Raw genomic sequence first — 72,089 nt, forward strand, 5'->3', positions numbered from 1 at the left:
TTTCAAAAATAAAAATTTAAGATTTGGAGGTCGATTCGTTATCGAAATTTGATAAAATTGGCATGGTTGAACTCGTATCGGAATGTGTGTTCGGATTTCGTAAAAATTATGTCGGGTTCTGAGAGGCGGCCCCGCGTTGACGTTTGGTTGACTTTTTAATGTAAAATTTTAAGTTGACGTTTTATTATCCGGAATTATTTCCGATAAATTTTAGTGAAGTTTTACAATTAATTTGGATAGATTTGAGCTGTCGGGAGGTCAATTCAAGCAAAAAGGTTATTTTGGAATATCGACATAGCTTCAAAAAGGTAAGTATCTAGCCTAACCTTGAGTGAGAGAATTTTCCCTTAGGCATTGAGTCTTATGTGAAAATTGTGTGATTGAAAACCATGTACGCAAGGTGACGAGTACGTACTCGATTTATATGTGCAAATTATATTAGTTGAAATTTATAGACACCCTTATGTGAAAATTGTGTGATTGAAAACCATGTACGCAAGGTGACGAGTACGTACTTGGTTTATATGTGCAAATTATATCAGTTGAAATTTGTAGATACCCTTATGTATTAAATTGAAAAATTATTGGAACTTAGTAAATCCTTGATTTGTCATGCCTTAGTCCTTGTTTGTCTAGTTTGTATTTTATATGATAATTTGGGGTGCTTGACACTTGGATTTTTATGTGAATTCCATATGCTTGTTGAGTTGACATTTCCTGAAAATAATTACATTATGGTTTTTCCATCTGCAAATAATTAATTAAATAAGTTTAAAATGAGGCATTAATATATTTATCAAAAATTTGGATTAAAGAAGGTATTGTCCTATGCTGAGTTACTTTTCCATCTCTGTTGTTGTTGTTGTTGTTATTTTTGAGGTTTTATATACATTGTGTGTGTTGACATCCAATTTTGTCCCTTCTTTCTTCCAAACTATTTATTTAAGCTTCTAATATTACTAATAATATAAAATAGGCATTCTATTATTTTTAACACAAATTCACTTATTTGTTGTTATTATTAAAACTATTACTATTATAGTTATTATTATTATTATTATTATTGCAAAATATAATTACTTTTCCTTTATATAATCAATTAATAATATATATTTTTTGTAATTCTACATTTTATAAATATTTAATCTTATGATGGCATTTTACTTAACAATTAGTGTAGGTTATTTAGCAAATTTTAGCTATCATGATTATTTTAAGGCACATTAAATAGTTTAATTAATATTAACGTATTAATATTATGTAGTATTATATAATATAGCTAATAAAAGTATTTTAAATCTAAATAGAAGCCTAAAGAAATATACAAAGAAGAAGGGAAATGTTCAGCACTCTAGGCCCAAATTTCGGCTAAACTAGCCTGCCAATGAAGCCTCCAAATCAGCCCAATTTGCCTAAAGACAGGCCCAACCCACCAAAATGGCCCACAAATTCTACCCAATCTGCTGAATGAACAAGTGACCAACAAAACCTAACTCTTTTTGGTTCTAGACTATTCTTTTTAGTAAAAATTACTTTTGTACCCCTCATTAAATGTAGCAAAAAGAATAGCCCTCTCTCTTTTCACGTGTAGAGCTATATCTTTCCTAAGAAAAACTTTTTGACTTCCCAAATCACATTGTCTTTTTCCCATTCAGATTAGGGCTGCTTATCGGGCGGATTGGGCGGTTAATTACTCTGAATGGTTTAGCTTAACAGTTATCGGTTTTTAAATGTATTAATCCGTTAGCCACCCGATAAGATATCAGGCGGATTGGTATCGGTTTAGCTCTTATCGGGCGGTTTATCGGCCTAATTCAATCTATATTGCGTGCGTTAATTGTTTGTTGAACTCCTAGCATACAAATTCAGAATAGGAAATTACACATTGAGTCCAGACATACATGTCTGTTAACGCCTACATAAGAATGATGTAGTGTGTGATGTGGTGTAGAGTGAAAAAAGCAGAATACATTGTAGTTTACCTTACATCCCAAAGCAGACTATATGATATGATGTAATTAAGGAAAAAGTAGTTCTAATGGATATGCCACTGTAACTCTTGCTAGCTATAACATGGATCATACAAGGATATCAAATTTCATTGAGATAACTATGTGATTGCCTGGGTTTAGATGCAAAGGAATAATTTCAGTAGTTTAGCTCATTAAATATAATGGTATCTAAGCTTTTATTAATTTATTCATAGCACAAACGAAGCAAAATTACAATAAATGTGCGGTCCTTCCCTTTGTTTCTTGTTCATTTCTCTTAGAAAGGTAACAATATATTAATAATTAACACAAAGGCTGTGCTGGAGCCATATTTACAATTTTAAAAAGCAAAAATATGAGCTTGCTCTTCATACTAGGGCACTAAGATAGAGTGCTGGAAGCCTGGAAGTCGACGAGATAGAGTATTGCGGGTGGCTGCTGGAGTGCTGGTTGAATTTCTACTGAAGCTGGTTGAATTATGGTTGAATAAAGAGAACCATAATTCTGCTGGTCGCTGCTTGCTGAAGTTTAGGCATTAGGGTTCTGATTATTTAGGAATTAGACAACAGCTTAAACAATCTTATAGTAGGGTGGGAGAATAAGCTAAGCAAATAGCTGGAAGAAGTGGAAGAGTTTTTGATATTTAATATATATATGGATAAAAACAAATTATATATATATATATATATTCTTAACGGGTTAACGGATTATCCGTTAAGAAAATTGAATAATCCGCCCCCAAACCGATAAGCCGTTAATAAAAAAATTCAATCCGTTCCCCGTCCGTTAAACCGTTAACTCGATACCAATAAGTCATTAAATTTCGATTTCGGTTCGGTTTTCGATTTCGATTCGGTTTTGAACACCCCATAATCTTCCTTACTTTGACCTCCCATGGCAGATATTATGTCACACCATTTTGGTGAAACTTCCGGCCACTCTCGCTGCCAGCGGCAGAACGGTAATACTACCGTTTCAAAGTTTTGAAATTCAAAGTCACCAAAATTTCCGCCAAAAAATGCCCTAATTCGCACCTATAAATATCAGCGTTTGTGAAGCTTGAGCTCCCTTTTTTAACCTTTGTTTAGCCGCCATCCCTACCTCTCAAAATTTCCTTCTTTTAAATCTCTCAGTTCTGTTGTTTTTTAACCAAACCAGAAGCATTTTTTATTTATTTATCCCGGCGATTAACGTTGGTTCGAGGTAGCAAGTCCGAGGCCGGAGTTTGATAGTGCACCTTAGATCTCCACCTCAGTTCACTGCCCTAAAGCAGGTCCGTGATTACTATCTTCTTTTCGATTCAAAATTTAAATGTGGTCATATTCTGTGCGTGTTGTGAAATAATTTTAGCTTCTCGTTTTGCTTTTGTGTTTCGCCTATCCTAAATAAATTCCAGTATGCTGCTTGTTAACTTCCGTTAATTTGTTATCTCAAACCATATCTTTAAGAAAATATATATTCTGGCCATGTCACTAAAACACAATTGATCAATATTAAACAAAAATCTGGTGAGCATCTTACTTGTGTAATAATGCTCTGGGTCTCGCGGACTAGCTCGTCGTAACAGTATGTTTGGTCTCTTAACAATAAATACCAGCATGTCTTATCCTCTGCTTAACCGATTATATGTTTATATCTACCTCTGCATAAAAGACATGTTTTAAGATTTCATCTTTAGTTAACCAAATTTATCTGTCATAAAGGAGGTGTTAAAGCCGTAAAGTGAGTAGAAATCGTGTCTATAGGATTTAAATACTAAGTATTAGATTTTCCATCATCTAGAGACCGTGCCTCTAGAAAAATATATTCTGACATTATAATGTTAAAGCATGTCTAAAATTGTTATCATATTTGTTAAAATGATCAATGATGCTATGTTTACACTTTGTTAGAAACCAATTTTTAGGCATTTTTCTTGTTTCTGTTTATTATATGTGTTAGTGTTTGTCTAAGCATTTAGTTTTCTCCCTGTAGACTTAAAACTAACAAGAACCTCAAAAGGGTAATTGCTGGACAGAATTTAGTGTAGCACTTGAATTTAAGAGCATATTTTCTTTAATACTACAATCCAGTTATAGTATTTCTAAGTCTCAAGTTCATCAATAATGACGAACGGCCTTTCCTTGTCCAAAACTGAATATCCAGATATGAAGAACATCTAGCTATTATGGGTTAAGTTTTTATCTGTTTTTAGTCGCACTCTAAAAGGGGTTTATACTTGAAATTTTAAAATATTTTTTAAGTTCATATAATTGCCCATGCATTTCATTATCTGTTATACATAGGTAATATAAGTTTCATGGTAGCATAAATGATGGTAGTAATATGAGATGATGAGCTATGAGTGTACTATTAACTTATTTAGATAACTGGAACATCAATATGACTTGAACTGATTCTGCTTATTATTAACCTCTGCTCTTTAGCATTATAGGAAATAGATTTCTCTCTTCCCAATTCTTGTTTTATTCTCTCTTTCGCATATGCACCTGGAGCAAAATGGAGTCTCACTGAGACTCAACATCACCCCACCATGGAGTCATCACATCCCGTACCATCTTTCATAGAGTGCACCAGATAGCGAGAAAACAAGCAAAACGCTTGGGGACGCCCATGGCGTCCTTCTTTTATTTCTTTTGCCATTTCATTGTATCTTCCTTTTTATTTATGTGTTTTGAGGTTTATCCCTATTTTGGGATTTTGTTTTTTTGGAGCTCATTATTAACATAGGATTAAATAGCTATGTCTTATTAAATCACATAGTATCTCCACTCTAGTTAATAATTTGCTATACTAATTTTTTAATAAAGAGTTTGAAAATAATTTGCTATACTAATTTTTTAATAAAGGACGTTAGATTTAGGAGGCATCATTTGTAAATCAGTCTTAAACCAAGTTCCTTAGCACTTAACAGTCAGATTTCTTAATACAAAATTTGAATCAAATATTTAAAAGAAGTGAAACCATATTTTCGTAAAACTTTTCTTTGAAAACAAGTTCTTACAAAACGATAGGTTTTCTTTAATCAGATTTTGATGGCTTTCTATTTTTACTTATTAATTAACAACCTAAGTTGGCCGGTTAACCGTAATTAGCGGATCATATAGGGTGCCTTAATAACCTTTCCTATAGGATTAATTGAGTTCACTTTAAGCAGGATTTAGCTAAAATTGGTGTCCTAATTCGCCGTTAAAATAATTAGGTGGCGACTCTCTTTAATTAATTAAACCCTGGTCTTTCCAATATGTTATACTTTGTTTTGACCCGTGTTAAAATGGGGTATAACAATGTGGAACCTTGGGCTATTTGTTGTGAAATGAATTGATTTTATTGTATCTTTGGAATTGGTTGTGGCCTATGGGTAATTTGTGATATGAATTATTGTATTGTGTTGTAGTGATAATACTCGGTGTAAATTGTTATATGATTTGGGTTACTGTTATGTGGTGTATCCACTATTGATATTATGTGCGTATAAGGGTGACATTTCACTGTAGTTATGTGTGTTGGGATATTGTCAAGGCGGAGTGATATGGGTGGCTATTATTATGGAGTGATACATGTGGCTATAGGAGAGATAAGAGTGACTATTGTCAGGGATGATACGTGATGATGTGAGATTATTGTGTTGGTGATTTTTATATGATTTTGTGATTTTTCTGGTGTTTACGTTTTGTTGTTTCGGTAAACTTGATAATAAACTGATTCATGTTGAAATTGTGAGTCTGTGGCTATTGCCGGGCGATTTATATTATTGGCACGTGAGTTGTCCTTGCGGTTATGAAAGAAATATGGGCATGGGGTGCCGGGAAAATATGATGATTTTATTATTGGCACGTGAGTTGTCCGTGCGGCTGTGATAGAAATATGGGCACGAGGTGCCGTGAAAATCTGAAAGTGGGCTGAGACCCGTAAAGAGTGTGAAATGAGGTGTCACATTGTGACTTTTATTTGAAAGAATTATATTCGAAAGATTTTATTTGGAAGAATTATATTTGAAGGATTTCACTTTAAAAGAATTATATTTGAAAGATATTTATTTGAAAGAATTATGATTGAAAGATATTTATTTGAAAGAATGATATTCGTAAGATATTTATTTGAAGGAGGTATATTCGAGATATATTTAATTGAAAGAATTATATTCTAAAGATTTTTATTCGAAAAACTTATAGATAAAAGATGCATATTTTGAAGGACTTGATTAGTTGGTTGTGCTTGTGTCATTATTCACTACAACATAATGCATTTATAGCTACAAAACACAACATAGCAAATTATGAAAATTTCCGAGGCTAAACATTTTAGTCACAATATATTTTTCCGTAGCATCGTAGCAAAATGTAGCGTAGCTAAAAGTTAGTTACAAACTTTACATGATACGTGGCTAAAGATTAATACTTATTGCTTCATAGCAAATAATTTTTATACTTTTGCCATGATAAATATATTTATAGCAAATGATTTTACACTCTTGCCACAACAAATTAATTTGTAGCTATTTTTATATGGTAGCCACAAAGTGATATAGCGTGGCAAAAGATTTAAATTTATTTGCCACGGAAGTTTAGATATGTTATGCTTTCATATATTAGTTCGTGGCAAAAATATTTTTGTTTAGCTACGAATAAAAAGTTTTATGCTACAAATCATACAAAACAATCGAGGTTAGATTATTTTATTATTATTTTTGACAGAATATTGATTTTAGTAGCGATGAAAGTTCCTATCACCCTGTTTCTTCGTTATTTTATTTTTGTCTAAAAATTTTCAATTATTCTATGGATGTGCATGTTATATTAAAACTAATAGTAATAACATATTAGCTTGAGAAATAACTTATTACACAAATTGACATTTTAAAATTTTCACTAAATAAATTTCAAGATACACATTTATATTAATCAATTAATAGCATCTGCAGTACATAGCTCTTTTACAAAAAACTAAAATTTGAAGAAAAGAACTAGCCGATGTGAGGCTTGATGGTAATAGAGATCAGAAATAATGTACGGCATTCCACATTAAACGAAGATAAGCATTTGTTTGATGATTCATATAGTCCACCCCGTTTGATCTTGATGATTTATTTTGCCACCCTCAATGCACCAGTTGATCTTTATGCATCCAAGAACATATGAAGCACTTTCCGTAATTACTAGAATGAAATATAAAATATAATGATCTTGTGAGAAATTTATATTTGAATTATCAGAACATATACCAGTTAGATGCATATACCAGTTCAATGAATCACGGAATAAGCAAAAACTTAGCCACGAATCAGGTGCAAAAAAGATCTAAACTTGTTTCAACACAAAAAGGAAAAAAAAAAGCATTTAAATAAACATCATAAAACTTAAGAAGGTGGAATAAAGAAGAAAAACTTACGGTTAGTGTCACGACCCAAAATCCAACTAGTTATGATGGCACATAACCCGACCCGTTAGGTCTATCCAATTCCAATAATAATTATTAAAGCAATTTAAGTAAATAAAGGTCTTAATCTTATACAATCCTCAAGAACTGGTAGTACAAATCATGAGCTTCTAAGAATAGAGTTTACAAAGCGGAAATGAAATAAATACATAATCTGTTTGAATAATACATAAACAGAGCTTTCATAAATTTAAGGCTACCATGAACAAGAGGCAGCTACAACAGGAATGCAGGTATATCTTCAAATCCGGCAACCATCGAGCACAGCAACAACAACATCCAATATCTGCACGCAATGTGCAGAAGTGTAGTATCTACACAACCGACCCCATGTACTGAGTAAGTAACAAACCTAGCCTTAGGTTGAAAGTAGTGACGAGCTTCCACCAAGGTCTGGTCCAAAACCAATAGTCCACAACAGTCCATAACAACGTAAAGTAGATAATACCAAAAGTAACTCAGAAATAAAATGCTCAGCTAAATAATGATTTCAAAGATAATAGTTCTTTCTTTCAAGTACATCAGTGAAAACCCAATTCGTTTACCGAACTTGCCAAAAATATGAATAAGTTTGAAAACAATAATTTTTCCAAAATCCTTTAAATAATAAATGAGATGTTTCATTTTCTTTCGAGATAACCCGTGTAAAAACAAATGCATCACTATGCCCATCTGTCAAAAATGTGTGAAAAATCATGAATGATGTGATGCTGTACAGCATGAGGAAAATATATCTCTATGCCTGTATGTCATGTGTGCATGCCAATGCGGTGCAACTCAGTGATAAAATCATAAACAACCCCTCGGGCAGACCTCACAATCACTCGTATACAGCCCCCTGGCTTACCTCACAATCACTCGTATACAACCCTTCGGGCTTACCTCACAATTACTCAAAAACAGCCCCTCGGGCATACCTCACCATTTCTCACGCCTCCCAGTCACTCAACACTCGGTACTCAGCACTCGCACTCAGTAGGTACCTGCGCTCAATGGGGGTGTGTACAGACTCCGGAGGGGCTCCTACAGCCCAAGCGCTATAATTTGCACGGACAACTCACGTGCTATAATATCATATCAGAATCCGCACAGACAACTCATGTGCCATAATAAGCCAATAAGGCATGCTGCAGGCGGGTAACCCCGATCTATATAATAGTAATAATATATATAAATCCAACATGGCCTGCTGCGACGTGCAGTCTGATCCCAAAAATATCCTCACAATCAGGCCCTCGGCCTTCCTTAGTCATCAATCTCTCCAGTCTCTCTCTCATGGGCTCACAATGTCATGAGAATAGCCCAAAAATAATGATATGCTGTATCAATGAATTATAACAGAGACTGAGATATGATATGTAATGAAATGAATATGACTGAGTATAAATTTTCAATTTAAAATAAATAATTCACAACAATATGACATATGTGGGTCCCAAAATACTGGCACATAGCCTCAACATAATTTTTAATATGCTTGTCAGCTCAGTTTCTTTAACACATAAAACCGCATGGAGAATGCCAAGATTATTTAACTACAAAATTTTACAGAAATAATTATATCACAATTTCTATAGTGCACGCCCACACGCCCACACGCCCGTCACCTCGCATGTGCGTCACCTCCCAACGATTCACATAATACATACATTCAGGGTTCATACCCTCAGCTCCATAATTAGAAGGGTTACTTACCTCGAACAAGCCAAATTTAATGCCGAGCAAGCTAAACAATGCTCCAGAAATCCCATTCTGCGCGTATCCATTTCTAAACAGCTCGAATCTAGTCACAATTAATTTGATTCAGCCCACGAAAATTATAGGAATTTATACCACATCAAAATACTAATATTTTTCATAAAATTCGAAATTACGCCCCAAGAATTATCCGTAGGGCCCACGTCTCGAAATCCGACGAAACTCACAAAATACGATAATTCATCCAATTACAAGTTCAACCATACTAAATTCACTCAATTCCGACTCCGAATCGGTATTCAAACTCGAAAAATTCGTTTTGTGACATTATAGAAATTTCCTTCTATTTCTCTTGAAGATTCAATAATCTTACACCAAAAATGAAGATTAATTCATGAAATACAAGGGAGTCAAGAACACTTACCCCAAGTTGTGTGAAAAAAATTCCTCTCCAAAATCGCCCAAACCGTGCTCCAAAATCCGAAAATGGGTGAAAATGTCGAACCCTCGAACTTAAAGGATTCTGCCCAGTCGATCCGCACCTGCGAACAAGATTTGCACACTTGCGCCTCCGCTTGTGCGAGCAAAACGTCGCATGTGCGGACTTCATTTGCCTGCCCAGTTTGCACATCTGCGAGGAAACCATTGCATTTGCGAGGCCGCATCTGTGGGAAAGACATCGCAGATGCGAAAATACCCAGCTTCCAGCCATCTCGCTTCTGCGTGCAATCTTCCATATCTGTGCTCACGCAGGTGCGAAATTTCCCTCGCACCTGCGACCAATGCCTCACAGTCCCTGCCCGCATCTGCGCTTGCCAGGCTCGCTTCTGCGAGCTCGCACCTGCGATGGAATTTTCGCAGGTGCGATTGCATCGGATGGCAGAAACTTCAGCTTTTTCTCCAAAGTCCGAATTGATCCGTTAGCCATCCGAAACTCGCCCGAACCCCTCGGGAACCCCGAACATACCAACAAGTCCCATAACATAACACAGATCTACTCGAGGCCTCAAATCACACCTAACAATATCGAAACGACGAATTATACCTCAATTCAAAATTAACGAACTTTGAACTTTCAAATGCTACATCTTGTGCCGAAACATATCAAATCAATCCAGAATGACTTCAAATTTTGCATACAAGTCATATTTCACATTACAGACCTATTCCAATTTTCAGAATCGGATTCTGACCCCGATATCAAAAAGTCAACCCCCGGTCAAACTTTCAAAAAAATTCAACTTTCGGCATTTCAAGTCTAATTCCACTACGCAACTCCAAATAATTTTTCGGACACGCTCCTAAGTCCAAAATCATCATACTGAGCTATTGGAATTATCAAAACTCCATTCCGGGGTCGTTTACATATAAGTCGACATCCGATTACTAGTTTAACTTAAGCTTTAAACCTTGGAACTAAATATTCCAATTCATTCCAAAACCTCACCGGATTCGAATCAATTACCCCGACAAGTCACACAACAACTATAAAGTACAATTTGAGCAGTAAATAGAAAAACAGGATTGTAATACTCAAAATGACCAGCCGGGTCGTTACAGTTAGGCATTAGAAGAGAATACAATTTCTCAAAGGCACTTTTTTCTTGAGCATCCTGTAAATCAAAAACAAACAATTGAAGCAGAAACCCAAGTCAATTAGGTGTAAGTCACAAAATCTATCAAATCTTTAAAATTGTACTCGCCACTTATAAAAAATAAGGCATAATATCTATCAAATTGCTAGAATAATCCGTATAATTGAACTAAAAACCTCAAACTCAAGTAGGTGTAAGAAAATTCAGAAATACTATGATATAGAGACATGATTTTACCTGGGAAGAAAATTCAAAAATACTATGATATAGAGACATGATTTTACCTGGGAAGAGACGAACCAACAAGTTAAAATTTCTGTCAATAAATGGAGATCGCAATGAGGATACACTCTTGTTGATCCTCTTTGTCTTTCTCGTAGTCTTGAATTAATGCCGACTACTAATGGCAAAAGACAGAAATAAGAAAGTGGGGAGGGAGAGTGGCGGCTGAGGGAGAATTAGTTTAGGTTTTGGTTTAGGGTTTTAGTTTGTGTTTCTTTTATTATATATTTTGCTTTATTTTACTTCTTAATACAAATACCATAAATATAAGGGAAAAAAAATACAAATACCATAAATGCAAATAAAAGTACCTATAATAAACCAAAAGAGTTACATTTAACTAAAATAGAAAAAATCAACTATTTGCATGAAATAAAGATATTCTAAAATATATTTTTCTTACCATTTTTTTCTTCCAAGATGATATTGTTTGTTTTGTTATACGTTCATATTTCAATAATATTAGCTTCTTTATTTTTAGTGTTAAATTACATTTATGATAATTATTAAGTTATTAAAATACTATTAGATCATTAAATCAATAACTCTAATACTTATCTAAAATGGAATATAACTAGCAAGCAATATAGATATATACAAGCACATAATTGCTTAAATGTAATACATTCAGATATTTAAATTTAACTAATTATAATTATATACTTATTTAAAGTATATTTGAAACTTTCAAGTAATATTTTGTTTAGAATGAATTATGATATTTAATTATTTACCAAAAAATAAATTATTATATACTATTTTGTTTTTGTTATACACCCCCTATATCAGTCATATTAAGTTCTTAACTTTTATACTAAAATAAATTTAACAATGGTTAAAATATGTAACTATTTTTAAAGGCAGGTTATACTAAAAAAAATAAGAGTAATTATAGTGAACATACGACTATTCTTAAATATAAATAATACTCACAAGAGAGACAAGATCTCCTTCATGTGTAAGAATAATATTAAAATTTTAATTTTTAGATTTAATGTATAATTAATTTATGATAATTAATAGTTATTAAGATAGTAAATCCATATCATTATAACATATTTTATTACCTATAAAAAAATATATAATTAGTTATACAATGTAATTGGTATAATACTACTGATGTTTAATTCTATATATTTAAAATGACTTCTTAAATATATATGATTAAGTGCTTTAAAATTAATTAAGGACCATATACATAAATACTACAACAATTAAAGTCTTCAATATGAATACCTTTTTAGAAAATGTAAGTACACTTATTTAAAAATAATAAAGTATATACATACATAAATATCTATAAATATTAATAATAATTTAAAATTTACATAAAAATTTATATAATTAACAACAAGTGCAATCAAATAAAATATGAGTTTGATAAGTCTAAGAAGTCAATTGATAAGTTTTGCTGCTATAAGCAGGTAACAAATGATCTACCTAAGGTAAATTATATCGACACTTCCAGAAAGATCGTTATTGGGTTATGGTGTCGTACTTAAGATAAATGGTGTTACTAGCCTTATGTGATTGTTAATGGATTATAGTTCCTACCTATGATGAATCATATCGTTGACCTCCAGAATTATCATCATCATGATATAGTACTTAAGATGAACTATATCAGAATAGAAGTTCCAAGGTTTTCCAGAGAATAAGATTATTCGAGCAATATTGTGAAGTGTCTTAGATTGAGGTTCCTTATCGTCATTGAGGTTCCTTATGTTGGGAATAAGCCCCCACAAAAATAATATTCACTGTAATAAAAATATAATAATAACGTAGCATCGAGATACGGTAATTAACAAGAATAAAAGAGTGACAACGACACCAAGATTGTTTACGTGGAAAACCCTTTTGAATAAGGAAAAAAACCACGGCCCTGGGAGGAGCACTGATTCACTATAACAAGAAATTTTTACACTTTGTAGGTCCGAGTAAAATACTCCAAACACCACTACAATACTCAAAAGAAATAATCCTCTTTTGATATTCCCACCTCACTACAATATTGTTCACTCTCTATTTTTCTCACAGACTATTTTCTTATACCCTGTCTATGATGCCTCACTCTTTCTTTCTCTATTTTTTGATGTGTTTAACAATGAGAGCAAGACACCTATTTATAGTGTTTAGGATTGCTTTATTGATGTCATGAGCTTGGCAAGAGTCAAATATTAATTGTGAAACCAATGAGATATTTGCCATAAAATCTTCCTTACTATTCCTTTAGTTGGCTTGACATTTCAAAGCCAAAGGAAGATCTCTTCCTTACACATGGGATGGACCCATCAAATCTCCCCCTCTAGTCCCATGCACCTGAAGGAGGTAACTCCATTTTTTCATGTAGAGTTCATGCCGACAAGTTCTTTGCATAGCTCGAACTTGTCTCTTGGTATCGTCTTGGTCAACATATCAGCAGGATTTTCACTCGTGTGAATCTTTTTGACCTATAAAGATTTATTCTCCACCTGATCACGAATCCAATGATATCTCACATCGATATATTTTGTTCCGACTGCTGAACAATAAAGAACTCTAGCCATGTTCCCTTTCTCCTCCACTGTTATAGGACACATCTTCTTGCTCAACTTTAGATGACCAGCAAGAGGTGTGCAAGAGGTATGCTGACTGGCTTAGCACTTTTCATGTTAAAGCATTCCAGTACACGTTCAATGTACTTTTCCTGAGATAGCCACAACTTTCTGCTTGTTTGCTCTCGAACTATCTTCATCCCTAGAATTTGTTGTGCTGGGCCCAAGTCCTTCATATCAAATGACTTGGACAAATCTCTCAACTTTGCAATCAGCTCCTTGTCTTGTCCTACAATTAACATGTCATCCACATACAACAATAATATAATAAAGTTATTCTGAGAAAATCTTTTGAAGCATACACATGGATCAGAATAGGTTTTTATGTATGTTTGACTTTTCATGAATGAGTCAAACTTCATGTACCACTGCCTTGGTGCCTGCTTTAATCCAGGAAGATTCTTATTCAATTTGTACACCATGTGTTTCTTTCCAGCTACTTCAAATCCTTCTGGCGGCTCCATATAAATCTCCTCTTCCAAATCTCCATGAAGAAATGCAGTTTTCACATCCAACTGCTCCACTTCAAGATCTAGGCTAGTTGCTAAGCTCAAAATTGTTCGAATAGAAGTCATTTTGACAACAGGTGAGAAAATTTTGTCAAAATCAATACCTTTCTTCTGTTCGAAGCCTTTAACTACCAATCGAGCTTTGTATCTGATCAGTTTGCCATTTCCATCTTTCTTGAGTTTAAAGACCCACTTACATTTGAGTGGTCTTTTACCCTTTGGAAGTTCAACCAGCTTGTACGTGTCATTTTTCTATAGAGATTCCATCTCTTCTTGCATGACTTTCATCCACTGGTTCTTTTCTGGATGGGACAATACCTCCTTGACACTTTCTGGCTCCCCCTCATCACTGATGATGACATACTCTATGAAAGGATACATGCATGACTCTACCCTTGGCCTTTCTGATCTCCTCAGAGGTTGAGGTTGTTCTTCTCCCTGAGTGGGATGCTCCACTTGCTCGACATCATCATGAAGTTGCCCCCTGCTCAATAACCTCATTAGGTTGCTCCCCCCGCTCGGCAACCTTGTCGGTCCTATTTTCTGCACTTGTGGGATTGTTAGAAATAGAAGTAATAGTAACAAGGTTAGGAATTATACCATTCTTGGCCTTCTCTAACATATCATAACCAATTCCAACTTCACTTTCTTGGAAGACTATATCTCTGCTTCAAATGACCTTCTTCTTTACAGGATCCTACAATCTATATCCGAACTCTTCATTTCCATATCCGATCAATATGCATGGAACAAATTTATCATCCAGCTTTGTTCTCTTCTCCTTTGGTACATATGTAAAAGCTCTACAATCGAACACCTTCAAATGCGAGTAGGACACCTCCTTGTTGGTCCAAACTCTCTCTGGGATGTCAAACGCCAACAGAACTGATGGACTCCTATTGATCAGGTAACATGTTGTCTGAACTGCTTCACCCCAGAATGACTTAGGCAGTTTAGCCATTCTGATCATGCTTCCTTCTCAACAATGGTGCGGTTCATTCTCTCAGCTACACCATTGTGTTGTGGGGTTCCAGGAACTGTCTTTTCATGTTTGATCCCATGGCTCGAACAGTACTCTTCAAATTCCCTTGAAGTGCACTCATCTTCATTGTCACTTCGGAGACGCTTTAGCTTTTGGCCTGTCTCCCTTTCCACCAGAGCATGAAACTTCTGGAAAACTTGAAACACCTGATCTTTGGTTTTCAAAATATAAACTCATAATTTTCGTAAAGCATCAACAATAAAAGTAACAAAATATTTGTTACTGTCCATCAATTCAATTTCCATTGAATCACAAATATCAGAATATACCAAATCAAGTATATTCAATTTTCTTTCAGATTATGTCTGAAATGAGACTCTATGCTGCTTACCAAATAAATAGTAGTCACAAGGTTTTACCGTTGTACCTTTGGCATAAGAAATGAATGATTTCCTGGCAAGAATCTTCAATCCCTTCTCGCTCATATGACTGTCACGACCCAATATCCCACCTCAGGCGTTATGATGGCACCTAGTCTTAGGGACTAGGTAATCCTAACAATAATTAAAACAACAACATTATTTAAATAGAAACTCTTACAATTCCCAAAACTGGTAGTACAAGTCATAAGCTCTACAGAGTATTTGCAAGAAAACTTCTAAATACAACTGTCCAGAAATAAAAATAAACAGTGCAAAACGAAAAGTTGAAGGTGACTCCGAAGCCTGCTAACGTAGCGACAGGTTTACCTTGAGTCTCCGCAGCAACAGTCCACACAGCTAGCTAACGAACAATTATCTGGATCTGCACAAAATAAATGTGCAGAAGAGTAGCATGAGCACACCAAAGCGGTACCCAGTAAGTATCAAGACTAACCTCTGTGGAGTAGTGACGAGGAACAGTCAAGACACCCACTGGTCTAATAAACTGAACAGATATAAGTACATGAACAACAAAAGTGTGATGTCTACATAAAGACTATGCAATATGGCTCACAGTACAGTAATGGAAATAAGGAAGGAAATAACAAGTATCAGCGGAATATCATGAAAATGACACCGAAAGGTGAATGGAACACAACCTAAATCCGGAATCACAAATACAACAAGGACAAATAATAACTCAGCAACTACAACCGCTTTTACATCAAGTTTTAGTCAACAACTCCACGAGGTACCGAACCTCGGGCAAATCACAACTCACGGGTCTCAATACCTGAACTCTAACACTTAGCATCCTGTGCCCTCATAACATCTCATAACCGCACTGACGACTCACGTGCCAATAGAGCCATTCTTACATAGAATGCAAGTAAACAAGGGTGAGCATCTATGCTCAACAATATCAAGAACACCTCTTATCCGATAAGAGTGCTTAACTACGTGTATGCTTGTGCAATTGTCCTACCATAGTCCATATCAGCAAATAAGCATAAGGAAAAAGAACGGACAACACGTAGAATATTTTCTCACAGCTTTCACAAGATAAAGCTCACACATGTATGTATACCAATATCAACAACAAGAATGCCCCCAGGCCACAAATCATCACAAATCAATCCCTGACACAACCCACCTTGTCTCGCCACGTGTGCAATAGTAACATAAATTCCCGCCTTGTCTCGCCACACGTGCATAATAATATTTCCACCTTGTCTCGCCACATGCGCAACCCACATATATATATATCCTACCTTGTCATGCTGCATGTGCAAATATCAATAGTAATAATAGCACGACAGAAATCTCGTGCAACCCCATAACAACAACCGCACGGCAGAAACCTCGTGCATCACAATAATAACAACCGCACGACAGAAACCTCGTGCATCACCACAACAAATACAACAACAACAATGGCAATAATACAACGTACGATAAGTAAATCAACTCAAGAACTTTTAAATCACAGAAAAATATGGGACCAAATCACAAGGAATAACCACAGTCTGAAATGCTATGCGTAAAGCGAACATCTCGACAAAGGGAAAACTAAGGTGTAGCAAAGAATCCCACAATATACACTTCAACAACAGGGAAGCTAACACGAATCCAATAGTTCCAAATAAAACAAGTCGACTAAGATATATGATATCTAAATTCTTTTAAGGTTGAGGTAATTACGAAGGATATTCAACCATTCAATTAAGGATAACAACGGAAAAATAATCATAACCTCAATTAAGATTGAACAATTATAGGATGAAATAATATAAATTCCAAATAAAGATAAGTAGTTATGAAAAGATAGCATGACTATAAAAGAGATAACGGTTACAATTAAGGCACATATGAATCAAGTAACGATAATAATGGATTATGAAGCAATTTATTCTAATTAAGCAGGTAGATGTGAATCTAGTAATTAAGATATATAATCATAACAAGAACAACTGCATATTCAATGAATACAAGGACCTAAGAACCCTAAAAGGCCAACTTTCCACAAATAAGTCCGTGCACGTACTCGTCACCTCGTATACACGGACTTCAATCAACATAGAAGACTCGAATCCTAAGGAGAAGTCCCCCACACAAGGTTAGGCAAGATGCTTACCTCGAACCAAGCTCAAACAATCGGTCACAATGCCTTTCCATGAATATCCGGCTCCGAATGGCCCAAATCTAGCCAAATATAACTGCATAACATGTATACAACAATAATAGACTTATCTAATCAATGAAATCAATATTTTAATAAAAATTCTGAAATTCGCCCTAAGAAGTCGACCCGGGCCCACGTCTCGGAATCGGGAATAAATCACAAAATATGAACACTCATTCACTCACGAGTCCAACCATATAAGAATTACTCAAACCCGACCACAAATCCCCTTTCAAAACGTGAAATATTTATTGAAGAAGTTCTTCCAATGTTTCCCAATTTCAACCCTAAAAATCCGAAACTAAATGGAGAAAACAACTCTAGATTAATGGAATACAACCAAAAACGAGTTAGGAATCATTACCCTAAAGCTTCCTCTGAAAATCCCTTGAAAAATTGTCAAATTCCGAGCTCTCAAGTCCAAAAACGAAGAATGAAACCAAACCCTCGAATTTCTCTTTTCTGCCTAGGCGTGACCGCACCTGCGACATAATTAGCCGCATCTGCGCGACCGCAGGTGCGCACGTCCGAACCGCAACTGCGCTTCCTCTCGCTTCTGCCCACCAAAATCCGCTTCTGCGGAGCCGCTGATACGCACAAATTCTTCTCACCTGCGGAGACTGTCAAGTCCATCTCTTCTCGCACCTGCGCCTTAGGAATTTTCCTCGCACTTGCGACCCCTGGCACTCCTCCACTTTTCCACTTCTGCGCTTGCCTCTCCGCACGTGCGCTCCCGCACCTGTGGTCTCTTCACCGCAGGTGCGAAAATACCAGAAGCCTGAAGACTTACCAGCAATACAAATCAAACTTTTAATCCGTTAAGCACCCGAAACTCACCCGAGGCCCCCGGGACCTCAACCAAACATACCAACCAATCCTAAAACACCATACGAACTTAGTCGAGCCCTCAAATCACATCAACTAACGTTGAAACTACGCATCACACCATGAATCAAACTTATAAATTTTTAAATCTTTCAACTTCTAAAACCCGTGCCGAAATCTATCAAATCAACCCGGAATGACGTCAAATTTTGCAGGCAAGCCCCAAATAACATAACCGATTTGTTCCAACTCTCGGAATCGCATTCCAACCCCGATATCAAAAAGTCCACTTCCGGTCCAAATCTCCAAAAATTTGACTTTCGCTATTTCAAGCCTAAATTAGCTACAGACCTTGGATTTACAGTCCGGACACGCTCCTAAGTCCAAAATCACCCAACAAAGCTAATGGAACCGACGAAACTCCATTCCGGAGTCGTCTTCACATAGTTTTGACTACGGTCAAAATCCTAAGACTTAAGCTTCCATTTTAGGTTATAAGTGTCCCAAATCACTCTAAAATATCCGGTAACCGAATTCAACCATGCACGCAAGTCAATACACATAATATGAAGCTACTCAGGGCCTTATGCCGCCGGACGAGACTTAAATTTTCAAAACGACCGGCCAAGTCGTTACATCCTTCCCCTCTGAAACAAACGTTCGTCCTCGAACGTGCTAAGAATCGCCTCGAAGTTTTCGAATTCACTGAAAGTACATATCCAACATATACCCGCGGGGGATCCTACGTCACCCCAACCCACCTAAGCCTGAGGACACCATTCCAACAGTAATTTATCCTTTCTATCAACACCGATAATCCTTAGAGTCAACATTCTCACCTTCCATCTATCTTCAAAAGACCCGATTCTAAATCCATAACCGGTATCAGTCTCAACTAGCTGTAACAACTCATGCCTATGCCCACAAGGTACGACCACACAACAAGACACACCACAAATAAAGCCTATAATAACATTTCTGATCACAATAGCTACCCGAAATCAAAACCATCACCGGCAATTAGCCTCATAACCGTTAGCAACCCGTTTCAAACCTTCACAACGCTGACAATGATGCAAGAAACACGAAGACCTCATAACTATACACCCGAATCAACAAGTCACAACTGACACCACCGGGCACACACCCCGCAAGCCAAAACTCAAGAAGCACATAACGAAATTGACTAAATATGTAAAGAGAAACACATAAGATAAATATCAAACAAGCTCGACAGGAAGAACTCTCTAACAATATCCTACTACGAATCAATTCAAAAGGAAAAATCAAAGTACATGAACAATTCATAAGGATCTCATCCTGGTATCACCCTCCACCGCGGCACGCAACCCGGCTCAAACATATCAAATCATATGGAGTCGTGATGGTCTCACCCTCAACTCTGAATCACAAGTCGAATACACATCATACCAATGAAAATCTTTCACTAATTCAATTCTGCCAATAAAATCACAACACTTACTAAACCCTCACCCCGATAGAGTATCAAATTACAAATCGTAACCAATTTACTCAGGAATCACATCAAACCTGCCATAATGGAGAACATGAATTCACTTCTAGTCTCGTAACTTTCAAAAATGAATAGAAACAAATGATAGACACGGGATACCACTCATAGAGTCTCCCAACAGGGGTACTCACCTAAACATAATACTAAGTCATGAATTTACCCATAGGTGGGACAACAAATAGGGGAACCCGCCCCGATAAGCAGAACCGAATCAAAATACAAATGGTGCCCCTCTGTAACAAATCAAAAGCATATATGTATGACATCATCTGGCGCAGTGACCTCAAGCCTATTATATGAAACACATCAATGGGTTGGGCCTTCCCCTCTTAGGTGCCCTCTACTCACCTGAATACTCCACTATGACACACCTGTCCGGAGTCTAGGACAATCTCTCACCTTGTCGCTGGTATCTCCACACTCGAAGCAACCTCTCTGCTGACGTGGCTGGGAGAACTGTGCGGTACGGGTAATCTGAGACTCATGAGCACCTGAAACACTGTACGAAGCCTGAAGTGCAAACTGAACTGTCTGACCCACAAAACCTCTACCATGTCGTACCCTGCCTCCAAAATAAGGACCAGTAGATCTCTCTGGTCTACGAGGCCTCCTCACTTTCCTATCCTCTCTCTCCTGATCTCGCCTGTACTCTCTCTCTCATAGCCTCGCCTATCTTCTCTCTCCTGGTCCCACATGCCCTCTACTCGGCGAGCAATCCCTACCACCTGCTGAAACGAAACATCTGACTCTAATTCCCGAGCCATGCTGAACTGAATATTATGCCTGAGTCCCTTAATGAATCTACATACACGCTCTCTAACTATGGCGACCAAAGCAGGCGTATGCCTGGCCAAATCACTGAATCTCACGGCATACTCTGACACTGACATAGTGCCCTGGCGCAGCTACTCAAACTCCGCCCGTCATGCATCTCGAAGGGACTGAGGTACAAACTCTCTCAGGAATATCTCTGAAAACTGAACCCATGTAAGTGAAGCTAACTCGGCTGGGCTACCCAACTCATATGCCCGCCACCACTGGTAAGCAGCTCCCCTGAGCTGAAACGTAGTAAAAACAACCCCGCTCGTCTCCACAATACCCATAGTACGGAGAATGCGGTGACAATCTTCCAGAAAACCCTGTGCACTCTCTGAAGCCAAACCACTGAATGTAGGAGGGTCATATTTCTTGAACCTTGCAAGTCTAAGTTGCTCTTCCTCAGATGCTGCTGCCATGACCACAAGCTGACTGGAACCACAGGCTGTGTCGACATGACACCTGGAACCTGACCAACATGAACTCGCTGCTCTGGGGTGTGGGCGGCGGGAGTCTGGGTTCCTCCCCCGGTCTGTGAAGCAGTTGGTGCAACCGGAATCAACCCCACCCGAGCCAACATACCAAACATACTCAGGAACTGCGCTAAGGTCTCCTGAAGTCCGGGGGTAATAACAGGCGCCTCCGGTACCTGCTTCCTAACTGGAACTACTGGCGGCTCCTCAACTGTTGCTCTGGTAGGTGCTCTGGCTGCGACACTTACTCCTCGTCGGCCTCTTCCTCTGCCTCTAGTGTTACTTGCTCCAGGAGCAGCGTTGTCTATAACAGTAGCTCGTGTCCTCACCATCTGTGAGAGAATGGAATGATAAAAGTTCAAACTCCGAGATCAATAAGCTCGCACGATAGGAATGAAAGAAGTGAGATTGTCCTAATAATTCTGTAGCCTCTCGAAGATAAGTACAGACGTCTCCGTATCGATCCGCAAGACTCTACTAATCTCGCTTATGACTCGTAGCACCTATGAACCTAGAGCTCTGATACCAACTTGTTACGACCCAAAATCCCACCTCAGGCGTCGTGATGGCACCTAGTCTTAGGGACTAGGTAAGCCTAACAATAATTAAAACAACAACATTATTTAAATGGAAACTCTTACAATTCCCAAAATCGGTAGTACAAGTCATAATCTCTATAGAGTATTTGCAAGAAAACTTCTAAATACAACTGTCCAGAAATAAGAATAAACAGTGCAAAATGAAAAGTTGAAGGTGACTCCAAAGCCTGCGAACGAATCCCACAATATACACTTCAGCAACAGGGAAGCTAACACGAATCCAATAATGCCAAATAAAACAAGTCGACTAAGATATAGGATATCTAAATTCTTTTAAGGTTGAGGAAATTACGAAGGATATTCAACCATTCAATTAAGAATAACAATGGAAAAATAATCATAATCTCAATTAAGACTGAACAATTGTAGGATGAAATAATATAAATTTCAAATAAAGATAAGCAGTTGTGAAAAGATAGCATGGCTATAAAAGAGATAACAGTTTCAATTAAGGTACATATGAATCAAGTAACGATAATAGTGGATCATGAAGCAATTTATTCTAATTAAGCAGGTAGATGTGAATCTAGTAATTAAGATATATAATCATAACAAGAACAACTGCATATTCAATGAATACAAGGACTAAGAACCCTAAAAGGCCAACTTTTCACAAATAAGTCTGTGCACGCACTCGTCACCTCGTGTACACGGACTTCAATCAACATAGAAGACTCGAATCCTAAGGGGAAGTCCCCCCCACAAGGTTAGGCAAGATGCTTACCTCGAACCAAGCTCAAACAATCGGTCACAATGCCTTTCCACGAATATCCGGCTCCGAATGGCCCAAATCTAGCCAAACATAACTGCATAACATGAATACAACAATAATAGACTTATCTAATCAATGAAATCAATATTTTAATAAAAATTCTGAAATTTGCCCTAAAAGGTCGACCTAGGCCCACGTCTCGGAATCGGGTAAAAATCACAAAATATGAACACACATTCACTCGCGAGTCCAACCATATAAGAATTACTCAAATCCGACCACAAATCCCCTTTCAAAATGCGAAATTTTTATTGAAGAAGTTCTTCCAATATTTCCCAATTTCAACACCCAAAATCTGAAACTAAATGGAGAAAACAACTATAGATTAATTGAATACAACCAAAAACGAGTTAGGAATCATTACCCCAAAGCTTCCTCTGAAAATCCCTCGGAAAATCAGCAAATTCTGAGTTCTCAAGTCCAAAAACGAAGAATGAAACCAAACCCTCGAATTTCTCTTTTCTGCCCAGGCGTGACCGCACCTGCGACATAATTAGCCGCATCTGCGCGACCGCAGGTGCGCACGTTCGAACCGCACCTGCGCTTCCTCTCGCTTCTGCACGCCAAAATCCACTTCTGCGGAGCCGCTGATGCGCACAAATTCTCCGCACCTGCGGAGACTGTCAAGACCAGCTCTTCTCACACCTACGCCTCAATCTTTGCATCTGCGGGCATCGCAGATGCGGAATTTTCCTCGCACCTGCGACCCCTGAAACTCCTCCACTTTTCCGCTTCTGTGCTTGCCTCTCCGTACGAGCGCTCCCGTACCTGCGGTCTTTTCACCGCAGGTGCGAAAATACCAGAAGCCTGAAGACTTAATAGCAACACAAATCAAACCTTTAATCCGTTAAGCACCTGAAACTCCCCCGAGGCCCCCGAGACCTCAACCAATCCTAAAACACCATACGAACTTAGTCGAGCCCTCAAATCACATCAACTAACGTTAAAACTATGCATCGCACTATGAATCAAACTTATAAATTTTTAAATCTTTCAACTTCTAAAACCCGTGCCGAAACCTATCAAATCAACCCGAAATGACGTCAAATTTTGCAGGAAAGTCCCAAATAACATAGCGGAGCTATTCCAACTAAGGGTGTTTAACAAGCGGGCTGGACACAAAAAAAAAATCAGCCCGTCCGTTTAACATTGCGGGCTGTTAACGGGCTGAGTTAGCGGGCTGTACTTTTTCGGTTTTTTTTTTGTCCGTCCGGGTTCGGGATTAGCGGGCTGTTAGTGGGCTGTTAGCGGGTCGTGGATTTTTTTTTTTAAAAGTAAATTTTATTTTTCTTATTCAATGTTATTGATACTTAAGTGTTTGAAAACTTTTAAGGCTTAGAATTAAACTTTGAAGTTTAAAGTTTTAAATTTGAATTTTGAATTTTATAATTTTAAAATTGAAATTTGAAAGTAAGTGGCTACAAAAAATTATTTAATAAGACCAATTGGCAAATATGTAAGGATCAAGTTCCGAATACTTTTATTTGATATTTTTATTGAATAATATATATTACTTCAAATTAAGTTGCAAGTTCTTTTTTGATTTTGTTATTTTTGAACTTGCAAATTAAAAGTTTACCACAATTATAAAATAAAAATAAAAATAGTACATCACATGCTTTGCATCATTTTTGTAAGTTCATCCATGTCAACATGAGGTTCTTGGTTTCTGGCATTGGTTGAATCAACACCATAAACCATTATATCTCCAATTTCTTGGTCCTCCGCTTCATCTACCTCGTCACGTCCTTGATTTTGTCGTTATGATCTTATCCAATCTCTGAAGCACACTAGAATTTCTAAAGCGTTGCTACCCAATGAATGACGGGTATCTCCTAGTTGGTGCCTTACTTGGCTAAATGCGCTCTCTGATGCGACTGTTGACATCGGCACATTTAGCACGTCTCGAGCCATGGCCGAAAGACTATAAAATTTATTTGAGTGTCTCCTCCACCAACCCAGTGGTAGAAATTCCTTCGTGCGGGGCTCTGCTAACTTTTGCAAGTAGAATTGAAGTTCATCAATACTCCTGCTACTGGTTTGTTGATGCTCCCCTAGTGTAGACCAAATCAAATAATCTTCAAGACCATCATTATCATCCATAGCACTGGTCCCAGATGTTGAAACTGAACTTGAAGGAATATTTGCATCTACAGCAGAAAAAGGTCCATTAAATTTTTTTTTTCTTTAAAAAAAATCGTTAAAAAATGGGCTGAACCGGGCTATAGCCCGTTAACAACCCGTTAACGGGTTAACGGGCTGAACCGGGCTGTAGCCCGTTAACTACCCGTTAACGGGTTAACGGGCTTAGCGGGGTTCGGTGCACCGGTATAAAAAAACTATTCGTTTGAAACCTGCTCCCCGCCCAACCCGTCCCAGACCGCCCCCCACGCTACAGTACCAGGCTGAATCGGGCTGTAAACGGGTCAGCCCAGCCCGATTAACAGGTATAATTCCAACTCTCGGAATCATATTCCGACCTCGATATCAAAAAAGTCCACTTACGGTCCAAATCTCCAAAAATTCGACTTTCGCTATTTCAAGCCTAAATCAGCTACAAACCTCGGATTTATAGTTCGGACACACTGCTAAGTCCAAAATCACTCAACGGAGCTAATGGAACCGATGAAACTCCATTCCGGAGTCGTCTTCACATAGTTCCGACTACAGTCAAAATTCTAAGACTTAAGCTTCCGTTTTAGGGACTAAGTGTCCCAAATCACTCTGAAACATCTGGTAACCGAATTCAACCACGCACGCAAGTTAATACACATAATATGAAGCTGCTCAGGGCCTTATACCGCCGGACGGGACAAGTGTATGCATTCCTCTTCCTCATTTATAAAGAGGACAACATTATCATTGTTTTACACCATGGCGGTTTTGTTGTCGTCATTCTTCTGGCCACTGCTTTCACCTTTGCCCTTATTTGGATTTGGGCAATCTCTTTTGAAGTGACCTGGTTGATCACAATTATAGAAATTTCTGGCTCTTGATTTGGATTGGTTCTCACACGAGCTCCGGATCTACCATAGTTGCTCGAAATCCTTTGGTAACTTCTGCCTCTACCTTATGTTATGAGAGCCTGTTCTTGATTTTTATTCTTCTTTCTCATCTTATCATTGAGTAGAAGAGCCGATGTGACGTCTTTCAACTCAATGGTAGTCTTACCGTGCAAGATGGTTGTTGCCAAATTATCATACGAAGATGGCAACGAGTTCAATAGCAAGATGACTTTATCTTCTTCCTCGATTTTCACTCTGAGGTTGGCGAGCTGTGTGATTAGTCCGTTAAACACATTTAAATGTGAAAAATAATTCGTACCTTCACCCATGTGTAGGGCGTATAGTTTCTTCTTCAGGTACAATTTATTTGTCAGTGTTTTGGACATGTATAGGCTTTTCAACCTTGTCCAAATGCAACATGCGATGTCTTCATCAATGATGTCATTTACCACATCATCTGATAAGTGCAACCTGATTGCACTAGCAGCCCCTTCATCCAAGTCAGCCCAATCCTCAGCTTTTATGGTATCAGGCTTTTTGGCATCAACATCTAGTACCTTGTGTAATCCTTATTGGATGAGTAGGTCCATCATCCTTCTTTGCCATGTTGAGAAACCACTATCTCCGTTAATTTTGCTACCTCGTACTTTACTCCGGACATTTTTATTTTTCACCGAGTATAGTACTACCGATAATGAATAGTATTTCTGTGAACAAGCAGAACCTGTGCTATGATATTAGTTGTTGGGAATAAACCCCGTCATAAATAATATTCATGGTAATAAAAGCATAATAATAACATAGAACCGAGATACGGTAATTAACAAGAATAAAAGAGTGACAACGACATCAAGATTTTTTACGTGAAAAACCCTTTTGAATAAGGAAAAAAACCACGGCCCCTATAGGAGCAATTGATTCACTATATCAAGGAATTTTACACTTTGTAGGTCCAAGTAAAATACTCCAAAGACCACTACAACACTCAAAAGAAATAACCCTCTTTTGATATTCCCACCTCACTACAATATCGCTCACTCTCTATTTTTCTCACAGACTAATTTCTTATACTATGTCTGTGATGCCTCACTCTTTCTCTCTATATCTTTGTTGGTGTGTTTTACAATGAGAGCAAGACACCTATGTATAGTATTTAGAATTGCTTCATTGATGTAATGAATGATGTCATGAGCTTGTCAAGAGTCAAATATTCATTATGAAACCAAGGAAATATTTGCCATAAAATCTTCCTTATTATTCCTTTAGTTGGCTTGACATTTCAAAGCCAAAGAAAGATGTCTTCCTTACACATGTGATGGACCCGTCACCTTATGCATTATGTTCAGACAGTCTAGTCTCTTTTTAAGTGTCAAGTTTGCATAACACAATATAGAGTTCCTTATGTTTGTCGATACGTTAGACTCCCTTTCATGAGAAGCTTATACTTTATATGTTAAGGCAAGTGCGCCCACAAGTTTACGATTTCAATATATCATATGTGTGTTCAGACTCCGAATGTCTTGTGTTAAGGATCATAAGGGCAGTAAGTATGTAATGGCTATCTTGTTTCCGTTTCCTTGGCATGACTCCATATCACGTGTTTCCTCCTAAACGAATTGCTAAACAATGAGATGTCATGAAGCTTTCATTCATATACTTGATATCCCTTATCTCCCTTCAACAGAAATTGATCCTATAGTATTTGAGCCTTCGTACGGTTTCGTAAAATTCCTAGTGTTGTCAAAGTATTTAGATTTCTTTATATGAAGGATCTGTAACATACTTGTATCAAGGAATTGTTCACATAGATAACTACTTTAATAAGTTATGAACATGTTCCAGAAGCTATGAAACAAGAACCTTGTTAAGTTACCATTATGTATATTTATCTAGATGATATATGAAGGTCGTGCCTCGCACGAGGCCCAATAGGGTCTATTTATCTATATGATATATGAAGGCAGTGCCTTGTACGGGGCCCAATAGGGTCTATTTATATATATATATAATACTCCCCCGTTTCAATTTAGATGAGGAACTTTAACTCGACACGGAGTTTAAGAAAAATAAGAAGACTTTTGAAACTTATGGTCTTAAAATCTTAAGGGGTAAAAGTTTTGTGGGGCCATGATATTTGTGTGGTTATAAAAGCTTCTCATTAAGGATAAAATGGGTAAAATAAAAAGTTTAAAGTTGAATTATTTCTAAATTTAAAAATGTATAATTTTTTTTGGAACAGATTAAAAAGGAAAGTACCTCATCTAATTTGATATGGAAGGTCGTGTCTCGCATAGGACGTGCGGGTGTATATATATATATATATATATATATACATACATATGAAAGAATGCTTTCACATGTTATGTACCCTACATGGCTTATTATATTCCAGAACTAAAAGAATCTATAAGTTAAGTAATGGTTCATATTAAGATAGGACAACAGTGCTCTCCCCGGTCATAGGACAACATTAAAGAATCTACACTGTTGTAGCTGTCCAAATTCAATGCCTTTGTAGAAAAGATTTTATTTTCAAGCTAAGATTAAACAATTATAATTTGAAAGAGGGGCTTGACAATTTTATAATATCATAGGTTATCATTCCGGACGAGAATTTAAAATTACAATACCAATCAAGGATAGAGAAAAAGGTATTATAATTTAGGTTATTTTAATTTGTGATCCACATTAATGTGTAGTCTGTAAATAAGCTTTATTTCTGTTGCTTTTGAAGGGGAAAATCTTATTGGAGGTTGAAAATGAACCAAAAAAGCAGAAGACAAAAGGAATGATCAAAGAAAAGGTAAGTTGATTTAGAGTTTAATAGATACATAAATGAACTGTCCTTTTTAAACTTTAAAATTGGACATGTTAAATAGAATGTAACTTTTCTTTTCCAAAAAACACATAGAGATCTGCTGATGTCTCATTGGATAACTTGGAAGACTCCGAGGAGGATAAACATGTCACTGATGGTGTTAAGAGAAGAAAGAAAAGGAACCTAATCCTATATAATTCTATTATTTCCACTCAAAGTTGAAGCTTATATGTGACTTTCATTAATTTAAAGTTTCTGTTTTATTGTATCTTTGTTATTTCTGGGGACCCCTTTTAAATAATGTACTTGTTTACCCGAAAAATCGAATAGAGTTGAATTTATACGCAGCTCTAAAGATATGTGGTATAACTTTGACACAAATGGCTAGCGGGAAATAGAAATATCCAATCTTGGCTATAAAGAATGAAAGATAACACAGTATAAAAGAGGAAAATAAATGAACAAAACAAGATGAAGTAATGGAGCTCAAAAGGTTCATCTTTCAATATGAGAAAATATGATTCTTGTTACAATGTGAACAAAAAGATGCCTTTGAAGAAATGTAGTCATCCTCTTTATAGTGGAGGATCCTACTTTAGATATAACTAAAAATACATAGTGGGTAACCCATGATAAATCAACCTTTCCCTAATTTCTGCCGAGATTCTCTCCCTTAGTGCGATTGCAACGGCTTTTGTCTGTGAGTTGGAGCTTGATCGGACTCGGTGATGGTCGGCATTATTTTTAGATCTCGATGCGGACTTTAGCTTGATGCTGACTCGGGGTCTGGTAATGACTCGGACTCGATGTCGGTTGGTCTTTGCCCCTTAAGCTCGTTTCCATAACATCTCATCATAGTTCGATTCGGACCCGAGCTCAAGTATGACTTCGAATTCGGTGTTTGATTTATCCTTGAACATCGAAGCTCGTTCGTGCCTTCTTTGGATCCCATCTCGATATTATAAAGACTTTCTTCGATCCATTATGTTTCGATCTCAATCAGACGTACGAAGGCCAAAATCAGTTTCGACCGTATACAGATAGTCTCCTCGTTTCTCGAAAAGGATATTGCGAGAAACGATATGATTTCTCAATGGCTCGATTGGATATGCACTGACATTCACATCGAGCCCGTTCATGACTTACGTGATAGATGTCCCGTCAATTTAGTTTACCAAGGCATTTAATGCATGCGAGAAGGTGGTCGGCCACCGTTGATATTGAACCGCCATTGCTTTAATCTATAAATAGCCATCCCTTTTACCATTTATCACTTTTACATCTTCAATCTTCCAAATTTTCCAAGTTCTTTTTCGTATCCTCTGAGTTTATTCGCAAATCTGTGATTCCTCTCTGCAAAAATCCTTCTTCAAAACTACCAAATCTTTGTCACTTTCTTCTATTCTTGAGCTTTAAATTCAAAAATGGCGAAAACATCACAAACCATTCCTCAAAAAGATAAAGCTTCTTCTTCACAGTCTGCCGCCGACGAAACACCGGTAGAGCCATGACCCATGGAGTGCGTTCCTGGGGCATGTGTTCTTACCTCTGATTTTAAGGTTGATAAAGGCTCATCGGTTCCCGGCCGATGTGAGCCAGTATTGACTTCTGCCATCAATACCAAATAACCCTAGGCCAGGTCCATCCTTCTTTTTGGCGTATCGTTATTTTGATCCGATACTTTGTGAACAAACTTGAGGGGATGCCGTTCACCCTCGACCATCTCATCCGATTGTACCGTCCTCGCCTTTTTCGAGGAGGGTTAATAAAACTTCAGCGTCGGGCTACCAAGGCTTTGTTCTCGAGTATATACGAGGATAGGGATCAAGGCTGGATGGGAAGGTTTATTCGAGTAAGGACTTCGGACCTATTTCCGACTGAAAAGATGCCTTTTCCCGAGGAGTGGAACATGAAGCGTAAGTGTAATTCTGCTATTATTTCCTACTATTTTGCCCTTTCATTTCTTTTCTCACCGATATCCCCCTTTTTGTGATGCATCAGTTCCCTGGATGCCCGGCACAGTTCCCGATCTCAAGAACTGGGTACGAGATCTGGTTTCGACCTCCACATATGCCGAGCGCTCATGGCGTGATTTGTCAAAGGGCCAATAGGAGGCCAAAAATCATAGTAAGCCCCTTTCTCATATCTTTTGGTAGTTCGAACGAGATGCTTTCCATATACTTCAATAAATTTTCCCGTATGTAGGTGTGGGAAAAGATGCAGTTTTGAGGCCTTCGTCCGTCGAGGAAGAGGCTTCGGCGCCCGTTCCAAAGATGGTGTAGGATAATAAGAGGAAAAGGGCCTCCGTTCCCGAAGATCTAAAATCGAAGAAGAGGACTGCTCATAAGCCGAAGAAGAATACCATTTCTTTGACCGTAGAATCAGTTCTGCATCTAAGGGATGACAATGAAGAAGAAAAAGAAAATGACGGGCCCGCGCTGGCGGCCTGAATGAAGAAAAGCACCGATGCCCTAAAGGCGACTGAATTGACGGTGATTTATAAGGCTCCACCTCGAATCGAGGAGATATCAGAGGAAGGTTCAGGCAAAGTGCCCGAGTCACTAGAGATCGAGGATGCTTCCTACCGAAGTCAACAAACGGTGGGTACATCGGAAGGGGCCGATCCTGAAGCTCTCCGAACTGAGGAGAACGCCCTAAGAGAGTCGCCTGGGGCAAAAGTAATCGGAGAGTCGCCCACTCTCCTTGACTTTTCCGAAGGGGCTATGAGAGAAGCCCAAGCTTTGTGGGCCCTCGAGATGAGCCGGTCTCATGAAGGGGAGGACCCTTTCCGTGATCTGTTTACTGGGGTCGAGGACGCTGCTGGCCCTAGTGATGTGTCATACCTTCTCTGTGAAGTGCAGCTAGCTCTAAATCGGGTAAGCTCTTAACTCTCTTTGTTGGTATTATTTTTCATGTTTTACTATTCTTTCCTAACTTCTTTTCTTCCTTCTTCGCAGGACGTGGCGGTTCATCGAGAAGGATGTTTTCGATCTCGAGCTGAGCTGCATCGGTTCGAGATCGATCTTCAACGGCTCACGGAGGAGAGAAACTCCCTTAAACTCCTCTTAGGGCAAAGGGGAGAGGAAATCAAAGACCTCTGAGCTGAGTTGGCCAAGGCTCACCAAGATCAAACCGATCAGTCTGAGCAGGTAATGATACTTTTAAAAGCCTATGGGCCCGATACCGGAATGATGGCTAATATTTCGGTCTCACAGCTACAGCAGAAAATTTAGATGATTGGGAAACTTCGTGAGGAGGTTGATATGATAAAAGCGGAGTCCTTGAAGTGGAAAGAAGGTATGGACCGCTTTGCTGCAGAGAAAGAGGCTGCTCGAGCCCAATTGTCATCGACCGAAAACTAGCTTCAAAGTATAAAGGAGAAAAGCTTGGTTCATGTAAGAAGAATAGAGGAGCTCGAGGCTCGGTTGGCCTCTGAACTCGCTAAGGCCGAATCTGACGCCGAAAAAGCAAAGGCCGATGTGGATACATTCGTCGCTGTTTATCGGGCTGATGCTGAAGCTTCTCAGGTACAAGCAAGAGAGGCAACTGAGATTTCCAACACTCAAGCCCATTGGGTTGCTGAGCTTGCTAAGTGCCGATCTTGGATGGAGACCCTCGAGGAGATCCACGCTCGAGGTTTTGACCTTACTGAAGAGATAAAAAGGGCTTAGGAGCTCGAAGTCGATGTTGAAGCCTTGGCTTCTGATGATGATGATGATGATGATGATGGGAGCAAGAGCGCGTCCGAGAGCGGGGAGGAGCCCGATGGAGAATATACCGCCCCCGGAAATAACCAAGAAACTTAGTCCCTTAGTTTCTATTTCGGATGTTGCAAACAATCATGTAAACAATCCTGTAAATATATACAAATATATTTTCTTTTCCCATCTTGCCTCTGTTTTATTTTCTGTCTTGTGAAGGTTTTATTTTATTCATGCCTTATGAATGTTTTCATAAGGCTTTAGGCAATTTAATTGAATTCGGACTTTGTAGCCTTTATATCCGAGTGAGCTTTTTCGAACTCGAAGTAATGTAGCCCGTAGGCTTAGTGATTTTGAACTTGAAGTATTGTAGCCCGTAGGCTTAGTAGTCAAGTGAGTGATTTTGAACTCGAAGTAATGTAGCCCGTAGGCTTATTAGTCGAGTGAATGATTTCGAACTTGATGTAATGTAGCCCGTACGCTTAATAGTCGAGTGAGTGATTTCGAACTCGAAGTAATGTAGCCCGTAGGCTTAGTAGTCGAGTGAGTGATTTCGAACTCGAAGTAATGTGGGTCGTAGGCTTAATAATCGAGTGAGTAATTTCAAACTCGAAGTAATGTAGCCCGTAGGCTTAGTAGTCGAGTGAGTGATTTAGAACTCGAAGTAATGTAGCCCATAGGCTTAGTAGTCGAGTGAGTGATTTCGAACTCGAAGTAATGTAGCCGGCTGGCTTAATAGTCAAGTGAGTGATTTTGAACTCGAAGTAATGTAGCCCGCAGGCTTAGTAGTCGAGTGAGTGATTTCGAACTCGAAGTAATGTAGCCCGTAGACTTAGTAGTCGAGTGAGTGTTTTCGAACTCGAAGTAATCTAGCCCATAGGTTTAATAGTCGAGTGAGTGATTTCGAACTCGAAGTAATGTAGCCCGTAGGCTTAGTAGTCGAGTGAGTGATTTCGAACTCGAAGTAATATGGCCCGTAGGCTTAATAGTCGAGTGAGTGATTTCAAACTCGAAGTAATGTAGCCCGTAGGCTTAATAGTCGAGTGAGTGATAACTCGAAGTAATGTAGCCTGTAGGCTTAGTAGTTGAGTGAGTGATTTCGAACTCGAAGTAATGTGTCTTGTAGGCTTAATAGTAGAGTGAGTGATTTCAAACTCGAAGTAATGTAGTCCGTGGGCTTAATAGATCATCCCCGAGTGAGAATGGTTGCTCGAACTCAAGTTGGTGTAGCCCTTGGGCTTTATAGTTGAGTGAGTATTGCTTGAACTCGTTGATTTATCTTAAGCATGTTTGCATAATAAATCTCGAAATAAGGGAATCTTTCTTGGATATAAGATATCGGTAAAGAAGAAATTTTTCTTTGTAAGTCATTATACATATGTCCATGTTTTGCGTCAGGGCTCGAGCCAACTATATGAGCATGGTTCATTTTGACCATTTGGCTCTTACAATTTTTCCTATTGGAACCCTGTTGTTATGAAGTAACTTTATTGCATCAAACTTGATATATTTGAGGGCTAATACCCCGCCAGTATTCGAGGTCGATTGTAAAGAGGCCCCGGATACTGTCGAATTATTTCTAAGTTAGCACAATCAATGGTTGCCTCATTAAAAACCTTGCCGAAAAACCCATTTGGGATAAAACCGGTGTAAGGGAAAAAGAGTGCAACGCGTGCTTTCAGACCTAGGGCTTCGTATTAAAGGATCCATCCTAGCTCCTGATCGGACTCCTGCATGGGTTAGTTTCGAAATATAAACGAATATGGGAGGGTCGTACCTTAGAAATAGTATCGTTTTAGGTGCGACATATTCCAATTGCTTGATAGTTGTTTGCCGTTTATAATACCGAGCTTGTAGGATCCTTTTCCGACGTTTTCGAGAACCTGATACAGTCCTTCCCAGTTTGGACCTAGTTTTCCTTAGTTTGGATTTCGGGTACTGAGGGTGACTTTCCTTAGCCCTAAGTCCCCGAGTTTAAAATGGTGAAGCTTGGTTCTTCGATTATTGTATCTTTCTATTCGCTGCTTTTGGGCTGCCAATTGGACGAGAGCAGCTTCTCATTTTTCATTCGATAATTCGAGGCTTGTGTTCATAGCCTCGTTATTTGACTCTTCTGTTGTATATCGAAACCTGGGACTGGGTTCCCCGACTTTGACTGGAATCAAGGCTTCGGAGCCATATACTAAGGAGAACGGGGTTGCCCCCGTACTAGATTTTGATGTTGTTTGATATGGCCAAAGAACTTCGTGTAGGATTTCTCTCGATTTTCCCTTAGCGTCGTTCAGCCTTTTCTTTAGGTTTTGAATGATAGTTTTGTTCGTTGATTTGGCCTGTCCATGCCCACTAGGGTGATAAAGTATTGATAATATCCTTTTTATTTTGTGGTCTTCGAGGAATTTAGTCACTTTGCTGCCGGCAAACTGTTTCCCATTTTCACATACTATTTCGGCGGGTATCCCGAATCGACATACGATATGATCCCAGATAAAGTCTATGACCTCTTCTCTCTTACTTTCACAAACGCTTGTGCTTCAACCCTTTTAGAGAAATAGTCAGTCATAAATAAAATGAACTTAGCTTTACCTGGGGCCGATGGCAGAGGGCCAACGATATCCATTCCCCATTTCATGAATGGCTATGGGGATAGGACTGAGTGAAGTTACTCTCCGGGCTGATGGATCATTGGTGTAAACCTTTGACATTTGTCACATTTTCGAACAAACTCCTTTGCATCTTTGTCCATATAGATCCAATAATACCCTGCCCTGATTATCTTTCGGACTAATAAATTGGCACCGGAGTGATTTCCACAAGTGCCCTCGTGCACCTCACCTAAGACGTAGTCAGTGTCTCCTGGACCTAAGCATACTGCCAATGGTCCATCAAATGTCCTTCGGTATAATGTTCCATCTGCAGTCAATGTGAATCGAGTAGCTTTGGTTCGTAGGGCCCTCGAATTCTTAGGGTCCGATGTGAGCTTTCCATTATGTAAGTATTCAATATACTTATTCCTCTAATCCCAGGTTAAGCTTGTAGAATTTATCTCGGCATGACCTTCTTCGATTACGGATATCGAGAGTTGAACGACAGCCCCCGAGCTTATCTCGCCTTCCTCGACCAATGATCCCAAATTTGCAAGTGTATCGGCCTCACTGTTTGTTCTCGTGGAACATGCTGTAAAGTCCATTCTTTGAAATGGTGCAAAGTGACCTACAGTTTGTCCAAATACCTTTGCATTCTATCCTCTCGAACTTCAAAGGTTTTGTTTACTTGATTTACCACCAGTAAAGAGTCACATTTGGCTTCAATGTCTTCCGCTCCCAAGCTTTTAGCTAGCTCGAGACCTAGTAGTTTTTAGCTAGCTCCCAATCATGGCCTCATACTCGGCCTCATTGTTAGTCAACCTAGTAGTTTTGATAGATTGCCTAATGGTGCTACCCGTGAGCGGCTTTAAAACGATGCCTAGCCCGGACCCCTTTACGTTTGAAGCCCCATCCGTAATAAGGGTCCATACCCCCGATGATGAACCAGATTTCAATAAGAGTTCTTTTTCAAATTCGGGTACGAGTGTCGGTGTGAAATCAGCCATGAAGTTTGCTAAAATTCGAGATTTGATGGCCGTACGGGGTTGATATTAGATATCGTATCAACTGAGTTTGACGGACCATTTGGCCAATCATCCTGATAGTTCGGGCTTGTGCAAAATATTATGAAGTGGGTAAGTGGTCAATATGCATTTGGGGTGATATTGAAAGTACGATCTTTACTTTCTAGAGGCGCTTATCAGTGCAAGTATCAATTTTTGTAAGTGTGGATATCTAGTTTTTGCTTCTCCTAAGGTTTGACTTACATAATAAACGGGAAATTGCGTACCTTGCTTTTCTCGAAGTAGGACACCACTTAGCACGATTTCCGATACTGCCAAGTACAAGCAAAGTTTTTCGTCTATTTTTGGAGTATGAAGCAGTGGTAGGCTCGATAGATACCGCTTTAATTCCTCTAATGTCTGTTGGCATTCCGGGGTCCAAGCAAAATCGTTCTTCTTTTTGAGTAGAGAGAAAAATTTGTGACTTCGATCTGACGACCTTGAAATGAATCGGCCTAAGGCAGTAATTCATCCCGTTAGCCTCTGCACGACTTTTACACTATCCACAATGGCGATGTCTTCGATGTCCTTGATTTTATCGGGGTTAATCTCGATCCCCCAATTTGATACCATGAAACCGAGGAACTTGCCCGAACTGACCCCGAAAGCACATTTCTCGGGGTTGAGCTTCATGTTGTATTTCCTTAAAATCTCAAATATTTCCTGCAAATGAGCCAAATGGTCCTCTGCGCGCAGGGTCTTAACTAGCATGTCATCAATATAAACTTCCATTGATTTACCTATTTTTTCCTCGAACATTTTATTTAGTTGGCGTTGGTAAGTAGCTCCTGCATTTTTTTAGCCCAAAGGACATCACATTATAACAATATGTTCCATACTTGGTTACAAATGAAGTCTTTTCCTGGTCTTCCTGGTTCATTTGGATTTGATTATACCCGGAATAGGCATCGAGAAAAGTAAGGATCTCATGGCCGGCTTTGGCATCGATCATGCAATCGATGTTAGGCAGTGGAAAAGAATCTTTGGGGCATGACTTGTTTAAATCCTTGTAATCTACACACATTCTAAGTTTGTTCCCTTTTTTAGGGACTACAACTACATTGGCTAACCATTCAGGATATTTCACCCCCGAATGGACCCTATCTTGAGAAGTTTAGTTACCCCGTCCCTTATGAATACGTGCTTTACCTCGGAATGGGGTATTCTATTTTGCTTTACTGGTTTGAACCTAGGGTCCAGGCTTAGCCGATGCATCGTTATATCCGATGGGATCCCTGTTATATCTAAATGGGACCAATCAAAATAATCTATGTTATCGATAAGAAATTGAATAAGCCTTTTCCTGAGTTCGGGGGTTAATCCCGTTCCCAGGTATACCTTTCATTCGGGCAAATGCTCGATCAGTATGACTTGCTCCAACTCTTCAATAGTTTATTGGGTAGCGTCGTAATCATCGGGAAGCATGAGGGATCGAGGGATCCTTTGATCATTATCTTCATCGATCTTCTGATTTTCTGGTTAGGTTAAAGTTAATGCCTGTGATTGCTATTTGGCATCTCTTTCCCCTTTTGGCAACAACGAGGATATCAGATTCGCTTCCTCGATGGCAAACATTTCTCTTGTGGTCGGTTGTTCTCCGTACGCTATTTTGACTCCCCCCGATGTTGGGAATTTAAGAACCTGGTGTAGGTTTGAAGGTACAACTCTCATGTTCTGGATCCATGGCCTTCCAAAAAGGACGTGTACCTCATGTCGCCTTTGATTATGTGAAACTTCATTTCTTGGATGGTCCCGTCCATGTTTATCGGCAGAATTATCTTGCCTTTGGTGGTTTCACATGCCATATTGAATCCGTTTAGAACCAGGGTTGCGGGTATGACTTGGTCCTGTAGACCGAGCTGTTCTACAACCTTAGATCTAATGATGTTGGCCGAGCTACCTGGATCAATTAACACACGCTTAACTTTAGTTTTATTCATAAGTACGGATATTACCAGTGCATCATTATGAGGTTTTATGACCCTTTCTGCATCTTCATCATTGAAGAACAAAGTTCCTATGGGTGCGTAATCCTGAGTTCGAGGTCACTTTTCTCTCATAATCTATGTCTTAGTGCGTTTAAGCACCGACCATTAAGGGGTATCGACGTCGCCGATGATCATGTGGTTGACATTTTGTTCGTTTTGTTTGCCGAAATCCCTGTTTGTGAAATGGTTCTTCGCCTTTTCATTTAAAAATTCTCGAAGGTGCCCTTTATTGAATAACCGGGCTACCTCCTCTCTTAGTTGTCTGCAATCTTCCGTTCTGTGGCCATGGGTGCCATGATATTCGCATATTTGATTGGGATTCCTCTGGGCAGGGTCGACCTGCATGGGTCGAGGCCATTTAGTATCTTTGATGCGTTTGATAGCCGACACGATGGAAGATGCATCAATACTGAAGTTATATTCTGATAACCGTGATGCTTCCTTAGATCCAATAGGCCTATCGAACCCACTTTTGTTCATCATCCCCTGAGACCCTTGACCTCGATCACTTCTTTTGTTGCTTTGTTCGGGGTTAAGTCTCAATTAATTGATTCTGTGGTTTTCATTATACGGTCGGTATCAGTCCCTGATCGGACCTTGTTCTCGATTGATATCCCTTCGAGCAGCGGGTTTAGACCCCAGCTGATCATCTTCGACTCTAATTTTTGATTGGTACCGATTATGCACGTCGGCCCAAGTGATAGATGGGTACTCGATCAGGTTATGCTTCAACCATCGTGAAGCCGTCGAATTTTGTTCGTTGAACCTTGAGTGAAAGCCTGAACAACCCAATCGTCTGTGACTGGTGGCAGATCCATTCGTTCTATTTGAAAACGATATACGAACTCCCTTTGCATCTCGTTATCCTTTTGTTTAACCTTGAATAGGTCCGACTTCCTGGTCTCGACTTTTATGGCCCCGGCATGTGCTTTTACGAAGGAATATATAAGCATAGCAAAAAAAATCAATAGAATTAGATGGCAAATTATGATACCATATCATTGCTCCCTTTGACAGGGTTTCACCGAATTTCTTCAATAATACGGATTCGATCTCATCATCCTCTAGATCGTTCCCTTTGATGGCACATGTGTATGAGGTGACATGTTCGTTGGGGTCGGTAGTTCCGTTATATTTAGGAATCTCGGGCACGTGAAACTTCTTTGGGATCAGTTTAGGAGCCGCACTTGGGGGGAAAGGCTTTTGTATGAATTTTTTGGAGTCTAAGCCCTTCAATATTGGTGGTGCCCCTGGGATCTGATCAACCCTGGAGTTGTATGTTTCCACCTTTTTGTCATTTTCTTCGATCCTCCTTTATCCCGATTCTATTCATTTGGTCAGTTCTTCGAACGTCCTAGCAATTTCGGGATTAGTCCCCGACTCCTGCTCATTTGATTTCACTACAGCTAGTTCAGTAGTATGGGCGATTTCTCGGGGTTGACTGGGCTCCGGCCTGCTCTGTATCTGGGTTTGAATTTGCAACTGAGCTATCGCTGCCTGTTGAGCTTGCAACATTTTGAAAATCATATGCAAGCTGGCGCCATTTTCCTCGACGTTATGGGTATCTCGAGCTGCAGATCTAGTGCCACCATGTATGCTATTTTTAGGTTCAGAATGTAGGTTCGTCTTAATGGCCACATACGAATTAATGTCTATCGACACTTCGATTCGAGCTCCAATGGCATTGACAAGCGGCCTTTCGGTACTTGGTGTCAAGTTGTTGTTTTCATCTTGAAGACCAGCTTCGTTGTCGATTGGTAAGGCCATTTAATTGATAGTTTAGTCGTTGCTAATCCGAAATCAAAGACACTTTCGGACACAAGCGCAAAACAGCGTGTTTTTGTAGATTCGTATCAAATAACCACTATTATCCTTAGCCCCACGGTGGGCGCTAAACTGTTTACCCAAAAAATCGGATAGAGTTGAATTTATACGTAGTTCTAAAGATATGTGGTATAACTTTGACACAAATGGCTAGAGGGAAATAGAAATATCCAATCTTGACTATAAAGGATAAAAGATAACACAATATAAAAGAGGAAAATGAATGAACAAAACAAGATGAAGTAATGGAGCTCAAAAGGTTAATCTTTCAATATGAGAAAATAGGATTCTTGTTACAATGTGAACAAAAAGCTGCCTTTGCAGAAATGTAGTCATCCTTTTTATAGTGGAGGATCCTACTTTAGATATAATTAAAAATACATAGTGGAGAACCCATGATAAATCAACTTTTTCCTAATTTCCACTAAGATTCTCTCCCTTAGTGCTGTTGCAACGACTCTTGTCTGTGAGCTCGAGCTTGATCAGACTCGGTGCTGGTCGGTATTATTTTTAGATCTCGATGCGGACTTGAGATCGATGCTAACTCGGGGTCTGGTAATGACTCGGGCTCAGTGTCGGTTGGTCTTTGCCCCTTAAGCTCGTTTCCATAACATCTCATCATAGTTCGATTCGGACCCGAGCTCAAGTATGACTTCGAATTCGGTGTTTGATTTATCCTTGAACATCGAAGCTCGTTCGTGCCTTCTTTGGATCCCATCTCGATATTATAAAGACTTTCTTCGATCCATTATGTTTTGATCTCGATTAGACGCACGAAGGCCAAAATCAATTTCGACCGTATACAGTACTCATGAAAATATAATATATATATATATATATATATATATATATATATATATATATATATATATATATAATGTGTTTTTTATTCTTTAACCTAGTGTTTTACCTTGAGCCAGAAGTGGTAACTTGAGTTGGGTTTAACATTTTACGTCGAGACAAAAGCTGGTAATTTGAGTTCTAGTTTCTTCTGTTCTTCTCACCACACTTTCAACGGGACTGGATTTGGTCAGTTGGATGCAAACCTCTATCCATCACTTCCCAAGGCTGGCATATCTCTAAATTCCATTCAGACACTGTTGCTCGAAGCTATGTATTGACTTCTCTGTGAAGAGTCCATTCAATTGGTCAATTCGGATGTTCATTGCCTTGTTATGGAGCAGACGTGTATCCTTTATGATTGGTCTATTTTGATGAGTACAAGTAAAAGATTATTTTGATGGCACAATTTGTCATTTTTTGTGAGTGGTTTTATTGGATATATTCCACTAGAAGGTTTTGCAAATTGTCTTCAACAGAGTGCATAAAAGATAGTATATTTTATCTATTTGAATAGTGAATAAGGGCCTTTGGTGTTAATAGGTTTTATCACTTCTTCTGCATAATACAATATTCTCTGCAAGTCAATTGTGCATAAAATATTGAGTGATCTTTTGTTGGTTTGAACAACGGACAACTAGCTTTAAAAAGCTTTCTTCCTAAGTAAGTTGCTGATGTTCTTACCAGTCAGAAAAAGTTGATGACGTTTTTACATATAAGTTGTTTTTCGTAATTGCCCATTTAATAGAGTTTCTCTTTATGGATACTTAATCTTCGAAAGCAGAACAGACTTTTAAGCGCTTCAAAACCCATGAGCGTGAGCTAATGAACAAATACAGTTATGTTGTTAGCTTGTGGGGAAGAGTTCGTGATTTACAGTTTTTACAATGTTTTGCCAAATACCTTTTGCTCAATTTTTTTGCAAGATAAATAGCACTTGGTGCTCTATCATTCCAAGCTCTATGGAATCGGAGGTGGAGCTAGATCATTACTTATGGGTTCAGACGAACCCAACAACAATTGTTTAGATCTTGCATTTGTATTACAAATTTCATTAAAGTTGTATGAATATCTAATTGTGAACCTAGTAAACAAGACTAGATATGGATTTAATGACAAGTTCAGCTCAGAACCCAAAAGATTTAAATTTTGGCTCTGCCTCTGTATGGAAGGATTTGTTCTTATTTCAATCTCATTGATCTGCATTTGCTGCATAAGTTAAAACGATATTTTCCAGAAATAGTTTGATCTTGTTGGCTCTCGTTGTCTTAAATTTAGCCTGTTTATGAAACCTTCTAGCCAATTTATTTCATGTTATGGATCCCTTCCAGATTTCAACTGTCAGTGGGGAACTGTGTTATGTGGATGCCTTGAGACTTGTCCATACCTTAGAGGATGCGGTAAAAGGGTTAGCATCTTTCGTTTGTTGTGTGACAATCACTGATGTGCTGCACTACACTTACCCCTACCTGATGAGTGATGACATCCTTATTGTTAGTCTTGCACTTACATGTGTAACCAATTTGAGATAGTACATAGTAGAATACCTTGATTTACTGCATATGGGAGTCACACGTTTATATGATATTTTATCGAGGACGATGCTTAGCAAGCATTAAGCAACATTAATTTGGCATGCAAAAGTGTCTTCACTTTTCACTCAACACGTGTTTCTCTCAACTTGTTTGCTAAAATGATCTTGTCTATTATGCAGGTTCGTAAATTATATTGATACAACTCTAGACAGTCTCCATTAAAATATTGCATCCGGCAGAGGAATGTTAAAGTCGAGTTTGACATGACAATATATGATACCTGCTTTCCTAGTTGTTTTCTTTGTTCTTTGGCTTGTGCTAAAGCCTAGAAGAGCCAAGCCTAAGATCAGCTGAGACTTTCTTGGTGTTTTGCCTTCAAAATACAAGTAACTTAGTTTCCTCAAGTATGATTTCCTATCAGATGCTGGGAAATCTATTGAGCCAATAGAGCTGTCGTATGCAACCGGTGACAAGAGAGCATAGGCAAGACAAATAGAATAGCTATGATCAAATTCATATGGTGTTGTACTGTTTTTGGTTGTACATTTTCAGCTCCCAGTATTATTTGATCTGAGTTTTTGCTCTGTACCATCAAGTCTTAATTTTCATGTTTGTTGCTAATTACTGTAATTGTGGTCAGTGAATGCCTCAATACTGTGTAAATTCGAACAATGATCTTATTGATTGATGATAATAGCAATTTGAACTTTACTGCCCTTAGATGAGAGCAATGTTGGTTTTGTTTAGTGCTCAGTTATGAAGATCCCTTCGTTATAACGGGAGGAAAACACTCAATTTTTCTTATTTTATCTATTTTATTATCTTTTAATCGATATCGATGTTCCTTTTTTTAAAAAAAAAAAATCTGTTAATGCAGTTTAACCAGTATCTGCTTTACCTTTATCCTAGTTCATCATTTTTTTTAATGTTATCTGTCAGCCTCTCTTAAGAGTTTATTATTCCATGTGATAAGCTACATATCTTAGATGGGTTCATATGTAGATAATCTTGTATGGGTCAAAATTCATCTTTAGTCGAAATGGTATTAGTAAAACATTCCTCGGATGCCACGCGCCGAAGTAATCTAATTATCAGTGAAAGCCGCGGTCGAAGAGTGAGCAAGACTAAAGTCGAGGGGTTGTTATCGAGGCCGAGGTCGAGCACCCTTAACAGAGCTGTAACAACTAGTTTCGAGATATGATACAAAAGAGAATATTCTATTGAATATTTTAGTGAATATTCTCTATACTTGTACTGTTAGGGTTTTAGGAACATGTTCCCTGTAAATAAAAACAGACACAATGATAGGTGACATGTGATATTCATTTGTAAAACTACTCTATGACAAATATCACCTTTTCACTAAGATTCTTGTCTCGAATCGGACTTCATTGCAAGTATACAAATATCACCTTTTTACTAAGATTTTTGTCTACACTTTTTCACTAGATTCGAGAATAACTCAGATATTCAAAGGATTGTCCATCATTCATCATTGTCAGAAAGAACATTCACTGATTCCATCCTTTATGGGGTGACTCATTCATTCTATTTACTTAAATAGAATTTATTGCTATTCATCAATATTTAATGCTATATTATTGCCTTTTATTTCTTGAATATTGACTGTATGCTGCCGTTGTTGTCAAGATATACCTACGTAGTATTTATTGCACTTTTAAGAACTCTATCTTTGGGATATTATTGTTAACTAAGATTAACCCTTATATATATATATATATATATATATATATATATATATATATATATATATATATATATATATATATATATATATATAAATTGAATTAAAATCCTAAACTCTATATTTTCTGTCAAACAATTTGGCGTCGTATGTGAGGATTTCTTAGTTACAATTTTAGTTTCCTCTAGATCTTATATTAACATAAGTCACTAACATCAAAAACCCCGAGATCTCCTTTATTTGTGCATACAAAACCCTACATGGCAGGTAACCAAGGAGAAAAGACAAAAATAACAAGTGACTTCCCAACCAACCTCATGAATGTCATCAACGAAAACTCTGAAACAGTAGGTGAGGACATGACGCCCAACGCATCCCCTAGGTGAGAGAGGTCGCCTCCCCCACACTGCAGCATAACAAAACCCATTGAAAAAGGGACCTCCACGTCTGTAGAAGAAAAGAAGCTCCCACTTGTGAAAAAACTCCTCGAAGCATGGTTGACCGACACGCTAGTGAGCATCCTCAACAAACCAGCTCCAGGCCTGGCTGCAGAAACAACAAGAGCTTGCATGGTATAAAAAACATACGAGTAATGCAACCAACCAAACCCTCTAACGATAAGTATACTTCACAATATTACAAACAGTGCAGGTGACGCTGTCTTTCTAAAAAGAATGAAAGAAATGGAGAATGAAACAAATCGCTCTGAGACCAGATGAAAGAACACCAAGAATGAGTTGACAAGATACCGGGCGCTCCTAAGCTTCTGCCTCAAAGGGATGCCTGTAGGTTCGAAGAGCTATTGTACAGCGATGATGCAGCCCGCATGCCATACCAAAGACCTTCAAAATGCCGCCCTACCTCAGGATATACAATGGAATGACCGATCCTGAGTATCATGTGACTCACTATGTCACCGTTGTGAAAGGCAACGACCTCGCCAAGGAACAAGTGTATTTTATTTTGCTGAAGAGGTTTGGCGAAACCCTTACGGGAGGGGCATTAACATGGTATTCGCATGCCTGAGCCAAGAAGGTCGAAGCAAGAGTAAATGACGTATTCGCTATTAATCAGTCCTTGGGAGAGGGACTTAGGGACTTCCTTGCCCGATTCAAAAGAGTAAGGATGTCTCTACCGAACGTATCCGAAGGGATGGCGATCGCAGCTTTCCAGAACGGGTTGAGTAGAGATGGTTCAAGAGCGACTGGAAAACTGTTGAGCCGATTGATGAAGTATCCTATAACCACTTGGGATGAAATTCATAATGCTTATTGTGCCGAGGTCCGAGCAGACGGGGACGACATCAATGGAAAAACTCAGCGGCTAACCTCAGTACAAGCCAAATTTAGAAACGAACTGAGAGACAACACAAGAAGTGACCACCCGATTCAGCGATCCAACATGGAATGACACCAACCATACATCAGGAAGGCCGCCGCGCCTCCCCCTGCTATGAAGAAGGCCCATCCAGGCCAAGGACATGGAATCACCGGAATGAAAGAGGTATGCCTCCCTTATTATCTGCTCACAACTTTTGCGTGTCACTTACAAAAATAGTCTACGCTCTTGAGAAACTTAGAACAAAGGTGAAGTGGCCACCGAAGATGAGATCAAGACCAAACACCGGAAAATTTGACGCCTTCTATGAGTTCCACCAGGAATGTGGGCACAAAATAGAAGATTGCATCGCCCTTAGACAAGAAGTCGTATATATGTTACGACAAGGGCACCTCAAAGAGATGTTAAGCGATAAGGGGAGAACCAACTTTGCCATAGGACATGAACATCAAGGCCTGCCAACGCCACCATCGCCAGCTCGTACTATCAACATGATCATCAGCGATGGTGGCGACGCCTCTATGAATGGCGTGAAGTTCACTACCACTTACATGCTCAAGCAGTCTATCACCCGCGAACGGTATGACAGACTCATAGAAAGTATCATCTTCGACGAGTCGGATGCCGATGGTCTAACTTTTCCTCATAATGATGCCCTCGTTATTACTTTACGCATTTTAGATACATATGTCAAACGCATCATGGTGGACGATGGAAGTGGCACATGCATTATCCATCCCCGAGTGATTACCCAAATGAGACTCGAGGATAAGATAATGACGCGCTGTATCACGCTAACCGATTTTAATAATACAATTGAGCGGACATCCGAGGAAATTACACTCCCCGTCTTGGCCGGCGGCGTGACTCTGGAGACGACGTTCCACATCATGGACCAGTCCACTGCGTACAACGCCATAGTGGGACGACCATGGATACATCCTATGAGAGCCATCCCCTCCAGCCTATACCAAGTAATTAAATTCCCAACACCATAGGGAATATTCAGCATACACGGGGAACAACGCATATCCCGGGAATGCTACCACATTTCCTTGGACAACACAGCCACCCAATAGAAAAATGACAAAGAAAAAGAGGAATAGCAATCCATAGGGTCGAGGTCGAAGCATGAAGATACCGGGGATGGCATCATGGATCCCGACACAGTCGAGGTTGCAAATTCAACCATAGAAGACCTCGACCCCATTCAGTTGGACCTCAATGACCTTAGCAAGAAGGCCTATATCGGCTGCAAACTTCGGGAGCCATGTAAATTACGTCAATTCTTAATAGCTAATGTAGATTTGTTTTCTTTCAGCCATACAGATATGTTGGGCTTCCAAAGGAAATCGCCACACATAAATTAAACGTGACCCATTCCACCCCCAGTAAGACATGTCAGGCATAAATTTAACTTCTCCATCAATGATGTAGTCCACGAGGAGGTGGAAAAACTATTAGAAAACGACTCCATCAGGGAGTCGAAGTACCCCAAGTGGATCACTAATGTAGTGATGGTCAAAAATAAAAATGAGAAATGGCAGATGTGTGTGGATTTCACTGACTTTAACAAAGCATATCTGAAGGATTCATTCCCATTACCCCATAACGACCAACTCATCGACGTAATAGCCATGCACGAACTATTAAGTTTCTTGGACGCTTACTCATGCTATAACAAAATTCATATGGAGGAAGAAGATCAGGAGAAGACCACGTTCATCACCCACCAAGGAATGTATTGCTATAGGGTTATACCGTTTGGACTGAAGAACGCGAGGGATACTTATCAAAGATTGGTAAAATAGATGTTCAAATACCAGCTCAGCAAGGCCATGGCAGTATATATAGACGACATATTGGTCAACTCCGAAAAGGCAGCGGATCACATTGATCATTTGAAAGAAACTTTCGACATACTCAGATGGTACAGAATGAAATGAACCTAGAGAAATGTGCGTTTGGCGTAGCCTCGGGAAAGTTCTTAGGTTTTCTAGTATCGCAGCGAGGGATCGAGGTCAACCCAGACCAAATCAAAGCTATCGAGGGGATACCAGAACTTTTATCCACCATAAAGAAAGTCTAAAGGTTGACTGGTCGAATTGCCGCCCTATCAAGGTTCATTTTGTGGTCGTCGGATAGATTCCACAAATATTTTGGCATACTCAAGAAGGAGAACGACCTTAAAATGGATTCCCGAGTGCGCCTAGGCTCTACGAGAACTGAAGGCATACTTATCATCACCACCCATGCTTTCAAAACCTGAACCGAGGGACCAACTCCTCGTCTATCTAGCCATCTCCCAGGTAGCGGTAAGTGAAGTCTTGATCTGCAAAAATAAAGGTACACAATCTCCCATCTATTACTTTAGCAAAAAACTCATCAACGCTGAGACGAGGAATCTGTACCTCGAGAAATTGGCTCTGGACTTGGTCGTAGCTTCACTAAAGCTTAGATCCTATTTCCAAGCCACCCCATCTCGGTCGTAACAACCTTTCCCCTGAGGAGCATTTTGCATAAACCCGATCTATCGGGGAGACTGGCCAAATGAGTCATCGAGCTAAGCGGGTACGATATCACCTACTAGCCGTGAACAATGATAAAATCACAAGTGATCTCCGACTTCAGTTAATAAATAATGTCTGAAGTCAAAAAGGAAGTCGTCCAAGCTTCCCTCCAAACACGAGACCTCTGGGTCCTATACACTAATGGCATATCCAACGCATCAGGGTCCAGACTAGGACTCGTACTCGAGGTCCCTACAGGCGAAGTAATTCATCAGTCCATAAGGTGACCGTATATGACTAACAATGAGGCCGAGTACGAGGCCATAATTGCAGGGTTGAGTCTAGCAGTATGGGACGAAATGATTGAAACTCTATTGTGACTCCCAAATCATAGTCAACCAAGTCACAGGGACTTTCCAAATCAAGGAACAAAGGTTGCAAAAATACCAGACCGAAATCTATAAGCTATTGCCTGAGTTCGACGAATGCCAGCTCGATGAGATCCCACGAGCATAGAATGCCAAAGCAGATTGCCTCACCAAACTGGCTGCAACTACTAAAAGCATCACAGCCAGAGATAAAAGTGTAGTCCATCTTCTCAACTCATCACTAGACCAAATCGAGGTAAAAACCATAAACTTAACTTGGGACTGGCGCAATCATATTATCGCATATTTACAGGACGACAGACTCCCAGGCAATAAAAAAGAAGTCAAGAAACTAAGAATGCAGGCGGCTAGATACAATCTCCTCCATAGCGACCTATATAAGAGGACTTACGGTGGACCTCTGGCGAAATGTTTGGGCCCAAACCAAACCCAGCACATCCTCGAATAAGTCTATGAAGGACATTGCGGTGCTCACTCTGGAAATCGAGCACTAGTCAGATGCCTCATACATGCGGGATACTATTGGCCCACCATGAAAAAGGACACCACAGACTTCATAAGGAAATGTGAACAGTGCCAAAAGTACGCCCCAATGATTCACCAAGCAGGCAAATACCTCTACTCAGTCACTTCCCATTGGCCTTTCATCAAATGGGGAATGGACAACATGGGGCCCCTCCCAGCAGGGTGAGGTAATGTATGATTCCTATTGGTTTTAACTGACTATTTCTCTAAATGGGTGGAAGCAGGAGTATTCGCCCAAATACTGGAACAAGAGGTAATAACCTTTATATGGAGAAACATCATCTGCCGATTCGGCCTACCCATGGAAATCAGCTGTGACAACGGACCCTAGTTCACAGGAAAGAAAATTGCCGAGGTCTTTGAGAAATGGCATATCAAGAAGATACTCTCAACCCCATATCACCCAACGGGTAACGGGCAAGTAGAATCCTCGAATAAATCCATACTAAAGATCATGGAGAAAAAGCTCGAAGACGCCAAGGGACTATGGCCAGAAATACAACCAGAAGTATTATGGGACTACCGAACAACTCCAAAGAAGAGAACAGGAGAGACGACTACTCTTTGGTCTATAGGACCGATACAGTAATACCGGTCGAGGTTGGAGAACCCAGTATAAGGTACTCCCATGAAAGCGACACGAGTAACGATGAGAGCAGAAGGCAGGAACTCAACGAAATCGACGGACGAAGAGATATGGCGTACATTCCCGAAGGATAACATAATGTGACAGAAGTAATTGGAACACATTTTGAATACATACATCTTTAGACACTTTGCTTACTCGGGATAGTCGAATTTATTAGGAACATCTCGGAACATGGGAATTAGGGACTTGAGAAAACCATACTTAAAACTTACGGGAACATCATAGAATTCAATTCTAAGAGAGTAGTTTAGCCAACATATCTCGCTTCGAGCTTTCCTTAAATTACTACAATGTTTCGAAAATCCTAGCAACTTCAATCTATTTAGAAGCATAACAAATTTGAACATAAATTAGGAAGATATTCATGATTTCAACTCATTTGTGCATTTTATCAAGCACTAGGTGTGCGAACTTGATTACAAGGTTCTTCTTTAAGATTTCCTTCACTCCACAACCAACTCAATACCAAGAGTTAACTCATATTATTTCAATTAACTCCCCACCATCCTCATAGCTACATGCATGCATAAATAACAACTCTTATAACCAATAATCATACTCCCAATTACCCATCTTCTACCCAAACTCGAAATCGAAGACTGGGGTTAGAACCTTACCTCTTGGGTGAAGATCTTGTGAGCTTTCTTGTTGAATTTCAAGGCTTGAGCAATGGACCCTCCGAAATCCGGATTTCTCCTTTAACTCTAGGGCATTTCTTCTCTCTAAAAATATTAGATATTCCCTTCAAAGATGGTCCCTTACGTCTATTTATCAAGATAGGGTCGGGTTATAAAAATAGAAGAATGGACCCTCTGAAATCCGGATCGCGCTACAGACCAGGCTAGGGGAGATCCGTAGCGAGCTACAGACCATGCTTTGTGAGGGATATAGCAGGTTCTAGTGCTACAGACCAGGTTTCGCGAGGGATATAGCACAGTCTAGCACGCTATGAGCTGGGCGACACGAGGTCAAAACGATTCAACTCCCCAACACATTGTTCAACCCAAAAAGTCCAAAAATACAATACATTAGCCTACCTTGGCACCATGAGACATTAGATTACTTGCCGGAAATATAAGGGGTCTTACATCCTCCCCCACTTAGAATCATTCGTCCTCGAATGAGGAGTAGAGTCCGCCCCAAACACCTAACATAACACATCTCATCTCTCACACATTTTAAGATCCCAAATTTGACTAACTCCCAAATTTTCAGAAATTTTGGCAGATTCTCCTTTGTAATTAGGCCTAACCACCTGCAAGAGAATCACCAAAACCACTCCTAACAACACATCCACAACTCGACAAAGCATCACAACATAATAATAACACAACTTTTAGCATTATCGGCTTTACATTATCAAAAATGATATCTGGACACGAACTGTATTTATTTGAATAATAACATATAGAAAGTACCTTTCGATCCAAAATCAATTGGATATATAGTCAACTGAGAACATTTTCTTTCCTTAACACTTTTGGCCTTCGAGGTGGTCTCCTCGACTCACAGACTCTCCATAGCACATTAACGAAAGCAATCTCAATTGCCGGACTTATTTAACAAGTATGACAATTAAGTACCTCCCATCAGCCAATTACCCATTAATTTCACCTTCACTAGCTTTCACCAGAATGATAGACAAAGGATTTCCAACTACCTTCTTATACATAGACACATGAAACACCGAGTACATGGAGGACAATGATGGGGAAACATCAAACTCATAGTTCAGCCTATTTTCTTAAAGATTTCATAAGGCCTAATGTGACTACACATACTTTACCTTTATTAGCAATTCACATAATATCTTCATGCAGAAAATATTGAGAATAACCCGTTCACTTTCTTCAACCTTAAATCTCTATTGCGAACACCCAAATTAAACCTTTGGCGACCTTCAACAATTACTCTAAGATGTGCTAGCATGAGTATGTCCATAAAGTTTCCTACCCAATATGTTTGATCATGGGATGATGCTATCTCTTTGACATGTTTGAACCTTCAACCCCATATGGTTACTATAAATAGGAACAACGAGGATCGAGATTGGGCTGGAATTATTCAAGAATCCATCAATGTGCTGAGCAGGGGCATTTCAGGAGGTTATAACCTAAGAAATATGAAGGTTACTACCAATAGCGCTGACATATGTAATTGTTGTGATGACATCATCGATTCGACAAATGAGGCATAAAGTTGCCTAGTAGGCATTGATAATGTTGGAACCATGTACATGATCCTGAGATTTAAAAAAAAGTCATTTTAGACATGTGACATATGGGAGGCAAGATCGGAAGGATAAAGACATTAGCATCAGTTTTTCTTGGAAGATCATGAGTTATGAAAAGGATGGTAACAATTGTTTCATTCCATATGTGCCCTGTTCGGCAATAATAAGCCTCAAGGAGAAATAGCCAAGTACGTGACACCAATCGCCTCCTAGAGTGTAGGGAAAATCAGTTTAACTCGAAATGAGAATATTCTGGCACCCTGAATGTGATATTGGTTTCCAAATACATGAAGTTGCGTTACGCTCTTAACATTAACTGACACAAGGAATCTATGCCACAATCCCACATCGTTGAAAAAGAAGTTGAACACTTGTGAGATTTTTTTCATCCTGGTAGCTTAACCCCTTCCCGATAGTCGATCCTATATGAGAGAACTAGAGATGCGATAATCTTGTCTTTCAAATCAATATGCTCATTATATATTCCAAAATCTGAAACATTTAATTTCAAACTTTCACAAGTGAATCCACATAGCTAGGACTTCTTAATATTGGGATGAAATCATGAATTGGTTAGAGAGAATGAACACTTTGCTATGAGCTAGACATGCTTCTGCCATAACAACTCTCAAGTTGCAATACCATGCCACTTTATGGGCACTTACAATACTAGGAACAAAGTGACGTACTTACTGTAGAATGATCTAAGTGGACATGAAAGTCATACTGAGATGGGAAAATAAAAAGATATTCCTGTGACGAACTTGTGAAAATCTCAAATTTCCCAGAAACTTTATGCGGACAAGTGACCCCTTTTAGTTGACAGGTACACATATGATAGATGCTGAGATATGCTCTCATGTTACTAGACAATGAAAATGATTCATGATAATATTCATAAAGGAGTAAAGTGACTGTTCAAACCATAGGAGCTACATACACTAGAGAGAAAAAGAGTGGCTCAAGAAGGATCTCAGCACTAGGCTGCTTTACATTGGATTCGATGCCATGTAGGTAAATATTATGATAGTGTTTGTACAGGCACACGTGAGCAGATGTTATCCATTCAAATCAGAAGGTTCTATAAGCAATTCATCAGATATAGTCCCTTGTTGAAAATATTAGGGAAGCAAGTGGGAAGTATTAGCCTAGGGTTATAACTCAATTCAAGGAAACAATTATAGAACTCAATTCCACAAGAGGTTGTAAATAAGACAATTTGTGATAAAGTGGCTTCACGAATAATGCGTCTCATTCAAAAAGTAAGTACATGTAATGTTTTGTGATTCAGCTTCTTGTTAAGACCATGTGTATGAAGGCTCTTCAATATGGATGTACATATACAACAAGAAAAATTATGTGGTGCTCATAATGAGGTACTAAGGAGTGACTTACTTGGTTATTTTAGATTGACAGGGCAGTACCTTAATTGATTCCCCTCGGCTCCACATCCTTAATATACATTGGTACCATAGTGACATACCCCCGAATGACATCTCCTACACTTCTCACAATGAGGATGAGGTCTGCTAAGATGACTCACCCCACTGACATGATATTTACCATTTTTGCATAAGTCATAAGAATCCCTCTCATCCTTCCTCTAGGACTTCACAGTGGGAGTAACAATCTCTGTACGAGTTTGCTGTGTGGGCCTTTGGAATTGCCCAAGCCTTCCACCCCTAATACATTCCTGAGCATACTCACAAAATGACGCCAAATGTGCCTTCCTGCATATCGGGCAGACCGGGATGGGTGTACCCAACCTAGGGAATTTGTTTCATATTATGCCCCCTCTTTCTACAACCATAACACATTTCAATATTCATCCAATACGTCCCCAAGTGGCACTTCTTACAAATCAAACATTCTGGCTTATTGGTACAAACAACCATCTTTCGTTTCTTAGGTGATCTCACCACATGATCTGGTGACGTGGTGACATTAATAGGAATAAGGACACTTCCCCTAGCAACTGGTTCTTTCATTCCCTCATCGCTGCCTCGAACTCGTAGGTTACTCATCTGGAAAATGAGACATGACGAGGAAATAAGATTCCTATCTTGAGCTCTATCGCACAATCTGAGTACCAAAGAATGGTGACGTTCCTAAGTTCCCAAGTAGCCTCCTAATTATAGATGTGGTAGACAACACACCGATAAGAAAGACTCTACTAGACACGGCTCCGAGACATCCTAGTACACTTTAAAACCTTAGGCTCTGATACTAAGATTGTCACACCCCGACCTCGGGGAGCGCGACCGGCGCTCAATCAAGATAATCCAGTCAAGCAAGCCTGCTAGATACTTTCTACCCAACTTTGCCCATGAATAGAGTGGAGATGTACTCCCTTAATTAAGCATTGAAACGATTTCATAAACAATACCTATTTCATTACCATTAGCAACTTTATTTATAATTTCCAAAATATTACAAGTTTATAGATATAATGAAAAACATGTTTGCCAAATACCAACACTTCTAGTTCAATTCTCAACATCAAACACCACCCACAATATGTCTACGAAGCCTCTAAGTACAACAAAAGAGTAGTATGGAAGTGCCGGCAACAAGGCCCCAGCTATACCTCAAAACACAAAGTACAACATCAAATGACATTAGGCCCGGAATAGAGTAGGGCTTACCAAAACCTACTGAATAGGGAGTAACTGCTAACGAGGACCAAAGCTGGCCGCTGATGAACCACCTGCATCCATTGAAGATGCAGCTCTTCCGGCAAAATGGACGTTAGTACATATGGAATAATACTAGTATGTAAAGCTAAGTGTCCTCTCTCAAAATAGAATGCCAATATAAGGAAGGGGAAACCATGGAAACAACAAGTAGCAATCAATGATATCCAAATGCCAAGTTAAAACATAATAATTTTCAAAATACGAAGATAATACTGTGAAGATGATATTCAAAATATGAAGATAATATTAGTTTTGGTTGGGAGATCTTTTGTACCGATATACCACCGTGAATTTAGCCTGGAGTTTGATCACGGCCCAATCGGCTAGGCCGTCTCATCAGAAGACATAAACCACAATCTCTACACAAAGCGGCCCTGCCGCCTCACCCCTATGTGTGCGGGTGGAGGTGTAATCACAATACCACAATCTCTATACAGATATACCACCGTGAATTTAGCATAGAGTCTGATCATGGCCCGAACGGCTAAGCCGTATCATCCGAAGACATCAATCACAATCACAATTATTATCTCGATCACAATCACCCCCATGTGTGCGGCATGGCATCCGATCATGACCCGATCGGCTAGGCCATCTCACCACAATGTCGTATGGATCGATATCACCCTATGCTAGCAATAATTTCATCCCAATTAAGGGGAATATTCTCATCACACCAATCTCATCCCAAATAAGGGGAATAATCATAATGCACTTCTACATCAGCACGTGTAGTTTCGGGGTTAAGTTATTTCAACCTACCCTTCCTCGGTGACTAACGATACTCCCTAAAACATTTTTGATTTGCATACAAAGGAAACAACAATACAAATTCATTTACCTCACAACCTTTCATACCGTATATAGCCTCATTGGTACTGTCAACCACTTACAACATTATTATTTTATTGGCTCTCTTGGCCATACTTATATCCTTCTTTCATGGCACAATGGCCGTATTTCACATTCCACATTTTCATTTCTTTACTTTCAAGGATCATCATCATAAACATCAACATATAGAATATTCCAAAAATCACAACTTTAGGTTCATTAGTAATGAAGGCTTTAAACACAATAAATTTCTTTCCAAGAAATGGAGTAAAATGATTGGCAATCGAATCACAAGTTAAAATCATAAACAAGTAACACACCATTTATTCTTGAAATACTTTTCCCCAAAAAGGGAAATACACAATTTCAACTCATGAATATGTAAGAGCTTAAAACACATTGAAAATACTTACAAAGCATATCATTAGTTAAAGCAGCAACATTGGGGCATGACTTGAGGACATAAGCTTTTAGGCAAATCTATTTTCGAAGTAATTTTGGAACAGTTGAATCAAGGCTTATTTCATAATCTTTCTTACATCATCTCATTTCATTGGCACCACTAGCCATAAGTATAACTTTCACTCTTGACATGGTTGCCACACTTTATATCTTCAACTCACTTCTTTTACTTTCGAGCATATTTATAGATTATAAAAAATAAGGCATTTCTAATCAAGACTTTAGGTACATATATGAGCAATTAGGAGTCTTAAGCATATCGAATTTTTCTCACATAATTTGGCATCATGACTTTCATTTGAAACACGACTTAAAGTCATAGTATTTTAATACACATATCATTCTTGAACATATTCTCGAAGGATAACATAATGTGATAGAATTAATTGGAACACATTTTGAATACATACATCTTTCGACACTTTGCTTACTCGGGATAGTCGAATTTATTAGGAATTTCAACTCATTTGTGCATTTTATCAAGCACTAGGTGTGCGAACTTGATTACAAGGTTCGTCTTTAAGATTTCCTTCACTCCACAACCAACTCAATACCAAGAGTTAACTCATATTATTTCAATTAACTCCCCACCATCCTCATAGCTACATGCATGCATAAATAACTCTTATAACCAATAATCATACTCCCAATTACCCATCTTCTACCCAAACTCAAAATTGAAGACTGGGGTTAGAACCTTACCTCTTGGGTGAAGATCTTGTGAGCTTTCTTGTTGAATTTCAAGGCTTGAGCAATGGACCCTCCGAAATCCGGATTTCTCCTTTAACTCTAGGGCATTTCTTCTCTCTAAAAATATTAGATATTCCCTTCAAAAATGGTCCCTTACATCTATTTATCAAGATAAGGTCGGGTTATAAAAATAGAAGAATGGACCCTCTGAAATCCGGATCGCGCTACAGACCAGGCTAGGTGAGCTCTACAGAGAGCTATAGACCAGGCTTCGCAAGGGATATAGCACAATCTAGCACGCTACAGACTAGGCTTCGCGAGAGATATAACACAATCTAGTGCGCTATGAACTGGGCGACGCGAGGTCGAAACTATTCAACTCCCCAACGCACTGTACACCCAAAAAGTCTAAAAATACAATACATTAGCCTACCTTGGCATCACGGGACCTTAAATTACTTGTTAGAAATTTCCGGGGCCTTACAGAAAAATACTCGTCGCCGCCATCACGACCTTCAGTGCCCTCGCTAACTTTATACTCAACGTTGTCGCCACCCTGACCACCAATGCACTCACCATCTCGACCCCCCTCGCCATCGCCACCGTTGCCCTCAAGATAAGCGGTATCATACCTAGCGTTCTCGTCAAGCTGGTCTACACCCTCGTCCCCCTCCTTCTCATCGGCCTCAGGCGTAATAGGATCATACCCATAAGCGACTTGAGCTTCACGAGCCTTAACACGAACATCTTCGAGGGCAGCCTCAGAAACGGATCCCGCCGCATGCAAATCTCGAAAGACATCTAACCAGACCTTGACATGAATCCATTACTCATATAACTCCCAAGGAACATTGGGAAAATCTGAAGTGCAAAAAAGGATGGTTGTGCAAGTAATTGGGCCTTCTTGGCCTCCAAAGAGGCCACTCGATCATGAAGAATGGAGTTATCTTTCTCTAGCTCTCTGATCCTCTCCTCGAGTCGATCTTCCTTATCTCTCGCCATTGAATGATCGTTCTCCCGCTCGGCTCGGAGAGTCCTATTCACCAACTCAAGCATCTCCGTATTTCTCTGAGAATCCAAACGAGAGGACTCCACCTTTTCAATTTCCTTTTGATTCTCAGCGATCTAGCTATTGAGGGCCTCCAGCGGAAGTCAACACTCTTCTAACTGCCCCCGTAACTTGACCGATTGAGTTTGAAGGACACTGCATTGGGCCTCCATGCCCCTGCTGACTTCAAGCTCCTCTTCCCTACTCCTCAACGTCCCCTCAAGGATGCTACATTTCTCGATGGGCTTCACCAACTCATCATCTTTCTTCTTCAACTCGTTCCGAAGGGCCTGCATATCGTTGCCTTGGCGAAATCGCCTATGGAGATCTCGATACTTGCCACGATACTCAAAATGCTTATTTTTCAATTTCACAAAGATCTCGTTATGCTTCTTCTCCCTTCGAACGCTCTTTATCTCCAAAATCACCGTCTACAATCATAAAAAGGAAAGAGAAGAAAGAAGTCGGAACCAAAGATGCCCTAAAAAATTAAAAGAGAAGAGGTTGAAGCACAAACACTCACCCTAAGAGCAAGGCCAGCAATGCTCCTCGACAAAGCACCATCGTCTATCTCTTTAAGGGTCTTACCCTCAATCTCGGAACAGAGAGGGCCGAGGACAGGTCACTATCCATGGGGATCACGATAGTCCTCGTAGACCCTTCCAACCTTATCTCAAGCTGGGTAAGCCCTTCATCTATCATCCTCAGGTTGTCCGCATCAACGTCAGAACCTGACTCATCACCCTCCTCAGAGATGCCTTTACCCCCCTCATTGGCTGACAAGGAGGTATCTGCAGCTGTTCGAGAGATCGATGCCTCCTCTTGCCTCAAAGTGTCAAGGATATCAGCAGTCGTCCTTTCTGTCTCCATCATCGCAGAAGGAAAAGAAACATCCACATCGGCTCCCATCGACCTCGGAACCTCAAAACGCGGCTCAATATCATCTCCCACGAGGATGGTCGCCGTCTCATGCAGTGAAAAGTCACCTTCCATCGCATCAATGGCCCGTGTGACTCCGTCACCAACATCCACGGAACTCCTCTTTCAAGGCAGGAGATTTCCATTACTAGGGAAAGGTTCGTTGTCCTCGTCGATGAGAGAATATAGGGGAGAAGACGAAGTCTCCATGGCCAAAGTGGGAACAAATTCGGACGCAACAACAGAGGGAACTGGAACAAAGTTAGGATCAACGGCGGTCAAAACATGAGCAGAAGATGAGGACGTAGTAGCCTTCCTCTTCCGAAACGAGGGCGCGAGAGCTCTCGACTCCTCGTAGACCCCCTGGTTGAAGCTAAGAAAAAATATGAAAAGGAAAAATCAGCAAAGGAAAACAAAGAAAAAATGAAAAAAAAAAATTAAGACACTGATGGTAAAAAGGAAATTACCAGTCGAAGGGAGAGCGAGCTCGAACTTCTTGAAAAAACTTGGCCATTCACGAATCCCTACGATGTGAAGGAGGAGCCGCTCGACCCAGTCATAAATATGAGCATCCAAAGAAGGAGGCAAGGTCTTGGCTACAAAAGAAGAAGGCAAGAAGTCAAAATTCAGGACCAAACACGAGAAAGCGACCAAAGTACTTTCGAGTATAGTTCTAAGCCTCGGTAAAGTCGTCGACATTGGTCATAACATCCTCGGTCTTGACATAAAAGAAGTTGAACCAGAATTGACGACTGGCCTTGTCGTCCATCTTCACCACCAGGAATTTTCCCCCTCAGTGGCGAAGGTTCAATATCGCCCCCCTATAAAAGCTAGGAGCGAACAGATGGATTAAATGCCGCAGTGTCAATTCGACCCTTGCTAGCTCAACAAATTTGGTGAGCATCTTTATGGCTTTATAGACGTATGGCGCGAGCTGAATAGGGCAAATGCCGTAATGACGACAGAACTCCTCCACCGACGGAAGGAGGGAGAAAGAGTGGCCGACTTGGAAGGGGTAGGCATAAATGGCGCAATACCCAGAACGATGGGCTTGTACCGTATCCCACCCGGCTAGGATGAACTCGATATGCTTGGGAAGGACATATTTAGCTTTTAGCTCCGCCAATTCCTTCACCGTCATCACTGACCGAAAGGCTCCAGGTTCTGCCTCTAGTGATTTGGTGAAATCGGATCTGGAATCAGGGTTGCGGGGGATTATCACCTCCACCGACGTGAAAGTTCCATCCTCAACGGTGGTAGGAACACTCTCCTTATGGGAGGGGAACACCACTGCCAAGGGTGTAATACGACTCCCCTTGCCAACCTCAGAAGGTACGTTAGACATGATTCGATGTAAAGAAGAAGAATAACAAGCAAACGGGAATGAGCAACGATGTAAGGCGCTGAAATAGGAAGTGGAAAGGGTTATGCAGAAAAGATGAAGGAGAGGCTATTACTAAAAGAGAAGGAAGAGTTTGGAAAAAGTTTCAAAATCAACAAACCTTCCCCTATTTATAAGGTTTGAGAGGCACCAAAATTGAAACGACGGGTCATGATTAGCACAGATATCAAAACGACAGAGCCAATCAAGGGTTACACCTAAATCGATGTAGTGTGTTGGGAAACGACGTTATTATGACGCATGATGTCATGACGTCACTTCTCTTGGACCAGATAGCTCCAATAGACTTCACGGGTAATTCAAAGAATTCAAAATATGCGGATCACAGAAGTCCACGTAGCCTTGTCTCCACGACCACGACCTCACCTAACTCTATAAAATCGTATCATGAATGACATTGTTCACTCACCGACCTCGTCCGCGGGAACGACTTCGATAAGCGGAAGGACTAACTGTATGGGTCAAAATCCATCTTTAGTCGAAATGGTATTAGTAAAACATTCCTGGGATGCCACGCGTCAAAGTAATCTAATTATCAGTGAAGGCCGCAGTCGAAGAGTCAGTAAGACTGAAGTCGAGGGGTTGTCATCTAGGCCGAGGTTGAACACCCTTAAAAGAGCTGTAACAATTAGTTTCGAGATAGGATACAAAAGAGAATATTCTAGTGAATATTTTCTGTACTTGTACTGTTAAGGTTTTTAGGAACATGTTCCCTATAAATAGAAAGAGACACAATGATAGGGGACATGTGATATTTATTTGCAAAAATACTCTTTGACTTTAGAGCGAGAATGTGACTTCATTGCAAGTATACAAATATCACATTTTCACTAAGATTCTTGTCTACACTTTTTCACCAGATCCGAGAATAACTCAGATATTCAAAGGATTGTCCGTCATTTATCATTGTCAGAAAGAACATTCACTGATTTCATCATTTCTTGGGTGACTCATTCATTCTATTTACTTAAATGCCATTTATTGTTATTCATCAATATTTAATGCTACGTTATTGCCTTTGATTTCTTGAATATTGACTGTATCGTTGTTGTCAAGGTATACTTACGTAGTATTTATTGCACTTTTAAGAACTCCATCTTTGAGATATTATTGTTAACTAAGATTAACCCTCATTATATATAAATTTAATTAGTTGAACCAAGATCTATATTTTTTGGTCAAACAAATCTAAGATTTATCTTACAAAGGGCTAAGGCATCTCATTTAAGTAATATTTCAGTTTCCAGCGAGAAAAACAGTACGAGGAGTGCAAAGAAAGTTGAAAGTTTATGGTAAATAGCCATAACATGGTAAGCTTTCTTTGGTGGGCAACCTGTTTACCAAGTAATAATACTACTTACATGCAAGAGAAAGGAAATACATTGGCTCGATGAATGATTTAATTTGTATATATTGATAGTACAAGAAGATTTTACACTACCCGTAAATTTTAACCAGTTATAACATTTTATTTACTTTATTCCTTAGATTACCAAATTAAAATTATTACAGTTTATACTACTCACCTATTGTTATAAGTCATCAAGTTATGATGGCTCACAAAAGTTAAATTCATAATAACTTTGTAAACAAAGGTGTAATTCCCACAAAACTCAGCAGAAAAAAGAAATTAAGGTGAAGTTACCTTTAAACGTAAAGTTGAAGTCACCTTTACCCGTAATTATAACATGAATAGTACCAACATGACTTAGAGAGTTGCATCTTCAACAAATTATAATAACACAACAAATAATTGGTATACAACTTTCCACAAAGAGACATGATCAACAAGTTCACGCCCCTTGGTCTCGAGTAAAAAGAGCAGAGCACTTACTGCTGATAAAATTAAAACCACTTCAAATAATATAATTGCAGCCATCTGGGGCAACCTCTAACCGACTGAGACCAAATTTAAATAACTTAAACTATAATGATAGAAAAATCTCAACAACAATCGCGAGAAACAAATCCTGTATCGGGATCACCATTCCTAGGAGTAATAGAAGCATCACACAAACTAGATGTCCCGTTGGGATCATCATTCCTAGTTGTAGTAGAGTAAATTAGCAACATCCCAAAGCTAGCCAAATAATTACAAATATCTTCCGATAAGTTTTTAACACAAAATGATCCTTAGCTTATCTGCTAAGGAAGCTGCCTTAGTACTGCACGATGGATTTGCAAAATGGTTGGTTCCAATCCAGCTTGGCTACCTTGATCCTTCCTTCGCCAAAATATGTGCCATTTTGTTTCCTGCCCTATGTTTGTACTGGATTATCCAACTGTGCAATAACAACCTGCAATCATATATGATATAACAATAAATAGGAGAAACGTTTTCTAATAGTGATAGAGCCTGAGTGGAGTCCGTTTCTATCTCCAATGGGAACAGCTTGTGGTGCAGTGCAAGCAACAAACCAAACTTGATAGCAAGTAGTTCTTCACGAGTGTGATTCAGAACATTCATACCATAAGAGAATCCCCCATCAGTGTTTAACTTAACAGAGATGGTATTAATATTCCTGGGATTCGTTGGCCTGATTGTCAAAAGGTTAAATTCATTTATGCGCATACAAACAAAGCTATGTGAAGGATCATTGGTAACATAATTATTGTGATTTCTTTTGGTCCAAAGGTTCCAAAGGCTAAATGCATAGAAATCCTCCCAGATGAAGATATTACAAAAAACGTTGTGGTTTTTACTTCTCACCACATCAAGCCAATGTTTAATTTACAAACAGCTCCTAGTCTCCTAAGAGACTTTACAAGCTAATTAACTACGTGCACAAAAATGCGGTTTCCTAATTCATAATTAATGCGATACTTTTTTTTTTTTTTTTTTGAAACCTTCAAAACATACATTTATGCCGTGCAGTTTCATAAGTTTTAGAATTCTTACATGTTTTCCCACTATTCTGCATGAATCATGACGTATATAAATTAAAATCACATGTTGGAACTATGTGTAGACAAGAAAAAAGTTGATTAAGATACGGAATAATAGAAAACTCTGTGTAGTCAAATTTTGGTATTTTATGCCAATTTGCTTTCAATACTAAGTAAATTTTAATCAAATAATGTCACATAAAATGATATGGAATACATATATCTTATAAAAAAAGGAAAAGAAGAGGGATCATAATATAATGAAAAATAAAAAAGGAGAATTCAAAGGAAGCAAACCTCGGATAGATGAACCTGACGGATGTATGAGGCCCAAAATGGGACGAACTCTTTGCGATCCTGCAAAACATCAGCGCCAGCCGGCAAAATAGTAAGATCTAAGTGTCCAAAATGATTGCGTGACGGATCAAACACACAAGAACCGGCCAAACGTCGTCCTCCTCCTCCTCCTCCTCATCTGGGAATCAACTCCTTTACGCCTCCATCCGGAACAATTGGCCACTTTATACCCGACGTCACACAAACTTTTTTTTCTGGCCTCTTCTCGGGTTTCCCTCCTCCTCCTCCCACACAAGGTTCTCTTTGCAACTTTTAAAAACCCTCAGGAACTTGATTTTGCTTCTTCACGTCTGAAAACGGTTCCCGTCCTGCTGTCTCTAAAGGTTCTCTTTGCCTCTTCTTCGAGGATGACGGTGTCAATTCAATCATTTCTCAGTTGATGATTGAAGCGATGGGTAACCCCTCCTTTTGTTTTTTTGTAGAATGGAACCGTCTAGCAAGAAAGGAAAAACATATGCTTACAAGGTTTTAAATAAAAAAGATATACTCCCTGTGTTTCAATTTATTTCGTTTACAGTCAAATAAGTTCACATCAACTAAAATCAAGGAAGTGGAGTATAATATAATGCTTTTAGCAATATTACCAAAATAACCTACATTAGCCATAAAACATTGTAGATCTTACGGTTACTAATCTATTGTTACAAAATTATAAACTCTTAGGCCTATTTGTTTTTTTTTTTTAAAGATTAAAACGTCTGAATTTAAATACACGTATGAATAACAAGATGTTAAGACATTTGAATTTGAATACACATCTGAATGTTAAGATGTGTATTAAGATATAAATACTAAATGATTAAGACTGTTTGATTTTTAACATCTGAATGTATAAAATTTACGTTTATTTGAAAATTAATAAACATAAAATTCAAATAAAATACTAATTAATCTAATATTCCATTAGCTTTTTAAAATATGATAGTTGTTGGTGGTGATGGCTAACGGTAGTGCTTGTGAATGCCGACTAAAAGCGGTGGTTGGTGGTAGATTTGGTTGATGGTGGTAGTTTAGGGTAGTAACTAGTGGTAGCTATTATGATTGAGAATGGTGCTGGTGGGTAGTGATAGTTAATAATGGCGGGTGGTGGTGGTGGTGGTTGTGATTAAGGAAGATGGTGGTGGGTGGTGGTAGTTTATAATGATGGGCAGTGCCAGCTATGGTTGTTGATGGTGATGGGGTGATTAGTTGTGTAGTTAAGGTGGATGAGTGTTGGTTGTCGTTGAGAATGATGGTGGTGGGAGTGGTGGAGATGGTGGGCGGTGGTAGTCGACAATGATGGCGGCTATGATTGAGGATGATGGTGGTGGTGGTTGAGTATGGTGGTGATGGGTGGCATGGTGGTAGTTGATAATGGTAGGCGATGGCAGCAGTTAATAATGAATATGGATGATAGCATCTTAATGAAATTAAGTTTCTGTTATAGATCTTAATGATACAAACCTATTTAGACCCATTAAGTGGTTGTGAAGTAAAAAGAACAAACACACTTAATAATTAAGATCTGCATAATTAAGATTCAGACTTTAAAAAAAAATTCACTTAATGTCTGAGATCTGAATGATTAAGATTCAGACTTTCATTAAGTGCAAACAAATGAGGCCTTAGTCTAATTAATGTTTGAACGTGATGCTATTAAGCTTATACCTAGTTGTCTCGTGTTGCATTCTCTTTATGTTGAAAGGGATGAGTATGAGAGTGTAACTAAATTTGTTATAAGTTCTCCCGGTTTCGAAAAAAGCTTAAAGTTACTATTCCCTCCGGTCCACAATACTTTTTTATTTTGGTCCAAAATAAATGTTCATTTATATAATCAAGAAAAAATTCAATTTATTTTTTCAAAATTATCCTTATGTACGTATCCCTAAAAAGTTTTTTACTCCTCATTACTCCTCACATTAACTATGCTATAACATTTAATTAAGGATAATTTAGTCATACTACCTATTTTTGTCTAGAATTTTGTATTTCCTTAATGGGTGTGCCCAAAGCAAATTGATTACTTGTTGTGGATCGGAGGGAGTATTTATGATGATGGATCCTTTGACAATAGAAGTGATAAGGAAAAAAGTGATATGTGTTCGGAGATAAATACACCTAAACTTGAGAATCTAAATTTGATGGATGATGTTTCTGAGACATATTCTACAGTGGATGTATCCTCCTTAGTTCGAGCAAATGTCAATCTTAAAATTCCAATGCGACTGTGAGATGAAAAGAAAGATCAGAGAGTCCACTCTTTTGCCAGATTGATGCAAATTTATATATTGCAGTTCCAAGTATCGCAGTACGCCACCAAAAAAAATTTTCTTTATTGCTTACTAAGCATTATTTTTCCTCCAATAATGGTTGTGCTTAACTCTGTCCATCAACGCTTAGGCAGGAAATGGAATTTGAATTCTGATGCTAACATTCTCTTTATCTAATTCCTATTTGTAGTCATGTTTTTAATGTTGTTATCCTCTGATTATTTGTTTTTAACTTGTTTGATTTTGTCATTTGTGCATAATGATCTATCTATTTCTGATGTGCTGCCATTATTCAATTTCTATTCCGTTAAATATAATCTTTTATAAGTTAAAATATATAGAGCATTAACATATAATTTCAATCAGTGGATTATTGCTCTGATACATGTTATGGAGTATTAAAACTTAAATACAAGAGAATAGGATTTAATTCAAGAGAATAGTAATACAACTATATTAGCGTATTCTCTAAGTACCACTTTTATTTTGGTAAGGGGTTGACTCGTTCTTGATGCAATTCTCATACACCTTTATCTTTAACAAATCAAAATAAGAGGTAATTATGCCATTTGTATAGAGAGATGTAGTACATTGTTGATTGGATGATGATATTATGTTGAATATGAGATTTGAAGGTTTCGTAAATAGAATTGCAATTTTCATCTTCTAATTGCTAAATGTGTGACTTGTTCCTCTACATCTAAAGATTATATGAAATACTTGTAGCACTAGTTTTACACAAAGTTGACGATATGTGCATACGGATGAGTGAGCATTATGAATTATTGACATTATTCAGCTAACTTATTGAATATTTTCGGAGGTGCGATTAAGATAGATAGGAGACAATAAAAAGTTGCGGTGGATTTGGATTACTACAATACTATCAAATACTCATTTGAGGTGCACTTAAGTCTTGAAGCTCAAAAAAGTTCAGGGAGGGCGTTTCGCCTCGCTTAAATTGTTATCCATGTATTCTATCTTGAATAGAGCAGTACTAAACAGTAAATATAATCGAATAAGAGATATATTAGATGTTAATGAAAACTCTATGAAGGAATTTGTTACTTTTTTCTTGTATTGTAAACATATTTGTATTCTTTTTTCATTGTGACTTTTTTTACTAAAGCTCATACTTTAGCTGTGTTTTACGTTTAAAGCCCCAATAGATCTGGATTGCTTCTTAAAGCTTTTCAGCTTTCACAAGAATGGATTAATATTGATATTATTGTATATGTTGAATATTGAAATTAGTTATCTAATTTTGAATTTGATCATACTAAATTCATGTATGTTTGTTTGTCATTTTTTTTGCTCTCATGATAACATCATTAATTGGAGCGAACCTTCTCATGTGCCTCGATGCGTCTATTTATGTCTCAAAGCCATTTCTATTGACGTATTTCGGGATCGTCAATATGAGCTTTCTGTGCTTTGCTACATTCTTGAGAAAGTTGAAGTTTTGCAAATTGTGAAATAGCATTTTTCTACTAATAAGACTCAGACAAAGTTCCAAGTGCTACAATAAATAGCTGGATTGCCAAGGAAGTCTCAGTCCCTACATATTTAGTTATGAGCTTATCTTAACTGTTCGATTATGTTCAATGAAAGAGCTAGTACTTTACAGCATCAGCAAAGTTAAAGAGACAACGGATGTGGTTAAAACAACAAAAAGCAGATTGACTGGAAAACAGTAATAAATTTCTTTTAAAAAAAACTGAAATAAAGAAAATTCCATTGCACTGTACTTTGCTTCCAGCGTTCATAATTAGGAGAGAACATGCACAACTATCTTTATTTCGAAGACGATGACTTTCCCTGCATAATGCTATTGCTTCAAGTTTGCAGAGATTCTTCTACCTAAGCTCCATCCTAAACCTTCATTCTGTGATCATTTTCACAAATCAATACTAGCACTGACAATGTACGAATACGATTCTGAACTTTGGAAGCCATTTGGCTCAATCAGCAACATGAACAATTTTATGTCAACCCAGTTGTTTCCTTGCCACTAGCGTATTCAACCCTTCCAGCAATTCTAAGGCCAACTAGCGTAGAAATATTTGACGATGATATTCATTTGCCAACTAAAACCAATTTGAAACACTGAAGTCCCTTAGCTTCCTAAGGTGTCTTTCCATGTCTTGCCTTGACTTCTTCCACTCCTCTTTCTCTATCACAGTGGTTGGATCATCTCTTTCCTCCTAAAAGTAACATGATGCTCGCTCATCAGAGATGGAAAGACAGCCACAATAATACAAAGATAAGCAAGAATTTGAGTTCATGATACTCACTGATGGTATAATTTTGAACGAGTTCCCATTATCACGGATGACAAGCAAATCATTCTTCCTGTCCCTGTTTCTTCCTCCAGGGACTGTCACCTATTTTTTTTAAAAACAAAATAACTTTTTAACATTAACAATAAAGAGAGCAACCAAAGGGTATAAATATTTGGGAAAGGCAAAACATGCAAGCTAGTCAAATCACAGGACTTCACGTGTTCATACTATATCCGAATGTTTCAATGCATAGGACAAGTTCAAGTTCAAATCAACCGTGCTTATAGCTTGTGTACTTGTTGGCACAGACATCCTCACACTATTGGTTTTGATTAACACAGATGTTCTTTAGATTCTATATCCGAATGGATAAGACAAATCCAAGTTCAAATCTTCCATTCCTATAGCTGGTCTACTACTTGACACAGATACTCAGAATTAGCAGTTGGAGTAAACGTAACAGTTTTATGTCCATCCATCGAGCAAACAAAAGCAGGAAGTGTGGAGTCCATTAGAAATATTACGGATAAAGGTAACTGTTGTTGTAGGGAATTCTTTCCCACCTGACTGTTCTACTGAAATCTTGAGGCGTTCTAAAGAAGCAGTACCGAGAAAGAGGATCAACATTCTCTAGTTTATCAAAGAATCTGTCCTTGTTTGTCGATACAAGGAAAGCAGCTCCAGATGAAAACATTATACCTTTTGGAAGCAGCTTTGATGGAAGAAATTCAAAACCTAGGAGCTCCTCCTAAAGTGCTCTATCGCACTCTGAAGACTATGCTTAGGCATCTAAGTCATAGTCCAAACAGTTAATTAGCCTTTTTGGACAGCGTTGCACTTCTCTACAATTGGCTTCAGCAACAATTGAACACCCCACCCCACCCATTCAAATGATGAAATCCTTTGGCATTATCAGCAAAGTGGAAATGGCTCTTTTGGGAGTCGTAATCAGTTCTTGCTCTTTAGCAAAAGAAAAAAAAAGAAAAAAAAAAACTTGTGCAACGCAGTCATTCCAACCTTATCAGTAAAGTGGAAATGGCTCTTTCAGGACTCGTATATGTTTTTGGGGAGTAATTATCAATTTATTCTTCCTCTATCGCAAACAAAATACTTAACCCTGATCTGTGCAAGACAGTCATCCCAGCATTAACCTTCTCCCGCTTCCATGGAACAGAAGAAATAAATTCAAACTTTAATCCTTCAGTTCCGCCGTTTACTCCTTACCAACTTCCACCCAAACTCCTGACCCCTACACCCTTTCCCTTCATCCCTTGACACCACAACCATCTCCTTAAATTCCCATACTCCTTTGCACTGTAAAATTTGGTCAGACTTGATTGCTGAGCTATGTTAATTGTTAAACATATATCTTCAAAGTACTAACAATCCAATACTTTGAGCTTTCAGCATTAGAACTACATTTACTCAGAGGAGCAGATTCAGCTATATGAAAATGAAAAAGCTATGTCCAGGAAATGATAAGCAACTTATCAGGTAAGTTACTTGATGCATAAAAAATTAGCAAATCTAGAAGAAAGAGCAACTTACCACTACTTTGGCTCTAGTGATTGATTTGGTTTTCGAATCAATAACGTATATTTCTTCAAAATCAAGAGCAAATTCCGGATCACCAGCCCTGCGGTTTCTATAGTGCTTTGTTAAGAATACCTGCAACAGAGACACACCGATCATACAACCCATAGAATGCAGGAGGAAGTGTTCTTACCCTCCTTCAAATGAAAAGAGCCCTCATACCAGTCAAGATGAAATGTTTTGGATTAAGTACTTTAATGTCATAGACTCATAAAAAGAAGTCCTTGAATGTCATAGTTGTGTGATATAACCATCAAATTTTGATGAATTCTTTTCAGAATACATGGATGGAGTACAAGAGGTCAAAATTAATATAAGGCTTAAACAACAAAAGCTCTTAAATAATCACCAAAGATGGGAAAGAAAGTTTAGGGCCTCCGTCCAAAGACAAACAAAGAAAAAGAATTAAGGGGGAAGATTTGCCTCAATACAGAACCAAAAGCAAAAGAAAAAAAAAATTAAAAAAAAAATAAAGCAAGAATGTTAGTATTGCCTTTCTTTATCTTTTTCCTCTTTTTTTTTTTCTTATGTCTCCATCGAAGCTCATCCCATGTAATTGTCCAGCTTGCATTTGACTTTACAATTTAATGCTACCTCACAAGCTTAATATCTTTAGCAAAATAAACTGCATAGACAGCATATGACAGAACAAATGTTCTTATCGGTTGAAATAGAAAACATCCATACCTTTGAAACTTCCCTTTCTGATTTATACATAGGATCTCTAGGCGCATCAATGGGAGGCTCTGTCACGTTGTAGCACCCATAATCACTCATCGCACACCTAATATACTACATGATAAAACAAGTTCTTGATCAATAAGTTACGTAAACACTAAATCTACTGCAAGATGAATCATAAGTATTCAAATATAAGTCATATCGCATCCATATTCATAAACTTTATTAACATGATACCTTCTGAGGCATTGGTGCAAGAACTCTGGGAATGGCATATATATCAGTATCTGGTGGCGTAACATACATCTGCATGCCAAATACAAATGATACTTCATCAGCTAGCATATTGTTCAAATGGTCCAGCATTACATATGGGGGAATGGAAAGAAAAGCAAGGTGCAGACAGCAGGATCGGGAAGAGGGAATAAAAATAAGAAAAAGAAAACAATCTAGTGGCATGTGAAATCAAAAGTAATGCAAGAACTAAAATTCAAATTTCAGTATCTGAGTTCCCCTAGACCCCAAACATTGATAATTTCATTTTCTTTGACCTACGCGTATTCAACATACACATGGGTGTGGGAGTACGAGGTGCAATCCTTCCAAATACTCTAAAAAACTTGCTCAAATTGAACTATGCTTACGGGATATTCTGTTGACATACAAAACACAAACCCATATTTGAGTTCATGTAACATGGTAAGACAAACCTCTATGTTTCTTTAAAAACATCTGTGGTGTGCAGGCAAGCTTGTGCATCCTGACTAATCCATCGGCCATCCGTCCAGCCCACAAGCACAGGTTACCAAGGTAATCCTGCCCATCAAGGTTGGAACAGATGGTCACCAAGTATCATAGCTAAGATTCCAATAGGGATATATAGGTTATTAATCCCTGACCCAACTTCTAGGTCAAACCCCTTGAGACAATCCTGATTTTATATTTTTTTTAGTTGACGATAGCATCCCGACCGATACCTGCTACCTCCCATTGGCATAGGTATCGTGTAATTATGCCCACTAATACTTAGGCAGATGAGGTTTTTTGCCTGGATTTGAACTTGAGAACTCATAACCCTGATAACCATTTTTGTCAGTCAAAATTCAGTAAAGCAACGATTTTTCACTTTCCACTCCTTATATGAATACACATTTACGGCTATAGCACTAGGCACAGTACTTAAAATAATGCACTTGTCAACTTACTAATACTCAACACTAGATAAATGCACGCAAAAGAAACAAGAGGGCTGCAGAATAATAACCTCACGAAAGTCATAAACATCATTATCAGGGTCAGGAGGTTTACGAATGAAGAAATCACAATCAAGGAGGCTAATTTTATGAAACTCCTCCTCATTAATTCTATAATCCACGATTTTCTCGGAGTTCCATCCTTGAGTAAACACAAAGCTACTGCTATGAACCATCGCAATGTCATCACCAGTAGCAGCAACAGCTAAAGAAGCACCACCTAAGAGGGTATCATAGTCAACATCAAAGTCTTTTTTATTGTCTGCTTCTTCCACTTCATCCTCGTCCATGTCGTAATCATCTGGTCCTCCCCCGTCTGCATCCTCGTCGTCGGCGAATACCCTGAAATCCCGCCTCCTTTTTGTGGTAAAACTTTGTTTAACAGAATTGGGGTTGTTGGAAATTGGCTTAACAAACGAAATGGTTAAAAGGGCTTGTGAAGAAGGTGTAGTGAAGAAGGTTGAAAGGTTTGGAGGAAGCGGGAAGAAGAGCTGAGCAGCGCTCATGGTTGTTCAGTTCAGAGGGAGTGAAATGTGGGGAGTGGATTAGATTTGTACTTTTCAATACTCATATTGTTGTTGGATTTGATACTTAGCCCCCTTAAGATGTTTCAGAAGTGGAAAGCAGATTAAAAAGGTGGGAATTAAACCCCTTCAATTTTAAATACTTAGCAGATTGAGACCAGTTATTTTCTTCTTTTTTTCTAGCTATTGATTGGTTAATTTGAAGTGCCCAACTACCATTTTTTTTCTTTCTAAATACCTAGTCAAAAGTTACCTCTTACGTTATCTTTTTACAAAGAAAGATAGATGATCTTAGCAAATGTGCTTTCCGTCTAACCTTATTTTAGAAATGAGCAAAAGATAAAAGAGAGATTAGAATATAGAACTTAGATGACTTGTATTCTCATTTTGGATATGGCCGATGTGTTTAAGAAAAAATGAAAAATTGACTCGAATCAACTTGATAAACTGACCCCAAAGAGCTGCACATAATCTAGGATTAGACAAAAATTACAGAAAATATAAGAATTGCACCTCCAACTGTGAGTTCATATTAAATTCTTTTTTTTTATTTCCTTTAATCTAACAACCAGAGTATGCTAAATATTTGATGAAGATTAAAAGTTCTCACTTTTGATAAATTCAAAGGATAAAAACTGCTTAGAAGTAAATTTAAGGAACTATTACGAACCTATATCCCAAATATAAGGAACTATTTGTTGTCATTTTTCTCCCTGACAATGACAAGAGTGAGTTGCTCTATTGAAGCACCCTCCACTTCCAACTAAGAGATTGTGAGTTCGAGTCATCCCAAGA

At 38.7% G+C, this 72,089-nt stretch overlaps 2 protein-coding genes and 2 long non-coding RNA genes across 4 annotated transcripts; 2 read left to right on the forward strand and 2 right to left on the reverse strand.

The window, feature by feature from the left end:
- Positions 1-2,844: 2,844 nt before the first annotated feature.
- LOC107760034 (uncharacterized) lies at positions 2,845-42,804 on the forward strand. The gene is made up of 4 exons (XR_001642319.2): positions 2,845-3,264; positions 28,313-28,369; positions 28,453-28,521; positions 42,250-42,804. It is a non-coding gene; the product is annotated as an uncharacterized LOC107760034 (long non-coding RNA).
- Positions 28,531-40,503, forward strand: LOC142166878 (uncharacterized). Its single transcript, XM_075226511.1, has 2 exons — positions 28,531-31,412; positions 31,494-40,503. Exons 1-2 carry the CDS (start codon positions 30,987-30,989, stop codon positions 31,635-31,637), a joined length of 570 nt encoding a protein of 189 aa, XP_075082612.1. The 5' UTR covers positions 28,531-30,986; the 3' UTR covers positions 31,638-40,503.
- Positions 42,805-61,379: 18,575 nt separating the features above from the next.
- LOC107760036 (uncharacterized) lies at positions 61,380-62,790 on the reverse strand. The gene is made up of 2 exons (XR_001642320.2): positions 62,653-62,790; positions 61,380-61,766 (listed from the first exon to the last, which is right to left on the reverse strand). It is a non-coding gene; the product is annotated as an uncharacterized LOC107760036 (long non-coding RNA).
- Positions 62,791-66,662: 3,872 nt separating this feature from the next.
- LOC107760033 (PLASTID TRANSCRIPTIONALLY ACTIVE protein 6, chloroplastic-like) lies at positions 66,663-71,367 on the reverse strand. The gene is made up of 6 exons (XM_016578055.2): positions 70,782-71,367; positions 69,755-69,823; positions 69,524-69,628; positions 68,792-68,911; positions 67,256-67,345; positions 66,663-67,165 (listed from the first exon to the last, which is right to left on the reverse strand). The coding sequence occupies exons 1-6, from the start codon at positions 71,274-71,276 to the stop codon at positions 67,049-67,051; spliced, it is 996 nt and encodes a 331-aa protein (XP_016433541.1). The 5' UTR covers positions 71,277-71,367; the 3' UTR covers positions 66,663-67,048.
- Between the last annotated feature and the right edge of the window lie 722 nt (positions 71,368-72,089).

The sequence above is a fragment of the Nicotiana tabacum genome, chromosome 12, assembly GCF_000715075.1.
Source record: "Nicotiana tabacum cultivar K326 chromosome 12, ASM71507v2, whole genome shotgun sequence".
NCBI classification, from domain to species: Eukaryota; Viridiplantae; Streptophyta; class Magnoliopsida; order Solanales; family Solanaceae; genus Nicotiana; species Nicotiana tabacum.

What these genes read in the sequence shown, in the direction of transcription:
- LOC142166878 (XM_075226511.1), top strand. Translation starts at nt 30,987, where the DNA reads ATGAAGAAAAGCACCGATGCCCTAAAGGCGACTGAATTGACGGTGATT. An exon ending in TGCAGCTAGCTCTAAATCGG is followed by an intron (nt 31,413 to 31,493) that starts GTAAGCTCTTAA and finishes CCTTCTTCGCAG; the next exon opens with GACGTGGCGGTTCATCGAGA.
- LOC107760033 (XM_016578055.2), bottom strand. Translation starts at nt 71,276, where the DNA reads ATGAGCGCTGCTCAGCTCTTCTTCCCGCTTCCTCCAAACCTTTCAACC. An exon ending in ATGTTTATGACTTTCGTGAG is followed by an intron (nt 69,824 to 70,781) that starts GTTATTATTCTG and finishes TTTGGCATGCAG; the next exon opens with ATGTATGTTACGCCACCAGA. An exon ending in CGTTCAAAATTATACCATCA is followed by an intron (nt 67,166 to 67,255) that starts GTGAGTATCATG and finishes TGTTACTTTTAG; the next exon opens with GAGGAAAGAGATGATCCAAC.